General features: G+C 30.5%; 2 protein-coding genes and 8 non-coding genes across 10 annotated transcripts; 1 reads left to right on the top strand and 9 right to left on the bottom strand.

The window, feature by feature from the left end:
* Positions 1-7,063: 7,063 nt before the first annotated feature.
* LOC132752518 (uncharacterized) lies at positions 7,064-12,981 on the bottom strand. Its single transcript, XM_060742851.1, has 3 exons — positions 12,927-12,981; positions 12,269-12,350; positions 7,064-10,921 (listed from the first exon to the last, which is right to left on the bottom strand). The coding sequence occupies exon 3, from the start codon at positions 10,713-10,715 to the stop codon at positions 9,552-9,554; it is 1,164 nt and encodes a 387-aa protein (XP_060598834.1). The 5' UTR covers positions 10,716-10,921; positions 12,269-12,350; positions 12,927-12,981; the 3' UTR covers positions 7,064-9,551.
* Positions 12,982-13,176: 195 nt separating this feature from the next.
* On the bottom strand, positions 13,177-18,090 carry LOC132752519 (uncharacterized). Its single transcript, XM_060742853.1, has 4 exons — positions 18,064-18,090; positions 17,670-17,703; positions 14,027-14,208; positions 13,177-13,335 (listed from the first exon to the last, which is right to left on the bottom strand). Exons 1-4 carry the CDS (start codon positions 18,088-18,090, stop codon positions 13,177-13,179), a joined length of 402 nt encoding a protein of 133 aa, XP_060598836.1.
* Positions 18,091-24,734: 6,644 nt separating this feature from the next.
* On the bottom strand, positions 24,735-24,807 carry Trnat-ugu (transfer RNA threonine (anticodon UGU)). Its single transcript has one exon. It is a non-coding gene; the product is annotated as a tRNA-Thr (tRNA).
* Positions 24,808-28,736: 3,929 nt separating this feature from the next.
* Trnas-uga (transfer RNA serine (anticodon UGA)) lies at positions 28,737-28,818 on the bottom strand. Its single transcript has one exon. It is a non-coding gene; the product is annotated as a tRNA-Ser (tRNA).
* Positions 28,819-34,047: 5,229 nt separating this feature from the next.
* Positions 34,048-34,129, top strand: Trnas-uga (transfer RNA serine (anticodon UGA)). The gene has a single exon. It is a non-coding gene; the product is annotated as a tRNA-Ser (tRNA).
* Positions 34,130-40,246: 6,117 nt separating this feature from the next.
* On the bottom strand, positions 40,247-40,328 carry Trnas-uga (transfer RNA serine (anticodon UGA)). The gene has a single exon. It is a non-coding gene; the product is annotated as a tRNA-Ser (tRNA).
* A 4,845-nt stretch (positions 40,329-45,173) lies between these two features.
* On the bottom strand, positions 45,174-45,255 carry Trnas-uga (transfer RNA serine (anticodon UGA)). The gene has a single exon. It is a non-coding gene; the product is annotated as a tRNA-Ser (tRNA).
* Positions 45,256-49,465: 4,210 nt separating this feature from the next.
* On the bottom strand, positions 49,466-49,547 carry Trnas-uga (transfer RNA serine (anticodon UGA)). The gene has a single exon. It is a non-coding gene; the product is annotated as a tRNA-Ser (tRNA).
* A 5,747-nt stretch (positions 49,548-55,294) lies between these two features.
* Positions 55,295-55,367, bottom strand: Trnat-ugu (transfer RNA threonine (anticodon UGU)). The gene has a single exon. It is a non-coding gene; the product is annotated as a tRNA-Thr (tRNA).
* Positions 55,368-63,309: 7,942 nt separating this feature from the next.
* Trnat-ugu (transfer RNA threonine (anticodon UGU)) lies at positions 63,310-63,382 on the bottom strand. Its single transcript has one exon. It is a non-coding gene; the product is annotated as a tRNA-Thr (tRNA).
* Positions 63,383-64,139: the final 757 nt, after the last annotated feature.

Raw genomic sequence — 64,139 nt, 5'->3', positions numbered from 1 at the left:
AAGGGGATTCTGATAGAGCTAAAGAAATATCAGCCTTTGTAACACCAGACGGCCTATATCAATATAAAGTCATGCCCTTTGGTATGAAAAACTCACCAGCAACTTTTCAGAGACTTATAAACATGGTAATACCTGGGCTACACGGATGTGACGCATACATTGATGACGCAATCATCTATTCTGATGAATGGGAGGAACATCTCACAACTATAAGAGCATTCTTCGACCGACTTAGTGATGCTAAATTGACAGTTAATCTTGCAAAAAGTGAATTTTGTCATGCAATTTTAACATTTTTAGGACATGTAGTGGGACAGGGTAAAGTAAAACCAATAGAAGCTAAGGTCAAAGCTATCTCTGAATTTCCTGTGCCAACTTGTAAAAGACAACTGATGCGATTTCTTGGTATGGCAGGGTATTATCGTAAATTTTGTAATAATTTTTCGGTTATTGCAGAACCATTGACAAATTCATTTGGAAAATGACAAGTGTCAAATGGCATTTGACAGCCTTAAAGCCATACTTTAAGAGTGCACCAGTTCTCTTGGCACCAGGTTTTAATAAAAACTTTAAGTTAGCTGTAGATGCTAGTGACATAGGTGCTGGAAGTGTATTGATCCAAGAAGACAACAATGGTGTTGACCATCCTGTTTGTTACTTTTCTAAAAAGTTTAATGAACATCAGAAAAATTACTCTACTATAGAGAAAGAGTGCCTTGCTCTTATTCTTGCTATTCAGCATTTTGAAGTTTATCTAACTTTTTCAAAGTTGCCTGTTGTTGTCTTTAGTGATCACAATCCCCTCACTTTCTTGCATAAACTTAAAAACAAAAATCAAAGGTTGTTGAGGTGGAGCTTATTTTTGCAAGAATATAGTCTTGACATTAGACACATTAAAGGGAAAGATAATTTGATCCCTGATGCACTTTCACGTGTCTAAAACTGTTATTTGCAGTATTTTAAATTAAACATTTATATGATATGATTGGTTATTTTTTTTGTTGTTGTTTGCTATTGTTTGTAAAACCATTTATATGATATGATTGGTTATGTTTTTGTTGTTGTTTGTAATACACATATATATGAATGTATAAAAATTGTTTAACATTTCTCCTATGTTATTTGTAAGTTACATTGTTTGGAATTTATGTAAAAGAAATATTCATTTCATTAATATTTCTTTTTCTTGAAGAGGGGAAGTGTTATGTATGCAACATATTACATGTATATAGATTATATCTGACCAGTTGGTATTTCCAATATTGTCATTGTTCTATTTTTAGAACATAAACTACATGTATGTACTAGAACGTTCTTAACTGTTGTGGAAAACTCATGCATTATATTGAGATAGAATTTTCTGGAATGATCTTTATTGTTGAAGTTGCTAGATTATGATTACTGTAGTAAATGGAAGACTATTCTAGGAACTTCTTAGTTAATATATATAAGGAGACATTTTTCATTACTCTTATCGTTAAGTCATCAGTTACCTTTTTAGTCATCAGTGATCTTTTAAGTCATCAATATATTTGGAGTATTATTCAACTTGGAAATAAAGTGATTTATTGGAGCTTGGATTATTAATTATTCTTGTGGATTTTATTGTGGGAATTTATTCTAAAGTGTTCTTGGATTTAACTTGGATTTAACTTTGCAATTGAAAAAGGAGCATTCCAGGATCAGACTAGACATTTGTAATTTTTATTTGGACTTCAGGTATTTGTAAAGATAATTTGTTATTTTATTTTTTATTTTTCTTTAATAACTTAATAAATTTGTTATTGTTACAATTTTGTTGCTGGCTTTTCTTTCTCGTTACGCCTGGCTCGTAACAAAGGATACAAGTCATCTAAATTATAGAATAATTTAGAGATAGTTAATGGCTTTAATTATGTTGGAATTTATTTTACAAATAGGCTATCTTTGTTTAAGATGGCTGAAGCTATGTCAGTTAAGGCCAAAAAAGTCCTTATGTATATATTTAGTTCATTTCAAAGTTTTTCATGTCTATCTACAAATACATTTTTCAAAATATTTGACTCTAAGGTTTCATCTGTGCTGCTATATGGGGCAGAATTATGGGGAATGAAACAACCACAGTGTATAGAAATTGTACACAATTATGCCTGTAAAAGAGTCGTACAAACAAATGCATGTAATGATGCAATATTAGGTGATTTAGGCAGATTCCCAATGCATATTTATTCAGCAAAACGATGTATTAAGTATTGGTTACGTTTGCTTGATTTACCAAGAAATAGGTATGTAAAACTTTGCTATGAAATGCTTGTTCATTATGATAGTGTAGGGCACACAAATTGGGCAACAGATGTAAAAAACAATCTTTATTCAAATGGGTTTGGATATGCATGGGAACAACAAAAAGTAATGAATAAAAAACTTTTTGAAAAGCAATATGTTCAAAGGTTTAAAGATCAGTATATTCAAAATTGGACTGCTCGGTGCCGATCTAGTAGTAAATTATATAGTTATATACATTTTAAACAAAATTATAATCTAGAAAAATATATTGCAATACTTAATGTTGAAAAGTTTAGATCTAGTATGGCTAAATTTCGTAGTTCATGTCATAATTTAATGATTGAACAGGGTAGACATAAGAATATTCCAAGAGACTTCCGTTTCTGTCCTTATTGTGAAACCGTTATCGAGGATGAGTTTCATTTTGTTCTTATATGTCCTCTTTATTCTGAAATCAGGGGAAAATTCATACCATCAATGTTTATTAATAATCCTACTTTGGATACATATTACAGGCTAATGTCATGTGACAGTACAAATGTTATAAGAAACTTAGCCATGTTTATTAATTACTCTTTTAAAAAAAGAGAAGACTTTCTGTCAGTGTTTTGATTTTCCATTTGGTTTATCATGTTCTCTCATTGCAGGTTGTTTTTTGTTTTTTTTTGTTTTTTTTTGAGAATGAAGGCTTATGTATTTCTTATATTCTATGGAGGCGTACACATGTTTATTAGATATTATACATTATAAGCAAAGTTCGATTCTGTTTAAGTATCAAGCATTATTAAATAACAGATGATATTGTAAGCCTATTGAGAGGAATTTATGTGTTTTTATATCAATATACATTATGTTAGATTGGTATTATAAACTGAAATTTGTCATTGTTAATCCTCGACTTCATGCTTCATATTTAGATGTAAATTATAATGTTGTATATATATATGTGTATGGGCCGGAGGCCTGATTATGCAAATAAAAAAATAAATAAATTCAATGTAAATGAAGATCATATTGTAGTTAAGACACGTCATTGCAATTATTTTAACTCACTGGAATGCTATTGGTGAATTAGTTAGCCAATTTGGTACTTGTCTGAACTGGTAACAGTTACAAGTATGGCCTCCTGTAACAAATACCGTTTTGCGGAACTAATGCTATTTGCCAAAATGAACCGTTGAAAATCTAAGGTACTAAATATTTCGATATTTAGTCATCAACGGCCAACGTTAAAAAAATTTCTGTTTCTAACGACCTCAAATGACCCCATTCCGGATCAGGATTTATTGCACACATTGTTTTAAATTATGTATGCAGATAGGATAGGAAATTGTTAAAACCTAAATTTTTAGCGCCTAGTTTGTTCTGTTAGATTCAAACCAATAAATCTGAAATGCTTGATTTATCCCACCCCAAAACCTGTAGGTGCTTCCGAATATCTTTAAAAAATAACATAGCATCAAGTCGACGCAAATCATCCCGATAAGCAAGTGATGTGTAAATTAGATTTTCAAGAATAAAATAGCGTTCATGTTCATTGCTTGTAAATCTAAATGAATACATGCTTAGCAGATGAACACGCTGGACGAATACCATACCATTACTAAAAAGGGTCAGATATCAGTTTCAACACTTGCCAAGTAAGTTTCAAATATGTTTTTAGTCATTACAGTATAAATATACATGTAGTACGGGAAAAAGAATATGCAATGAGTCTGTTTTCGAAGGGATTTTCTTATGTAATTTAGGAATTTAAAAATAAATGATCAAATTTGAATTATTTTTCACCAATTTTTCACTAATAGGGACTTTAAGACTAGAAACATTAGAGCATATATTTTTAACAATGTCTTTTTCAGATGCAGCAGATTCAGTAAGGTACAAGTTCTGTTACAAAACGTTCATGTAATTTATGCACATACAGCAATTTTATTATAAGCCGCATTGTCTCCTTATACCGAAACAGATTTAGGGTTAAAATGCTTAACTATCCTTTTTTCAAATGTTTTAAAGTAAGTAAGGTTGAAGTTTTTATATTCGGCGTGAATCATTTGCCGAAACGGTCATAATTAAGACTACATTTGATTTTTCACTTGTTGTGTTATGTATTTCATAATGAAATAATTTAACATTTTTGAATGACTAAAGTTACCTCTGCATAAGTGTATTTAGAATAATCATACTTGTAGTTAAAATAAACATTATAAGTCACAACATCAACAAATTTTAGTTTAATAAATTGCTGCATTTGTCAGATACATGCCAGCAACCACTTATACTAACTAATAAATGCATTAATAATTCCACTTCATTTTAGTTTATTACAAATCGAATAAAAGTGTCCATTTTGCTTTATAACATTTGGTAGTTAATTTGATCGTTTTTTATATTTCTTTATGATTCAGTAGCTACAATTGTCATGAAAAATTCACAAGACTTAACTTGAATTTATTTCTAGTTGGCCTTACTTATTTAAGTTATTTTACTTAAAAAACTTAGTGTCATCTTAAGCGACACACTTATAGCTTATTGTCACTTTTGTTACTGGTGATACGTAACTATAAGGACTAAGAATATATTTTCTATTATGAAACCACAATTTGAAAAGACTTATTATACTTTCCTCTGAAAACATATGTGCCGCGCCGAGACAAAACCAACGTAATGCGTTTGAGACCAGCATGGATCCAGACCAGCATGCGCATCCGCGCAGTCTGATCAGGATCCATGCTGTTCGCTATCAGTTTTCTTACTTGTTATAGGGTCTGTAAGCAAACAGCATGGATCCTGCATGATCAGACTGCGCAGATCCGTGCGGGTCGCAAACCCATTATGTTGGTTTTGTCGTGACGCGGCTTATATGTGTTTTAAGCATATGAGTTAGAGCATACTTGTAGGTTAACATTATAAACAACATATTTTAGTTCAATGTATAGCACATTTGTTGAATGCATGCCGGTACCTACTTATACGAACACGAATTATAATGCATTGCATCATTACGCGCCAGTTTGGTTTAAAATGTCTCGAATATTAGTGTCAAATTTGATTTATAACGTCTCAAAATTATTTTAAAATAGATCTATCTTTTTAATTCTTTATTTCTCACGCTAAAAAAGTCATAAAAATCGGCCCGGCTTATCAGGGATTCGAAACAGGCAATTCCTGTCAAATAAGCTATTAACCACAAACTGCATTTTTTATATATTATGTACCTTAAACCCAATGAGCTACAAATAAATAAAATGAATTCTTGAAATTTAAGTACACCATTTTTTGATCTTTATAATAATGTCAACACATATTCTATTCACTTGAAAATCTTTGATAAAAGAGATTACTTTGATTTTAGTATAGTTAATTATTAACAATTTGATGGCTTATTGTTTTATTGTTAGTCTTCTGCCTTTTCATTTTGTCTTCTGCCTTTTAACTTTGCTCTGTCTTCCTTAAGACTTCGAGTACTTTTGTTATGGTCATTGGGTTGACTTTTATATGTTTCTCAATGAACATTTTTTTGTTTTACTTATTTCACCGTTTGTAATCATAACAACTGTTAGAATATTACTTGGCGGAGATTATTTTTGTTTAAAAGGAACATGGTGGGGCTATGAATGAGGCTTGATTCACCATTCACAGGTTTAAGCTCCCCAGCAATGCTAAGATTGCTGACCTCTCAAGTGCGGCGCCCCTCTGTCTTCCTCAATCGTATCTCTTGTATTTTTACTATTATTGTGACACCTTTGTGTCCTTTATTGTTGTCTCGTCTACGTTAAAAATCTTCCCTTTTGTCCCTAGTTTTATTTTTTTATTTTGCCATTCCCTGCCCCGACCTTCGATTCCCCTTCCTCTGCATCCCTTTACTTTGTGGGCCTATTAATCAATCAATAAATTGTCTGCTTTAATTTCTTTGTCGGTATCTATTATTTCCTATTATGTATTAGAACAGTGATTAGCTTATCTGTGTTTTGCCTTTCGATCTGTCCTGTTTTTGTTTAGGACCCTGCTGGGATCCATGCAGCTGTGTCCTGTAGGAGTTGCGTTTATTGAACGTCGCTGTTCCTTGTTGATTTTTGTTTTTCACATTTTATACTTTTTCATTTCTAGTTGGGCTTAATTATTTAAATTATTTTACTTTAGTAGAGCAGATAGTTATTTATAACTTATTATCACCGTTGTTACTGTTTATACGTAACTACATTGTATACAGAATAAGAGTATATTTTCTTTTATGAAACCTCAATTTGTTTTTTATCTTGGAGCTTGTTTTACTTAAGTTATGTAATTTTCATGTTAATTCCAGTAAGTAATATCGGGTTCAAGTTCTAAATGTAATGACATCCGAACATTCTTCTTATTGAAGTTATTTACTGAAACTGTATAGTCTATGGTCTGGTTAGATTTAAAAAATATATATTTTCAGTACATTAAACTCCTAATATTTTGGAGATCGGCATTAGCATACAGGCACATTTTTATTACTATTTGTAGTAGTAACGCAACGAAATTCTTGTCAAGCTAGTTTACGAAAGATCGGTGGTTATTCTAAGTTCCTAGCTTGAACCTTAACCAATGCTCTGGATTCAGATGTTACTCCTTCAGAGCAGATGGAACGTCGCCAGATATTATTTCCTTAACAGTGTCGATGTGACTTAAAAACAAACCGACAACATGCATTGATTTCATTTTTACAATAAAATATTTTCATTGTATATTTGTTATTATTGAAATAATGTGATAACAAAAAAGACTGAGAGTTTATCTTGTTTATTCTAGGATGTTTATACAAACATATAATGTATATATGTAAAAACATAAAATCTCGAAAAAGTGTGTCCCACTGAAGCATTAATCACTACAAAATTACAAGTAGTATGTCTTATTTTTTGTTTCAACAATTATGATAAAATGAATGCTATCTGAGAGACACGTTTAACACTTTCTGTTATTGCTCTGTTTTATACACACAATTTGGAAAACAAATGATAATTTATAACTTTATTTATAAAAAAAATAGAAAAGCTTAATATTTGGATCTTATAACGATGAACACATATTCATTTCTTTGCAAACTGTTTATATCAAAAATGAAAAGAGAATCGATCATTTCATTTATGTTTGCAAAAATATTTCATTCAGAGAAAAAATATCCCTTTGTCATTATTTATAATTTTAAAAAGTGTAATGTAAAACAAGTCCAGTTTGAAATCATTATATATGTCTATTATGATAACTTATGAATGTTAGTTAATGTATAAAATCATTTTAATTATTTATCAAAAACAGACAAACAATATTGGCATAAATTGTCAGTTTTAATATTTAAAAAAATGGAAAAAAGATGATTCCTAGGAAGCATTAAACACAACAAACTTGCATGAAAAATACAGACCCGGTTTGAATGCGGTTTGAATGAGTATATATATTTCATGACTTGATTCCAGCACTTGAAATGTTGAACATTGAGTACCGCTCACGCCGGTGCTTTGGGTGTGAGTGAAAGATGTTCCACTTTTTCACTATCCCTTATGTACAGACTCATTCAAACCGAGTCTTGACATATTTCAAAATGTAGCATGAACCGTTGCCACTAATTCTTTCTTCGTATTCATAACAAATAAGCTAATATATGAAAAATTAAAGTCAGCAGTTTGACAGAATCAAATGATTGAATTCTCATGTAAGGATCAGTTGTTAAAAGCTTTTATTTAAGCTTATATTTTATCAATGCATTTTTTAGAAACCGTTACATTCTAATGCAATTAAAACATCATTTTCCGAAGCCCTTTACTACAAATAAATGATGTAACAGATTGCACAATGTTTGATTGAATATTACAAAGTCATGTTGCATAACAATTGTAATAACAAGTGGGAATGCTTGAACTTTGAGCTTCACATACAGTGTTTATACATAACACACTGTCTAATCAGTTTTGTCAAAGGTTTAGTTTAAACATATTTTATTTATCAGAATGTCTACACATGTTTCTGTTTACAATATACACAATCTTTTCAAATATTTTTACAAAAAAGGAGTAGAATGGAAGTCAAAGTGTCTTATAAAATTCGTCTGCTTAGTGAGTAGTTGAAACATAAAAAGCGCTAAAATCATATTGAATAATCTGATAAAAATAAAATAAAAAACAAACAAAAACGAGTTGGAAAAAAAGAAAACGCAGATATGTATCTAAGTGCTTCAAGAAACAAAATATACTTTCCATCTAATATCTTTAGAATGCATACATTTGAAGCACAGAGTCGTGGAAATATACATCCATGCGTAAAACACCAATAATGCTTGTTTTTTTATGATACAAATTCAAAGAAACGTACAAATAATAGAACGCCACAAATTAAGAAGCACAAAATATTATTATAATATGAAAAAAAAAATCAAAATGCTGTACTTACAAATATTTTTCTTCTTTTATATTACATGTATAACATCAATACTTAAACAAACACTGATCTTATGTTCATTTTATGTCCTTCTTCAAATTTATAAAGCTAACATAGTGATGCTACCTGCTTAATGTTGTACTAGTATAATTATACCCTGTACGTTGATGGAAAATGATTTTAAGAAATTAATGTATATCATATAAGTCTGTGTACATGTAAATTGTAAATTATAACTTTTGTAGATGTCAACAAAACAATTTTTTCATGGAAAATATCTAAGCTATAACATAAACATATTTGCAATATAAACAGTTATATAAGGACTTTGAAAAGTCAGTGTAACCTTGATCTTGATCCGAGGAATCCTAAATCTGCGGTCTGCAAATCATCGCTTTGTTAGTAGTATTAATATTTCTGCCAAATATATTTAATTTTTTACAGTCGGTTTAAAAGATACAGAGCGGACACAAAATTAGTACACTTTGAATAAATGTGACCTTGACCTTGATCTGAGGATGGTCAATCATGCGTACTTGCACATCGTCTTATTACGGTTAGTTTTTCAGCAAATTATGATATAAGTTTGGTCAGAAAGGTCTGGGTTGACATGTTTATTCAAATTGCGAAGTAGCTTTCGTCGAGCTGTGTCGAATTGAGTACACTCGAAACAAGTATTGTGCATCCGGAAGCAATACGAGCACATTCGTTTTGGATTTAGTTTGGTTCGTCTGATTTACATTTTGATCAAGTATTGGGCGTATAAAGGATAAGTAAACTGTCTCTAATGATTTTCTATATATGCAGAATTTAAGAATTTAAGTTTTCTAAGGATATTTGTTTATTTCTTCTAAAAGGTTTTGATCCAACGGCAAAATTATGTTCTAAATTTTCTCAGGATATTTGTTTATTTCTTCTAAAAGGTTTTGATCCAACGGCAGATTTATGTTCTGAATTTCATCTACTACAGACACACGAAATTTACGTTCTGTTACAAAACTGTCAGCTGAACCCCGAACAAAATCTTCATATTGTTCCAAATAAACTTCGAAATCGTATGTTTTGTCATGGACTATTTTCTCAAAAAAAGATAACAACACATCCCGATTAGACTTAAAAATTGACTTTAAGGCTAATTTGACAGATTCGAGTTTCAAAAAGTAATTGTCTTCTTTTCTAAACAATAATGTCCAGAATGTTACTTTTCCCTTCTTAGTCGCTTTCGAATAGGATAAAAGAATGTGCTCCCAAAGAGCTATAACAATTGCTGACAGTGACATCGTTGAATACTGTTGATTTTCTTTATATGCCATTTCTATTGTTAGACATTTCAAGTGGTAACTACTCAAGTAAAATCTGTATGGTTCAGTTTTATCATCACCGAAAAGAATCATATTCAACGGCTTTTTCATGTCTTTGAGTATTTGATAAGAAAGAAATATTTTTGGTTGCGTTTCTTCAAGATTTTTTATTAACTGGTTTTCATCATGTGGTAGAGTAAGACTGAATGTGTCGTTTTCTGTAAAAGCTGTGTTCAGTATCATATTACCATCAGAAATATAAAATAAAAATCTGCCAGTTGGAATATGAGATAGGAAAACTGGTTGCTCTGATTTTTCTAGGATTTTCTTATAAGGGCTATGCGAAAATATGTGAGTTGCCTTTGATCCTGGCAATGATATTACTGGTATGAGATCAACAGAAATTTGAAGTTTATGTAAGGAGTTTACTTCCAAACAGAACGACAGTGTTGCAACAGGTGCATTTAAAAACACTTTACAATTAGGGAGTGCAGACACACATTTGCGTACATTACGTATGAAGTAATCAAAAAGTCCAGACGGTGATATTTGATATGATCCGTTTCTGTTTTTCTTACCTGTTAGTATCTTTCTTTTTCTCAGTTTTTTTACAAGTTTGCCATTATACCAAAGATTGATTCCACCCAAAATTGTGCCTTCAAGTTTTATGTTGCTTACGTCAAAATGAGGCCAAATGAAAACGAAATCAAATTCATTAGAGTTTCTTATTCTAGTATGCTCTGCCATACTTCCGACTAAACGGATATGACTTTTCACGGTCGATGTGTTTAACTGAAAAACATGATTACTCTTGAATGATTCAAATATAATAATTGAAACAATGTCCAATATTTTGCCTTTTATTGCTGCTATCTCATCGATCGACCAGCGGCTCTGTAAAGCAAGTTCTTTCCAATACAAGTCTTCAAAAAATCTGTCAAGTTTCTTTATATCTGTTTAGAAAAGTAAAAAATAAATCTTCACAAGTCATGTTTTTTTTTCAGAATTAAATATCTAATTATAAACAAATACTAGATAAAACACTGCATCATACATGTAATGATGTAAATGATACAGTGGAAACTCACATTGAATGTTCATATTCAGTTAACCTTATGTTGCAGATTGTCAAGATAGGATATGTTCTTGCATGCTTCGTTACTTTTAGTACAATTGGTAAAGATCGAAATCAGGCAATCAGGCACTTTTTCACCCCTCAAACACAATCACTCTTTATAGTTTCTATAGAATGTTGCAAATATATATAGAATGAAAAATACACTCGACCGTGAGAAACGCAATTGATTTTTCAGTAAGTTAAGTCTGATATCCATTGAGAATTCTTCAATTTTAGAGAACCATAAATGTAAATTAATAACATGGAAATGCAAGTACAATTTAGTGGTTTCACCACGTTTTATCAGAGACATTTAAACGAACCTTATGAACCTGTGTTAAACAGTGATCTGGAATTAATTTTTACAAATTTATGTGCATTGCACAAAGCTATTATCATTGTCGGCAATGACATTTCTGTATGTGGATGGTTTATTCAAATGACATTTATAATATCAGACATTTGAAAAGGTAACTTTTCAAATTAAGTGCGTATGGCAGGGCTCTATTTTCATCATAAACAGACATTCTCCATTGTGTCTTCACATCTTTCATAACATATGATCAGTTTTGGTTGCATTTTTGCAAGATAGTTTGTCAATTTGGTTTCAACATGCGGCAGAAAATGTTTTACTGTGAAAAAGCACTGTTATCTATGTAACAGTACACATGTCTTAGTCACATGGTGCACTTGAATTAACAGTAAGAATAACTCCCATTTGCCTATTGGAAATAAACATTACAAAAATAGTGATTGGTAATAAACAGAATGTTCGCTTGAGAAAAGTAATGTCATCCGATGCGAAAAATCATTATATTTAAGGTAGACATATAAGAATATTTGGAAAAAATGTTGATCACTTTTATATGTTGAGCGCATTTATAACGAACATGACGTTAATTTTACCGTTTTTAATAACAGCAAAAAATAATGCCAACTTTTATCACTGTGGACAGTGACAGTTTTGTTTGTGGTTGGCTGAATTGAAATGGCATTTCTAATACATGACATTCCATGTGGTGTTTTCAGGCAAAATCAGAATTTTCTTAATAATCTCTTTTCGATTCAACTCATCAAAATCATGTTTAATTTTCTGTTAAAATATGCAACAAGGTTTTAAATAGATTTGTTTGCATTATACTAGATTTAAAGCAATAAAAAATTCTGTTTTTTATATACTTACCTTCTTTGCAAATCTTCTTTACAGCAAGTTTGGAATATAAAACCACAAGGGAAACGATGCAAAGGATTACTACAATTGCTGGCTAAAGAAATAGACATAGCCGACTTCTTATAAGCATTATGACTTAAGTCAATTTATTGTTTAAATATTTATATTACAGTATAATTTTCACACTGTTGTTTGAATGTTTCGAAAAAAAGTACCATATCACCATTTATTGTCAAATTATTTCAATAATTTGTTTCTTTTTTTTTGTTTTCTCTTCTTCATTGATAGACAATTCAATTCTGCAAATAAAGATTTTGTGTGTATTTTTTACACAACAGAACCTTTGCTGAAGAAACATTGCCACTTGTAGCTTATGATTCTTTATTGTTTTAATTTCATTTTACAGATAATTTTCCAACTAGTTATTTACAGTTATATAAGGCGGGTATGTATTTCTAACCATCGTTCCTGAAGATTTACATAAAGTACGTAAACAATACCATTCCCCAGCAAACTACCAAAGCATTTTTCTCCCTGGGATAGACTCCACGCAAAAAGGTACTGGTTAGAATTCATCGACAATCAAACCCTTCGACCACGGAGGCGGTCTAGTCACTTATTGAATAAGCTGATAAAAATGCAATTGCTTTAAAAGCTTCAGAATACTTACATAAATATGTTCGACATATCTATATATCCACAGCTTTGAATCAAAACCAATAGTGTTTTTTGCTACAAAAAAAAAAAGAAAAAAAAAGAAATGCATTAAGGGATGAGTCAAATCCGCAGATATTGTAATTTTACTAAGAAGTGTAAATGTAACCATACAGTCAAATTACAAAAAAAATATTGTATATTTATTCTGTTAATTCAAAGCAGATTTTAAAGAAATTTCTTGTAAGTATGAAATAAAAACAAGATTATTGTGAGATATCGTGCGTACTATAAGTTGGTGAAGTCAGAAAGAAATAAGCTGCTCTTTCTGAAGTTGGTAAACATTTCAAAGCGGCTGGTATTAGAAATACAAGATTTGTTTGGTACAAAAACAACGAGACAGCAAGAACAGAAATAAGACAGACCTGTAACGAAAAGAAAGTAATAATTTAACAAACATACTTAATAATGATAATTAAATAAGAATTACACTTCTTTTAGTATGGTTAAATGAACATGTTGTATCGTGTGAATAGTGAACAATTCCTATTGTATGATGTTCATGAAAATATAATTCAATTAAATATTTTGCTAAATATTTTTATGGAATATCTTTTAGGGTGATTAAAGTCACAGAATGATTATAAGGAACACACATTTTAAAAAATGTAGTTAAAAGAAAAAAATAGTTTTGACCAACAAACTGTTTTCTTTAAGTAACAAAATGGCATTACTTCATCACACATTTGAATAAAGATAGCATTCAAGAGTCGACATGCCCTCATCAACAGAACTCAATATCAACAACAACAACAACAACATAACGTTTATTCATGTAAGGCTCAAATATCAATGTAGATTAAAAACTAGCCAAATTCATAAACAAATTTTAAAAAGATAGATATATATTTAAATAAGGCAATAGTGATGTATAATTTATGTAATAAAATGATATTTTTATCAGCTGTTGACTTTGAGAACATTAATTTAAATAAAAAGCTATTTGTTGACTCGTTTTCGACTATAACTTATCAATAAGTTAGAGCACAGCTTGTAAAGATGAATTAATATATCCTGAAACAAATGTGTTTAGCTAGTATTCAAGACATCAAATACCTTCCATTTTGGGTATTCAGTGTTACCGTCATTCTGTTGATTTTGTGCGATAGAATCAGCTTTACGATTCGGGCTTATCTGTATACTTTCCGCGTTAGAATGACCATCATCATTCAAGGTTTCCTGCGTGTTGTCCATCTGATCTAGATGTGTCTCTATGTATGACTGTATTTCAGGACATTCTAATAAGCGAAAAATACCACTATGATTTTAAGTTTTATGTTAGCTAAACTTTACGGTATTATGGAAATACAGTACAAACTTAATAATCCAGAAAACTTGTTTAATGTTATATCGGTTATAAAAATCGGTTGATAATGATGATTCTTTAAAACTGTGGATATCTTAATTTGAAAGAAAGCAAAAGATTTATCAAGCAAACGTTTTTTCAATGAACATTGTAATAAATTGCATAGTTTACTTGTTTTCTTGGTACTTTTGAATTTTGCTTTATCAAATCAACCCAAAGGGAAATTATTCTGACTAGTTTCATTCGATTTGGCTATAATTGCTGCATATGAGTTTTTTTCCCATTGATGTCTTGTGAGTAAACTAAACATTCTGAATACTATATTTTGTCTGAGAAGAAAAGAATGTTACAATGTACGGCCCACACATTCCTCTTGTGTTTTCTTATTTCGGACATGAAAAATGACTTTTAAAGTATAATATGATTGTCACTTTATAAAATTTCTGGCGTGCAAACCTCATGATTCTTTCTATGTATGTTTGTGTTTATTAAAAACGTTTTAACAAATAAGAATCCCAAAGAACCTTATTGGCTCCTCTTGAACGCCTCCAGCCCATAGATCTTTTTACAATACAATGGGTGGCGTTAAGGGAGCACATTATAATTATAAATATCAGTTACGTTAATTGATATAAATAAATAACAACGGTAATCCTGGCAACAAATTGCACATTATTTACATTGTGTACCTCTTAATATATTCAATGCATCAACAAAAAGAGCAAACGGGTCGAACACACATGCAAACAACTGGATTTTACATACTTTTAAAATGGTTTTCTTCCACATGTGCATGGTTCTCCGTTCAGCTTTGTGTCAACGTATGTGAAACGGAAGGCGGATGTTACTTCCGGTGTGGCATGAATTTTGTCAGACCCGTTAGAAACGAATGACTTTATGTTCTGCGCATGCGCAGATAGTTGTCAGACGGGCCGTCAGATATGTAAGACTTTCTGGTAGAATTGTGTGTAAACCTCGTTTAGAAGCTCATTAATTAATCCTTCTAAAATTCCTTCTAAAATATATGTCTACCTGTAGAATATTTCTTTAAATACAGGCACATAGGACTAAGTGGAGCATAAGACCATTTAATAGGTTAGTAAAATCCAGTTGTTTGCATATGTATGAGGCTCATTTGATCTCTTTGTTGATGTATTTCAAGCGTAAATACCAGGGTATAATGTACATGTCATGACGATCTCATCTTTTGTACCTGGGTGATTTCTTACTTTCGGGCTTTACTGTGGTAATTTGCGTGTAAATAAGGACCTGTTCATAGTCAGTTTTGATAGAAAAATATATATTGCATTGATTCCATTGGAAAATCCGACGATATTACCACCCCATACAATAGAAGCCTGAATTAATCCCCTAGAAACCATGCATAAGCGTGATAACTCGTGTGTCGGCATGTCAACACAATTTAACGCGGCATGGCGCCTTCTATCATTGATTGGTGGGATATTAAAGACACTTGACAACGTCTGTTTCAATGCATGTCAACATATAATCTTCTCCGATAATTGCTAACGGGGTTAACCTAATTCATCTCGACAAGCCTTGTAATATATCTGCTTTTGGAAAATATCACAACGTCATAACATCATAGGTACTGTCGGAAAGACCTTATTGATATTCAGAAACTAAATGCCTCCCACCAAATAAAAACCTAAATACGTGTACATCGAATGATTCATTCTTTAAAGAACATATTTGTAGTACTATTCGCTAGAGACTTTGAAAGGTCATTGATCTGAGTATGTGCTTGTTTGTATATGCATGTTTATCTAACTAGGAATTTTACCAGATGATTAGTTTCAGTCAGTGTTTGCTATGCATCCTTCTATATTTTATATACTTATATACACTAAAGATAAGAAGAACGTTTAGATACTTTTGAAGGGAAATTTAACTTAATAGCCAAATGTACCATTTTGTGTATTCGTGTTGTGCATATGAAATTGAAAGGTTACCAAAACATTTTGAAAGGGGTTCAAATGTAGTTAGAATAATACATAACGAAACAAAATAGATGAATAATAAAAAAAAATAATTTTGTTAGAAATATTGTTGCCTAGAAGAATTTTTTGTCTGTTTGCTAGTGCGAAATGCACTACATTTTGTATATTCATTATTAAAGTTGAATTGTCCTTACACAGATGTTTATAAGTCTAAATAATGGTGTCTATGATAGTTTCTTTCATAATAACACTTATTCATCAATTATGTTTGTAACTTAACTGATATACTGTCATTTACATAGTTATCATTTGTCTAGACGGCCCTCACATGGAACCCATTTGTACTTTACTTACATAATAATATGACGTTTACAACCGCAAATAGGCACATATATGTGACTCTGATACTGCCAATCAATAGTTAATTTGTGGCATATAAATAGAAAGAATTGTTTACAGCAAAATATTTAAAGATGTTCGGACGTGTTCGGACGTCTGTGTTATTGTGTCCCTCTGCATTTTACTGTTGCAGTATATTCAGCAATCAATTGAATACAAAATGTACTAATTATTGTGTAATTTGTTATCATATAAAGGATTGTTGATATATCTAACATATATACTGTTATTTGCCAAGTTATTCAATATAGTATATACAATATAAGAGAACAAAACGGCAGATTTTGCTGTCAAGTGAAAATTTTCTTTCAATGGTAGGCAAATATATGTTTAATAGTAAATGTAAATCATTGTTATATTGATACGATTTATATATCAAACACTTACTGAAGTATTCTGTCTGGTTTTACTGCCCGCCAGGTAGATCAAAGACTACTTAATGCACTTCAAATGCGAGGATATGCATAAAACTATTACATGTATATGTTTGTATAACCTTCAAGACAGTCATTGAAAATTTTCGCCGAAAGGTTATTTAGAGAGCGCATATGTAATTTAACTAGTTCTTTCACAGGAAGGTTATTTAACGAAATGCTCTGCTTGTATTGTACTTATCTCAATTGACATATAAAAGATCGAAAATAAACATCAGACTGATACACTTTAAAGCCAAAATTGTTTTCTTAATAACGTATGGTTCAAAACATTTAGTTTGATAATGAAATCAACGATATAGTTATGCAGTTCGCCAATCATTACCCGATGGGCGGGATTTAGTTTCCGAGTAATAATTAGGACGTTCAAATGGTTCCCGTCCCCTATTATAAAAGACAAAAGTAACGTCGACATGCTGTGATACAGGTATTGTCAAGATTCTAATTTTTACCATCAAAACCATGGTAAAACACGCCATGTCGCACTTATATATGTCAACATGACCGCATATAAATTATCACGGACCATGGCATCTCGGGGGTCAATTCAAGCTTCCATACCACCCGGTGGAAGATTTTGACACCAAGAACAGACATACCCATAATTTTATACTCGGATGTTGCATATCTTGTCTATAACAATATAACACAAGAAAAAAAATATATTCATTTTTTTTAAATATAAAAATGTATTGATATTTTATTACACGAATAACAATATGAAACATATTTTAGGTAGAATCAATTCGACTAGCACCTTTTAACAATATTCATGTTTATATTGAAACTCATGGTAGTTTTAGATAACATTAGACAACGCCTTTTTCATTTTACTGTCTAACTGTCAGGTAACAGTTTGTTTTTATACCGCTGCTATTTGACCAATCATAATCTGAGGAAGCGGTGTCTTCCATTTAGAGTTCCTACATCAGTGTATCATATAGTCCAAATTTGAGCGTCCTATCTGCAGATAGCCATGGCCGTACCCAGTACCTTCTTGGCCTCCTTCTGCACCTCCATCTGTTAACAATCTGTGCAATTTCAATTTCAACCAATATTTTTTCTTGATGACGTAAAGCCAGATGAATCACATCAGCATTAAAACGTCCGTTCATGTTTGAAGTTTGGAAGTAAATGAAAACAATTTTTTGAAACCAAACTACCTCAACTTAAAATCGTGTCATCCGAAACATACAAAGTTAAACATTCCTTTCAACCTTGCGTCAAGAATCATAACTATAGTAAGAGGAGAAACACTGCAAGAAAAGCGCCTCTCAGAACTAACTACAAGACTTAAAAATCAGAATTACCCAGATGAAATTATTACATACGGAATATCTAAAGCCAAATTGAAAGGTCCCATCAAAACTGAAGAAAACATAACAGCTAACAACAAGTACAACGTTATCCCATGTGTAACAACATTTAATCCCAAAAATACCAATATTTCCCAAGCAATTCGATCTTGTGAGAATGTGTTACGAAAAAGTGAAAAGATGAACAGTGTTTTAGAAAAGAAGCGCATTATAAACAGTAAAAGACAAGCAAAAAATCTTCAAAACATCTTAACCTCTTCAAAGTTCGACATGACAAATAATACTGTAACAACAGTTTCTAAATGCAACAGGAGTAGGTGTAAGACATGTCCTTCTCTAATAGAAGGAAATGAAATACAATTTTGTAACAGTAAGACATTTAAGATAAAACAAAGTATGAACTGTGTTTCAAAAAATGTGATATATTCAATAATTTGTGACAACTGTAAACAGTTTTATATTGGCCAAACAAAAAATGAATTATGTAAACGTATGACTTTACATAGGCAACAAACAAACACTGAAGAACTCAGAATGTTACAAGTAAATAAACATTTACATAATTGTTCAGGAGGTAAATTTAGCATTTTCCCTCTACATAAGATATTAATCGAAAGTGATAATTTTAGAGAAGAAAAAGAAAAACTTTTATTCAAGTTATTAAAACCACAACTAAATGCTCATTGTTAAAAATCATTTAACAAGGTATATATATACAAGTACTTCATATTTATTACAATCTCTTCATTTTTAATTATGAAAGAAATGATTGCGATTTTATTCAGTCCAATTGTTCGTTTATTTAGCAATATTTATTGAGTAAAAATTGTTAATTACCATACAATTTGTGGCCATAAAATCATTAACTTGTGAATTTTATTACCTCCCTTTAATAAATGTCATTTATTCACTGCCAGATTGTTCGGATTATGCTCAATGTCCGTATTCTCTATTTTTCAGTATAAATAACCATATTGTGTTTGCCGGGAAATACGTTTTCATTTAACGTTCCCGCTTTTTTTTGTGACGTTACGTCATTTGTTTATATGTTTATTAAAGTTTCGGCTGAAGATATGCAAAGAAAGCATTGAAAGCGCTACCGATTTTACATATAGAGTTTGTTATTTCTTAAACATTATAATTTTATATATATATATATATATATATATATATATATATATATATATATATATATACAGTCACATTCCTCCATTTACGGGGCATCGGTCTATTTGAGACCATACTTGTGGGGTTTATATTTAATGTGGGGCATATATAAGGCCTCGCAACTCTGGCATGTTTAAAACGATGTATGGGGGCGTAGGCTACCCTTCTAACATAGTGCCCGTAGGCCGGTTTTAGTAGTAAATGATATATGTCCCACAAATGTATATATTTTTAATGGGGTTTTATGTTATTGGTCAATATGTTTTCACCTATGGTAAAATCAAATATATAGTTTATATATATAACTTAGTACCCCTTAGTTCTGTTGTATGGAAATGTTCATTATAGGCCTATATAGTGGCGTATATAAAAACTGACGGCATGAAATAATGCCACTCAACTCGGTCCTATATATGGGCCCCTTAAGTGAAGGTATGTGTGAATATATATATATATATATATATATATATATATATATATATATATATATATATATATCATCGCAAAAACGTACCAGAAGCGTACTACAAGCATGATATGATCGGCACCGTCGTAGCGATATCGTTGTACAGTCGTCTACGTCTGCGTAGCGTCGTAGTGCGAGCTTGAATGTCGTAGCGGCAACGAAGTATAAACGCAGTAAACGCGGCCGCTGGTCGGCGTCGGTCAGCGTAACATCGTAGTAGAAGCGTGTCAGCAACGCGTTTGACGTGGGAACATCGTAGTACAGTCGAAATGAAGACCAAAATTTGCCAAATTGCTCGATTTTGACGCCGATCGGCCCCAATCCAATACTTTTTCAGATCGTGGCTTGATCGGCATGATCGTCCTAAAGTCGCAGCTCTGTGTGGGGCGTAAGTGTTGACTTATGCATTTAAGTCTAGATTTGCCAGTGTAAGTCCCGAATTGTTTAATTCATATCTATTGATATGAACAGAAAATGGTAACACAATCGGCAGGTGTAAACATCAATCAGGCATTTTTTTTCGGATATAAGGAGGTCGATAAATTTAACTTCAATCAATTTTATTTCTTTCCCTGTTATACGAAAATGTTTTACCTCTTAGAAATGTTACATGATTTACAAATCAAGCAACGTAATTAATACATTAAATCTGTATTCATTAAAAAGATATTACTATATTAGTTTATTTAAAACAAAAGAAAAAAAATGTTTAATTTTAATACATTTCAATTGTACAGAAAGACAACATTCGCTTGTCAGCAACAACAACAATAAGAAGTTAATGCTATCAGTATTCCTAAAGTATTTAAAACATTAATTCAAAATTCGATTTGAATCTTATAGAACAACAAACCTTAAATGATTTCTTACCAGCTTCTGATATCTAAACACCATGAAGTTACGTAAATACTCCAGAATATCGGTTTAAAACATCGTTTTCTGAAAAGAGAAATTTTAAAAGTCTGAAAATGTCACCACAATATATATTTGCATCACAAATAAAAAATAATATTTTTTTTTTCAATTATCCAGAGACTAAACTACTTTCAGCTTTTATTCGTACCTTTTTTATATCATAAAAGGCATGACTATTTCCATTTCGTATCATTATAATTATGTTAATCTTTCAACGAGAATAAAATATAATCTATTCAGTCAACTGCATGACTGCTTCTCTCTTTTAACAATGGATTTGAAATCGTCGATCAATACACATACAATACGCTTTTAATATGATATGCTAGATCATTAACATACTCTATGAGAGGTTTACTTTCAAAAGTTTCAAAAACAATATAAAGGAGCGAAAATATAAAAAAAATATCCCATTGAATCACACACAATGTAGCGCATTGTTGAACTGAATCAAATATTAAAGTTTCACTGCAGAAATAACCAATATATGTTTTGGTCTAATTTGGATTGAAATGTTCTTCATCTATTATATCTTATGTATTAGTTATAAACATCGTTTGAATATATTCTACCAGAAGAAATACTTCTTGAAAACCTTGATATTTTGATGAGAAGATTTAAAACAAAGTCTTTGGAACTTCTTGCACCAAAAGGAAGGTTAGCGATGGATCAGACTGCAAAATGTAAGACTGAATGACGATGACATGATGACATGCATAAAGTTATATTAAAGAGGAATTTTCTTGAATATAATGATAAGGACCAATGATCAATTAATTCAGATATTTCATTCTACATCACTTGACATTTACTTGATAAGCTTTTTGCAACGACATTTCCCCCTCTGGTTGATTTTATTAAATTGTACTTTTTCAAAATAAATAAAAAAAAAGCAGAGAAGCTGAATCATATTCTTGTTGCTACAATAAGACAATAGTAACAAAGTAACTAAATCAGGCATTGCATAAATCATAATGTAACTGACAACGTTTGACCAATATTTCATTAGAATCTTTTGGTTGTTGTATATCTACCAGCTTGTCTTTCGCAAATTCCTTGAACATTATGTTGTACCTGGATATATAAAACTACTTGCAAACCAGTTTATCTTATTCAAGAAAGGCAAAGAATAGCCATGCATTATTATAATTATCGAGATGAAAGTAAAGCAGCTACATTTGACTCCAGACAGACCTCATAACTAGTATCAATTACACGTGAAAATATAAGATTTTTTCTCTAGGTTATCGTAGGAAAGAACTCACAGAACAACTTGTAAATACTTTTTTTTTGTTAAGATATTTAACTTTAAAGAACAGATTTTTTTTAAATTTCCAGAAAGCTTTTAATAATTATTTTGTTTTGATCGGTACGTAGTACTATATTGATTAAATAGCTATTGCAGTGTAAAATTAAAACATGTATTATCCTATTGCATTGTGTAAATGCGATACGGAATGAAATGTTTATCTACAAAGAACAAGGGAAAAACCCCGATGTACTTATACTACTGTCGTTTTTCTTTTTACTTTAAAATCAGTTCGTCGATATCAAGACACTAAGTTGACATAATAGGAGATTTCACGAATTGTCAGTGGTCGAGAAGTATTGGCCATTGTCTGATGTCAACAAATATACAAAACTTCTACATACAATTCTGGTGAAATCGGAACAAAAGATAAAAAAGAACAACTAAAAAGAAAACAAAAAATCAGCATATTCCTCGAGAGCGCAACGACAGCAATAATAAAATAAAATTTGCAGACACTGTTTGACTAGGTCTTTTTATGAAACGGTTCAACATCTCTCGTTCTCAAAATAAAATTATGGGTTTGTTAAAAATGTTCATCATATTATTTTTTTATTCTCATGAAAATGTAAATGCATAATGTATATGTTTTGTAATGAAGAAAACGATACATTCCATGTTGAAACAGGTTTAATTACCGTACATATTTTTAGTTTTTTTTTTAAATATTCTTTCTGTCGAATTAAAACGATACTGTATGTAATATATCTTCACTAAATGTCTTTGTAATGGTTTGAAACGTTTGTTTTTGGCGTTCGTGAAAATAAGCAATTATCTCTATTTTATTGTCACATCAGCGATGTTTGTGTCGTGTTGAGGCTGTAAAAGTCGCCCGTACACCCAATAAGAGATGTTATATTTCCGATCCTTGAAGATCGTTCAGTACGACATTATTGTGCTGGTGGTATTTTGATAAATCTATTCTATTTTATCTTTTCTTCATACTCGGTTCGTTCCAATAATTCTTTTTGAATACTGTATAATCATTCTTAGGATGTGATGGCTGCTTTTTTACAAAAGCACTGTCCGTAGCCTGCTCTATGACATATGTAAATTAATAAAAAAATGTATGAAATCGATATTATCTTAACATACAACCTTCTGATTTGGACTCAGACGGGCTACCGTTGCGCCACATGGTCATTTATGTACATATACACTGTGAAATGTTATAATAAAGCGTTTAATCATCACAAAAATATTTCTTTATAGTCTATTATATCATATCAGTCTAATTATTTGCTTTTTTCTTTATTACTATTACAACGAATAATATCTTTTCTATCAAATCAATTGCTCGCTCTTTAAGTACATAAATTAATGAAATACAAATAGAGTATGACATCGATGTGATTCGAACAACACCACCTGTCTGGAGTCACAGGCTCTACCTTTACGCCTTGAAAGTCATCTACTAGTATTTAGAAATGTATTATGGAATTTTATAAAGCATTTAATCATCTCCTATAAAAATCATTAATTACAGTTAATATTTTAATGGACAAAACGAAATATCGTAATGAAACGTGATGTATGACCGATACCAAACGTTTTAATAACATACAAGCAGGGTTCGAACCTGCGCGGGCAATGTCCATTGATTTTCAAGTCCAACGCCTTAACCACTCGGCCATCACAGCTGTACATAAATAGAAGTAGATAATAGAAATTGATTTATATAATTATGAAATAACTGAACCATTTTATTTACTTCTGATATCTGGTATTTGCAATTTGTCAGATTGATAGATTTTGACAAATGATTGACACTATTGCTTAACGTTACTTGTTACAATTTACTGAATAAGAGCATACAACACGTTTGGCACTGCAAGTAAATTTTGCTTTAGACTATTTATATTTAGATGAACATCATTTTAATATGAAATTAGGCAAAGCCTATGAACGGGGAAGTCGGTAAAAAAATCATTTTATTTTTCCGTTTTAAAGGTTTCATTCGGTATTATATGTACCAACTTCCGTTTTCATTCGGAACACTCGACGATTATTATTAATCCGAAAAGTTTAGATTTGTTCCGTTATCGGAATACACCGCCTTTTATCATTGAGTTACATTGTAAATGGCGGCTCCGCCTAACTAGAACTGACACTGAAAATTTCATTGATAGGTATAGAATTCTATATTTTTTTTTAATTGTTTTTTTATTTGAATTTTCTTTTAAATAGACACGTGTAGTCTATAGCCGGGCAAGCCAAAGCCCGGGCCCGCTTTGCGGGCCCGGACTTTGACTTCCCCGTATAAAGAACAATTGTAGAAAAGAAATATTAGAATGTACTGATAGAAAGCAATCTGTGTTTAACTTTGTCAGCTTTGCTTTGGACGCGGATCCACAACGGAAGTGATGAGCGTGGTGGTTCTCATTTAAACACATCACATAAATGTGAAAGAGCCTTCGTTAAGTTGGGTGAAATAAACAATTGTTTTACGAAAGAAAAATATTGTGATTTTTTTCCTGCAAAAATGATAAGCAGCCCCCAGTGAGGATCGAACTCACGACCCCTGGTTTACAAGACCAGTGCTCTAACCACTGAGCTATGGAGGCTCATATTATAGGATAAAGGTTTATATAAATTAAAAATAAGCTGCTTAGTAAATAGACATCTGTGACGAGACACTAAAGATTCGATAAGTGCATCGGCTATTTAATGATTTACTCGTTTCTTTAATCGAGAAAACAAATCATATATTTACTTGTCCTGTTAAAGGTCTCATCCGGTTCGGAATTAGACCCAACCCGTTATAGTCTAGTAAGAAGTTCTTTAAAATTTTAAAGTTGTCCAATTTAAGTGATCTCAAGCTTGATTTGTAATAATTAAAATGCATTTATTGCATCTGTGTAGTTTTTGTGTGTTATATGATAACTTTAAAAGTTGTTTTTTGTGCATTCTCTAGGACTTCTTTTGTTGGCGGAAGGATTAAAGATGTACTACCCACCATCAGTCAGGAATTTTTAAAGTGGTGAATTTAAACAATGTGACAACAGAATGAAGACTTCTGGAAAAAGAATATGGCTAACATATCATATTTCGGGTCTTATTTGACTTAGTGTTGATGTTTAAAGTTTGAAGACTGTATATAATTCAACAAGACCAGTGGAATCCAAAATAAAGGCTCAAATTTGACTGATTTACTACAGAACAAAGAGTACGAAAATTCACTGGGCCGAGACCTTTAAGTGCAACCGAATTTTTAATGTGTGATATAACGTATTCAAAACTGACAGGTAATAAAATCAGAATATACCAACCCTTAAACTCGCTTATATCTGATATAAAAATTTATTTATCTGTTATAAATATATATGTATATACATGTATTTGTATATTAGCAATTTTTTTCGGGTTGATTTATAGTCAGATTTGGCATGTCAGTTATGAATACATTATAACACTCATTTTAATGTTTGATACAATTTCGGCTCGTGCGATTTACGAGAATTACTATGGATTGTAAAACTTATTGCTTGAAAAGTCACTCTAGCACTCTAGCTTAATACATATGTCGTCATTGATTTCGCAATAGCACAATAAGGTAAGTAATTTGTCTAAATATGAGAGGTCGGATCCCTAACTGTTGCATTTATTTTAGAGTTACTCTTTCTTTAATTGTGCAGTATATTATAATTGAAATTGCCCTTCGTTTGCAAACTTATCTACTGAATATGAAGCAACTTAGAAAAACATCGTTTGCCATGATTTGGATTGTCTTTTACGGTATTGAAATGCCATTTATTGATTTAATCCGAATAAATTTAAATATTAATTCTTTATTTTTTGCAGTATATTTCAACTGAAATCGCCGAGCATTTGCAAACTTATCAACACGGATATAAAGCAACTTAGAGAAACACTGTTTTGCCTTGATTTGTTGAGTGTGTTACGGCATTGAAATGCCATTGTTTTAGTCCGAATATTTTTTAATACTAATTCTTACACCTTGTATTTTAAAAGTGTATAGACTTTAAGCGCAAAAGATATTTAAACAAAACGAACAACATACAAAAACAACTATCGCTTTGGTGAGTTTATTTATTTATTAATATGTATTTTTCCCAAAGTTAAAAGTGTTTCTGAACAAACATAACAAAATTTAAGAAATATTAGTCCTTTATGCAAGGACAACATTCAATATTGTAGACAAACACTGCACCTTGGAGATTGACCGTAAAGATTGTAATGGAATTCATCGTTATTAAAGAATGTTTTGTCAAAAGTGAAAATGTATATTTTTGCCAGCAGCTGCGATTTAACACATCGTTCTTTGTAACGAATGGTTTGATGAATAGTTTCCTTCTTCCTGTCAACGCGTCACAACTGAAAATATAATTGAATTTGATTTAATTGCGTGTACAAAGATTTTATAGTAAGTCAGAGACTATAAACTACTTTCTGCTATTATTTGTAAGATATTGATGTCACGAAAAACATGAATATCTCCACTTCGTATCATTATTATCCACAAAAATATAATCTATTCAATCAATTTCATGAATGCTACTCTCTTTTGCTAAACAGTGATTTTGAAATCGTCAATTAATACAGAGATAATACTCTTTAAATATATTATGCTAGAACATTGATATATATATTGTCACTTTTGTTATTAATCCTTATAATGAAATATTTATATTTGAAATGTAACATGAGCGGTTTACTATTACTAGTTTGCAAAACTATTTAAACGAGTGAAAATATAAAAATATCTCCCATGGGTTCTCACACAATGAAGCACATTGTTGAAGTGTCACTGAAGGAATTATATATTTTCGTTAAATTTGGATTAAAACGTTCTTATGTTAAATACATTCGTAAAACTTATTCCATGATTAAATAATTGCAGATGAATTAATAAACATATTTTGTTCATGAATTTTGCATCAAATATGATTGGTACTTCACTTGAAAATAGACAAACAATTGAAATGAAAAGTTTTATTCTTTTCATAGAGGATAACTTAAAAGGATATATTCTACCAGAAGAAACACTTCTAGGAATCCCTTACAATTTGATGAGAAGATTTAAAACAAAGTTTTCAGAGGTTCTTTCACCAGAAGGAAGGTTAGCGATGGAACAGACTGCAAAAGACGATGAAATGATGACATAAATAAAGTTATATAAAAGAGGAAATTTTTTGTATATATTGGTGAGGATCAATGATAATTTCATTCAGATATTTCATTTTAAGTCATATAACATTTACGTCTTTAAACAAGCATAATATATGTTCTACAACGCTTGGAAAATTTGTTTCCTGTGGTAGATTTCAAAAACGCAGACGAGCCAGACCTAAAACATGTTGATACGATAGGAAATGGTAACTACAATAGACATTGCATAAATATATACTGACAACGTATGCTCTATATATTTATAATTCCTTGGAATCGGAAGGATGACTTGATTCTACCAGCTTAACATCCGCAAATTTGTTTATCATAACTGAGCAGTATTGTACTTGGATATGTAAAATACTTGCAAACCAGTTATAGAATATTTAAGAAACGCAAAAAGGGGCCGTTTACTTCCATGTTTTTAAGTAACGGAATTATACCGGGATGAAATTCAAGCAGCTACTTTTAGGATTGTAACACTTACCGATGTTTTCCCATTATTATTAGCATCTATTACGCAGGGAAATATAGTATCTTTACTAGGTTATTTTAAGAAGAAACTCATAGCACTACTTGTAAATACTCTTTTACGTAAAGATATGGATCTTTTAGAAGAGTTTTCGTTTCCACTTTAAGAACACTCAGTGTTTCGATATGAACATTAAATGGCTACTGTTATATAACATTAAACTTTATAAAAATGTATTATTCTAATTCAGGTCCAATTGCCATACGTTTTTGACTATCTATTACTTGCAAATAAGATAAAAGACTTTGTGTTGACGATATACTTATAGTTAATTTTTTACTTTAAAAATGTTCATCAAATGATTTGTTATTATCGTTAAAATGTAAATACATTGTTGTATATGTTTTGTAAAGTATAAAACGATACATTTTTATGTTGAATCATGTTTAAATATCGTACCTTTCTGTAGTGTATTTTTCTCTTCATTTTTCTGTGATATACCTTCACTAAATGACTTTGTAAGGTTTGAGATGTTTGCTTTCGGCGGTCTTGAAATAAGCAATTATATCTATTTTATTGTATTGTCACATTAGCATCAGCGTTGTTTGTGCCGTGTGGATGCTGTAAAAGTCGGCCCGTACACTCAATAAGGGATGTTATATTAATCGTTCATCATGACATAATTGTGTTGGTGGTATTTAAAATTCAATCTATTTGATCTTTTTCTTCATCAAAAATTTAATGTATTATGAAATTTTGTAAAGCATATAATCATTAAAATCATTACAGTCCATGTTTATTGTTAATTAATTGACAAAACGAAATAACATAATGAAACGTGGTGTATGCATATGCAATATTTATTTACCCAAGAAAGATTAAAAATATTATCGCTTCGAGGAGGGTTCGAACCTGCGCGGGCAATGCCCATTGGATTTCAAGTCCAACGCCTTAACCACTCGGCCATCACAGCTGTTGAACATAGTAGTATAAAATGGAAATTGATTTATACAATTATGAAATGGCTAAAATTCTGATATCTGATATTTGCAATATGTCAGATTGATAAAACTCGACAAATAATTGACACTTTTGCTTAACTTTTCTTGTTAACTTTTATCGAGGTAGAGAAATATTTTGACAATTATAATTATATACATTAAAATATATTTATGGCGATAAAAGAAAAAATGCAACATTATTACTTTACAAGTGATGGTTTTTATAGAAATTTGATACCAAATAAATTTTAAAAAAATGAACTAAAATGAGCTTGTATCATAGTTTGGAGACCTTTCTGTTGAAAATGTGTCAGGGTTAAATCGTATACATATACATGCACAGTGCGTTAACTGGAGTGCGGGTATTAGTTACCCGCACTCCAGAGCATGCCCATTGATTGGCTCATTTTTGCTGGGGTTTACATATTGTGATGGCAGAGAAAGGGAAAGCGACAGAAATGTCATATCCAGATGTTCGTTCATTGGTTCATTTTTGCTGGGGTTTACATATTGTGACGGCAGAGAAAGGGAAAGCGACAGAAATGTCATATCCAGATGTTCGTTCATTGGTTCATTTTTGCCGGGGTTTCATATTGTGGAACAGGGAACGTGCTTTTATGTTTGACTATGATACAAAAGAGAAAGAACATCAAAACACTCGGCAATCTGATTTATACTCGGGGGCTACGCCCCCTCGTACAAATCAGATAGCCTCGTGTTTCGGTGCTCTTTCTATTACATATAACACTTTTGGCATCTCAAGTGAATTATGCTTTAGAATATTCATATATGGATGAACATCATATTGTAAAGAAAAAATGAGAAAAAAACCCAAAACAAACAAACAAAACAAAAAACGGTAAACTGTGTTTAACATTGTCAGCTTTGTTTTAATCACTGGCTGTACAACGGAAGTGTTGAGCTCGATGTTTATTATTTAAACACAAAACCTACATGTGAAAGAGCCTTCGTTAAGTTGGATGAAATATACAATTGTTTTTTACAAACAAAAGAAAAATAGTATGAAATGCTTTAAGCAAAAATGATAAGCAGCCTCCAGTGAGGATCGATCTCACTATCCCTGGTTTACAACCCCAGTGCTCTAACCACTAAGCTTTGTAGGCTCATTTTGTAGGATAAAGGTAAATATAAATTAAAATAATCTGCTTAGTAAATGAACATCTGTGACGAGAATAGTTCGATATGTGCGTGGGTTATACTGGTTTACACGTTTCAACCATTAGGAAAAAGTTGGCTGTTTATTTGTTGTGTTGTATATTTATAATCAATCTTTAGTTAGATGATATTAATAATCAGTGTTTGCTTAACTCATCAGTTTCATATAGATTGTTTTATTTTATTACATCCTTCTATATGTGTTTTTGAGTAAAAAAAATACCTGCGCTGTCATATACTAGTATTATATCAAATTATCTTTAAGCGGCTATGGAAAAAACCTTAAATTCACAATGAAATAACATGTATTTACAGCAGCTCTGCTTTGATATTGTGTCGGCATCAAATAAATTACTGAAAAGAAGTAAATAAATAAATAAAAAAGGCATGACCTCGACGTGATTCGAACACGCAACCTTCTGATCTGGAGAAAGACGCGCTACCGTTACGCCACTACGAGTGACAGTGAAATGAAATAAAACTTTTAACATTTAGAGAAACATTTCTTTATAGTTAATTTGAACAATATGAACCTAATTGTTAAAAAGAAATATTATATTCATAGTAAAACGTTAAAATGTTTTCTAAAACGTATAAAAATTGAATTTTACCCGAGAAGAAAATTATATTCGCTGCGAGCAGGGTTCGAACCTGCACGGGCAATGCACAATTGATTTCAAGTCCAACCAAGTAACCAATCGGCGCATCACAGTGGTATCGATGTTTTTAATGAGTGCTATAATGTATTCACAACTGACAGGTCAATGAAATCAGAACATGTCATCCTGTAAACTTCATATTTATTTATCTGTTATATATGATATAAACAATTTTTCAGGTTGGTATATAGTCCGATTTGGCATGTCAGTTAGCACTCATTTAAATATTTGAAACAATTTCAGCTCTTTCGTGTGATTTAACGAGAATTAATATAGAGTGTATAATCATTTCTTTTTGAAAAGTCCCTCTAGCTTAATTCATAAGTTTTCATCGCAGTCGCAATAGCACAGTCAGGAAAGTAATTTGTCCACTAAATGAGAGGTATATGGTCAGATCCCTAAGTGTTGCTTTCATTTTAGAGCACTCTTTCTTTATATTTGCAGTATATTTCAATTGAAATTGCCCAGCGTTTGCAAACTTACCTACATGGATATGAAGCAACTTAGAGAAACACTGTTTTGCCTCGATTTGTGTTTTACGGCATTGAAATGTCATTAGTTGATTTAATCCGAATAAATTTTAAATATTAATTCTTACACCTTGTATTTTAAAAACAATATTGTAGACAGACACTGCAACTTGGAGATCGACACTAAATATTATAATGGAATTCATCGTTATTATAGAACGTTTTGTCAAAAGTGAATAGGTATTTATTTTTTTGCCAGCAGCTGCGATTTGAAACATCGTTCTTTGTAAAGACTGTTTTAATGAATAGTTTCGTTCTTCCTGTCAACGCATCAGATAAGAAAAAAGTTAAATTCGATTGAAATGGGTGTACAAAGTTTTTATAATTATTAAGAGACTGAACTACTTTCTGCTATTATGTGTATGTTTTTATATAATGAAAAACATGATTATTTCCATTTCATATCAATATAATTATGTTAATCCTAGAACGAAAATAAAATCTTTTCAATCAATTTCATAAATCCTACTCTCTATTGCTTGAAAGTGATTTTGAAATCGTCGATCAATACAGAGATAATAACCTTTTAATATATTATGCTAGAACATTGACATATATTGTCAGTTTTGTTATTAATCCTTAAGATAAAATATTCATATTTGAAAAGAAACATGAGCGGTTTACTATTACTAGTTTGCTAAATATAACTTTAAACGAGCGAAAAAATACAAAAACAATCTTCTTTGGGATTTCACACAATGTCGCACATCACCTGAAGGAAAAGCTTTTATAATATTTGGTGGAACTTGGATTAAAATAGTTTTCATGTAGCATGTCTTGTGTATAATGTTCATGTATTATGTATAAACACTGTTCAAATGTAGGTCCTTCATTTAAAGATACACAAGAAAATCCATTGAGACAAAATTGTAAATAATATAAAATAAATAAGGAATTACTCTCGTATTTTTAAGAAAACATACATTTCATAGGTATATTATTGCAGAAGAATAAAGTGAAATATTTTGTTGATGAATTTTGTTTCAAATATGATTGATACTTCATCTGAGAGAACAAAAACAGTTGAAATGAAAAGCTTTTAGGATATTAACCTAAAAGGATATATTCTACCAGAAGAAACACTTCTAGAAATTCGTTACATTTTGATGGGAAGATTTAAAACAAAATTTTCGGAGGTTCTTTCGCCAGAAGGAAGGTTAGCGATGGAACAGACTGCAAAAAACGATGAAATGATGACATAAATATAGTTATATAAAAGAGGAAAATTTTTGTATATAATGATGAGGATCAATGATAAATTCATTCAGATATTTCATTTTAAGTCATATAACATATACGTCTTAAAACAAGTATAATATATTTTCTACAACGCTTGGAAAATTTGTGTCCCTGTGGTAGATTTCAAAAACGCAGACGAGACAGATCTAAAACATATTGATACAATAGAAAGTGGTAACTAAAATAGACATTGCATAACAAAAACTGACAACGTGTGATCAATATATTTACAGTTCCTTGGAATCGGAAGGATGACTTGTATCTACCAGCTTAACATCCGCAAATTTGTTTATCTTAATTGAGCAGCATTGTACCTGGATATATAAAATACTTGCCAACCAGTTTTAGAATATTCAAGAAACCCCAAACAGGAGCCGTTTACGTCCATGGTTTTAAGTAACGTAATGATACCAGGATAACATTCGGCTACTTTAAGAAAGATTGTAACAATTATCGATGTGTTCTCATATCTGTTAGTATCTATCACGCAGGAAAATATAGTATCTTCACTAGGTTATCGTAGGAAGGAACTCACAGTACAACTTGTGAATAATCTTTTATGTTAAAGATATTGAGTTTTGTTGAAAATAATTTTTGTTCTCAATTTTTAGAAAGCTTTAAATTCTTCTTTTGTTTTGATCGGTACTTAAATTGAATAGCCACTGTTGTGTAACATTAAACTTTAGACATGCATTAAATTATTTCATTTCCTATTGTGATACGTAATGCATTGTTTCTTTCCAAAGAGCAAAGGTGAACGGTGTACTTATACTATTGTTGATACTGTTTTTATATGCCCAAGCTTTGTTTTGATCGCAGGCTCTATAACGAAGGTGTTGAGCTCGTAGGCCCTCATTTTAACAGATCACAAAAATGTGAAAGATTCGTCGTTAAGTAGTGATATTTGCAATTTTTTTTTATAAACTGTTACAATATAAATATTTTTTTTGGTAAAATTTACGAGCAGCCCGACGTGAAGATTGAACTTACGACCCCTGGTTAACAAGATCAGTGCTGTAACCACTGAGCTGTGGAGGCTCATTTTATATGATAAAGGTTTATAGAAATTTGATTAGGTTTATACGTCTCAACCATTCTGGAATAAGTCAACTATTTACATGTATTTGTTCTGCTATATATTTTTATTAAATCTTTAGTTAGATAATAAGTGCACTTTCTACAGTAAGATAATCAGCCTTTATTAAATTGTATAACACTTCTTAAAATTTCTGTTTTCACTTTCTAAATACTATCTAGTTTCATATTATAAAATTATCATTTAATACTTTTATATAACACGCACAACTGTTAAACCAAATCAGTCTAACTACTTATGTTTCGTTCATCACTTTTACTACTAATTAAAGCAAGAGCGATCAGTGATCACATGTGTCATTTCTTGATAGCCATTTGCATGTCACAAAACTCATTAAAGGGTCATAACTCTAACAAGAATCATTGAACCGGATTTTGCCAGATGTGTCAGTTTATAGGTATTACATACATGTTGTAATTGTTAATGGTCTATTTCATCAATCACAGATGTTTTCACACAGCAATAAAAAAACGGAATACACTTTTCCTAATCGCATATGCAGCTGTGATGGCCGAGTGGTTAAGGCGTTGGACTTGAAATCCAATGGGCATTGCCCGCGCAGGTTCGAACCCTGCTCGCAGCGAATTATTTTATCAAATCCTATACAGTTCAGAAAATTTGAACATCTAAACATATGTTTAGAAATATATGCTATTTTCTGCAAATATATTATTTTAACGATAACTTAAAGACATTATTGTGTATATAAAGAGCATGACTGTATAACTGTAAATACACTGAAAATAATAATTATCTGAATAATTGTAAAAATTTATAAACAAGATTAACAAGGAAAGTCGTCGTTCAATGAACGTAACCCCCACACGACCCAGCAACAAGAACCAACGGCAAGGAGCCCAGGCGGACCCCAAACAAAAACAGGACAGGGCACAAGGCAGAGCACGGATAGTCTAATTATTAAAATAATAAATATTTTGTAACCGATAAGGAATTCAAAGAAAACAAATAAATGATTGAATAAAAGGCCCACAATGTCAAAGGGCACAGGGGAAGGGGTCAGGAGACGACCCGGACAAGGGGGTAAATTAAAGAAAAAAACTAGGGGCAAAGATGAAGATACTTACCGTAGAAGAGAAAACAACAAGGGACACAAGCAAAAGTGTCACCAAAACAGTATGAAACAACATAGACAACACAGAGGGGCGCCGCCTTGGAACGTACAGCAGCACAAGTACTGCTGGGGAGTTTAAACTGGTTAATGGTGCACCAAACCTTACTCTTATTCCCCCAATGTTCCTATAAACGAGGCAGTGTAAATAAAATGAATCCCCGCCAAGTGAAATTCTAACAGTTGTTATGGTTCCAAAAGGTTAGATAAGTAAAACACCAAAATAATAATGTAGAAACATTTAAAAGTAAACCACAATGACCATAACAAAAGTACTCAATGTCCTGAAAGAAGACAGAGCAACAAGAAAATCACTTACCAAAGTCCGACGAAGCAAGGCAGAAGACGAACATTTAGGCAATTCACTCCCAAAGTGCTTTAAGAACTGTCCATCATAGAGTCTCTCCCACTTGGTCCGTCAGATGTAATCTAAAGAGGAAAGCGTAGTGTCCAACTGTAAACGAGTTGAACACTAAGCATGCAGTATGTCTTAAAACAGTAGGGGTCATAACTTCTTTTGATAAAATGATTTTAGTTAAAACAGCAGAAAAATTACTATGACCCAAAATTTGACGAAGTTTGTAAATCACATCGCCATAAAAACCTAATCCTATATATTATAAAGTAAAATGAGACCACGACAAAAATTACTCTTTCCTGTACAAATGTGTAGCCGCTATCTACACCTTTCCACAACACAGTCGGGCATAATTTCTGGTTTTATGAGCATGATTGAAGTTTTGGGATAGACAAAATGCCTAAAAGACAGACAGTATTACTAACAGACAGAATGACAGACAATATACCTCCGAATCATTCAATACTGGAGCATACAAAGATCATTGCAGCTAGAGTCCCAACCTTTTTAATTTTGTACCGCTCTCAAATAAAAGTAAATACTACGGGTAAATCACACAGTTTATCAAGTGTGCATAATAAAGGCAATCCTTGTACAATATGGACCAGGATAGAGCAATTATGTCTGAAGAAAATAATTTAAAACACTTTTGACTTATGAAGTGTATGCAAACATGAGTTCATGTATCGTTACTGTCATGTTTTCGACTATTGACTAGCCAATATATTGTAAAATAATTTACAGGAAAGAAATCGTATTCTTTGTCAAGAAAAAATATTACCATATTTCCTACTTCAATATTTCCAATAATAATAATAATAATTATAATAATAATAATAAAAATAATAATAAAATATTCACAAATAGCATACATGTGTGTTATATTATTATGATTATAGTAATTTAAAAAACATTCAAATTTCCTACGAACATTTATTCATAAAGGCAGATAAACCACATTTTATTATAGCTGTAATTCTATGGTATATTTTTTGTGATCTTCGATAGATTGACAAACGAATGTGAAAGTTATATTTCATATCATTTTGATTATAATGCATGAAATGTAATATCAGCCACTATTTACACAGAGATTCAGAATAATGATACATTTGAATGAGCGAATGAACTAAGTTATAAAAATATTTATAAAACATTATAACAGAACTATTACAATGTCTGAAAAGGATCAAAACGATATATTTACCAAATTTGTAAACGATTTTTGGTATTGTGAACCAAGACCAAGTAAACCAAATTTTATTAATTTATCAAATGGTGAACGCTTTCAGTGAAGTTCTATTGCTTACAATAAGTTTAAAATAAATTGTCTTTTGTTTTAATTTTAAAATTACTAAACGTGAAAGCTAGTGATAAGTGAGCACATCGCAAAGATTTTTCATTAATTTATCCTTTTATTATATCAAACGCTGAAGACTGTGCTTTTATCATTCGTATCTGTGGACCAATTTAATTTCAATTTAATGTTGAATTTTTCACTTTTGCTGTTGTATCTTTATTAGTTGTATAACTACCCTCTTTGTCTTTTGTTTGTTGTAAACGTATTGCGCCGTCCACTTCACATTTAGCAGCCTCCTCCATGGCTATACGTCCTTCTGGAGAAAGACCTTCGGAAAATTTTGCACCAAATCTTCTGAGAAGAACTCCGCGTATTTCTATTAGATCATCTGCGGGCAAGTTATATCCATTTAAATTTTCTTGCATAAATTTTGCTATTCTATCCATTGTGTACTCATACAGGACTGAAATTATATAAATACAGTCTTAAAAGATACATTTTTGTTGACTTATTTTCATTTCAAAATTGAAACAACTTAGATGTGGCACAAAAACAGCAACGAAAGTCACTGTTATTAACGTCTTAAAAATCTCAAATATATTTGGCACACAATCTTTTAATATTTAATCATACAGTGTATATTTGAATTCGAATTTACTAAAGAATGTAACGTAACGTAATGATTTATCATACAGTAATTTGTATTAATTTATTTCTATTTATAGCATGCATAATGCAGCCGCAATATTTAATATAATTATATTGATTACAAACCATTTAATGAATATTATACCTACATTTTTTTAATCATAACAACCCATACAAAGTTTAATCACTTATTCCATTTAAGAACGTGCGCTGCGAATGATATGTTTTCCTTTCTGATTTATCTATCTACAATGAATATTTTTTTATATAATATAACATATGTATTTAAAAGTATACCAATCAATTTTTACACAAAGCTCATCACTTACATCAGACGTTGATGTTCTACTCCACGTACAAAAGTGAAAATATTTGTCTTCCGCCTGAGGCATTTGAACTAAAAGAAAACACATATCTGTAAATTTACTTGCCAATAAAAGCGACTGCAATATGGCCAAAGTACGAAATATAATACAGAAAATGAATCTTTAATGTTTGTACAGGAATTCAGACCAGCGTACAATATATTTTGATGATTACAGTAAACAATTTTCGTATCAAATAAACTCCACTATAATTATAATGTTCATTGCTTTATTGTGTGTAGTGTCAGTTATTTCGAGATGGGCGGTGTTGGGACGACCTTTAGCCTGTTGCTTTTATTTATGTATTGTGTTAAGATATTTAATAGTAAATGCCAACATCCATTTTGTAGACAAGCGAAAAGTCAATGATAATGAAACATAAAAAGCACTTTAAATCTTGAAATATACTGTTTCATTAAAAATAAAAAATGTTTTATTTTCCAGTGTGACAAAACGGTCATTTACAGAAATGTAAGTTCCCTATTTTTATCATTTTAAGCCATACTTAAACTTCAAGTGCGACTAAACGGAACATTTTTAGAAATATAAGAAACATGAATGAATGAATGAAGTACTTTATTCTATTTATCTTCGATAAGAAAACAAAACGATTTTTATTTTATTTACTTTTGAATGCGTTAATGTCGTTTCCTTATATTATTTCTCGGCAAATAACCCCATTTTACGTTTCGTTTTGCTGCTTTCACGGAATCCAGTAGATCCGTCATGTTGGTCAGTTTACAAACATAACTTAGTCTAATATTTAATGAGTGTTCTCTCAAACCTATGTTTTAATTTGTGTTTTGCTAGATCTTTAGATCATATTGATGAGGAGTTTAATTAGCTGACAAAACAAAGAAAGTGCGTATCAAACTTATTACAGGGGGAACTTTCATAAGTTTGCCGTTATTAAAACTGACTTATTTATGTCTATTGAATTGCAGCTGTATGGAAACACAATTTGACTATTATTGTCATTAGAAATTTTGTACTAGACGAATTTTCACAGAAAAAAAACAAAGTAACAAATAGTTATTAATAACATAATTTTGGTGCTAAAACAAAGAAAATGTATTGATTTATTTTGTGCATGAACATATATGAGCCTCATTTGTTAATTAATTTGCTATAAAGAAAATAGTTATTCTATCATACTTACTGTACTTTGGTTTTTAATTCAGTGAACATTCTATAAAACCAATTCTTGAACTCAATGAGCCGCAATACCCCAATTAAATTTAACGTTTTTCACAAACTTGAGTAATGTTGTCTGTACAGACTGCATACAAAAGTTCGTACAAATTTCATAAAACATTGCAATTCCTATTTTTATTCAAGTAGCTTTCCTTTATAAAAAAAGGTCTATTGAAATTTACTTTGTAAAAGAAATATTATATATTTTCTGCAACGCTTGAAAATATTGCTTTCCTGTGATTGATTTCAATAAATCGAGCTATTTCAAAAACGCCAAAGACATGGATGTAAAACATGTTGCTACAACAGGAAAATCGTAACTAAAATAGGCATTGCATGAATAGGTAAAATGTATTAAACTGACAACGTTTCATCTATATATTTCATTATTCATTGGAACCAGATGATTATCATATATCTGCTAGGTTGAATTCCACTAATTTGTTGCACATGATTTTGTTTCTGGATATAAAAAATAACTTGCAAACCAGTTAAGAGTATTCAAGAAAGGCAAAAAGGGGCCATTTACTTCCATGATTTGAGTAAAATTATTATACCGGGATGACATTAACGCAGCTACTTCTAGGACGATTATAACACGTATTGATGTTTCCTCATAACTATAAGTATCTATCACCTAGGGAAATATAGTATCTTCACTAGGTTATCGTAGGGAGAAACTCACAGTACCATTTGTAAATACTCTTTTATGTTAAAGATATATTTTAATATTTTGAAGAAAATATTATTTATTTTCAATTTTAAGAAAGCTTTCAATTATTTTCTTGTTTGGATCGGTACTTATATTGAATAGGTATTGCTGTGTAACGTTAAACTTTAAACATTGTTTCATTCTATTGCATTGTGTAAATATAAAGACGCTAAGTTTACGTTATAGGAGATTGACACGAATTGTCAGTTGTTGAGTAGTATTGACCATTGTCTGGTGTCAAGAAATGTAAAAAATCTTTACATACATGTCTGGCGAAACAATCCAAATCAAAAGTTGCATTTCTGTTTTTTGAAAACTGTTTATTTTTTAAGTGTTTGTTGATATTGTGACACGACATGGATCGGCCATATGTCTATTTCCTAAATAGAAAACTGTGTTGGATGCGTTGCCTCTTTTGAAAAAATGATTTATTCATCCACCGTTCATAAATGTTATTTCTCCATATTGATGTTTCTGATTGTGAAATAAATGATAAAGTTTAAAAAAATGATTTCTTTTTTTATTTAAAAAATTATAGGTATATAATAAAAGGAAAATTCTGTTGTAGTAGCTTTCCGAGGCAGTTGGTAGACCTTCGGTCTCGCGAGATATCAATTTTACTACGCTGCTCGTAGCAAAAAACAAGGCCTCGGAAAGGTACTACAACATAATATACCGTATTTCTATCAAATCATTTTCTTGCTCTTGTAAATACATAAATTAATGAAATACAAATGTAGCATGACCTCGACGTGATTTGAACACCACCACCACCAGGCTCGAGTCTGAGGCGATACCGTTGTGTCTTGAAAGTCATCTATTTAGAAATGAATTATAGAACGTTGTAAAACATTTAATCATCACTTATAAAAATCATTCATTACAGTCAATATCTACTGTTTATTAATTGACAAAACGAAATAACGTAATGAAACGTGATATATGACCGATATCCAAGATTCTATAACATACAAAATGCAATTTACCCAAAATTCGCTGCGAGCAGGGTTCGAACCTGCGCGGGCAATGCCCATTGGATTTCAATTCCAACGCCTTAACCACTCGGCCATCACAGTTGTATATAAATAGAAGTAGATACTAGAAATTGATTTATATATTTATGTAGTAATCGAAACCGTTTATTAACTTCTGATACCTGATATTTGCAATTTATTAGATGATACATTTTGAAATATGATCGACTCTATTGCTTAACGTTTCTTGTTACAATTTACTGAGTAAAATCTGTTGACAAATATAATGATATACATAATGAAACATAATGCGATAAAAGAGGAAAATGCATCAATATTACATAACAAGTAATACTTTAATTGATATTTGATTCCAAATTAATATTCAATAATGAACTAAAATGAGATAAACACTTTTGGCACCTGAAGTAAATTATGCTTTAGAATATTTATATTTGGATGCACATCATCTTATAAAGAACAATTGTAGAAAACAAATATTAGAATGTACTGATAGACAGCATACCGTGTTTAACTTTGTCTCACGGGAGTGTTGAGCTCGATGGCTCTCATTTTAACACATCACCTAAATGTGAAAGAGCCTTCGTTCAGTTGGTGAAACATACAGTCGATTGTTTTTTATAAACAATAGAAAATTAGTATGAAATCTTATAAGCAAAAATGATATGCAGCCCCCAGTGAGGATCGAACTCACGACCCCTGGTTTACAAGACCAGTGCTATAACCACTGAGGCTTATGTTATAGGTTTATACAAATTAAAAGTGAGCTGCTTATTGGACATCTGTGACGAGACACTAAAGATTCGATGAGTGCATGGGCGTTTTATTGGTTTACTCGTTTCATTAATCGAGAAAAAAAATCAACTATTTACTTATCCTGTTATAGGTCTCATCCAGGTACGGAATTCAACCCAACCTGTTATAGTCTAGAAAGAAGTTCTTTTAAATTTCAAAGTGGTCCAATTTAAGTAATCTCTTGCTTGATTTGTCATAGTTAAAGTGCATTTATTGCATCTGTGTAGTTTGTGTGTGTTAATATGATGATTTTAAAAGTTGTTTGTTTTTTGTGTATTCTTTAGGACTTCATTTGTTGGCGGAAGAATAAAAGCTGCACTACCCACCAGCAGTCAGGAGTATTTAAAGTGGTGAATTTAAACAGTTTGACAACAGAATGATGATTTCTGGAATATAGTAGATGGCTAACATATTATATTTTGGGCCTCATTTGACTTACATAGTGTTGATGTTTATAGTTGAAAAACATCTAGAAACAAAGTGATCCCTCGGAAGCATTAATCACAACAAAATTACAAGAGAACTGCTAACTGGGTTTGATTGAGTCTGTACATGAGGGATAATAAATACGGGCAACATCTCTCACGCCCACTAGCACCGGTTTGAGTGATACTCAATTCTCAACACTTAATAGTGCTGGCATCAATGATCCCGAAGGATCAGAAAAATATAACAACACTGAAGTGAAGTACGGGGCAACTTTTTACGGCTGCCACACATCACTTGACACCTGCTGTTGTGAATTATAAAAATCTGGAAACAAAGTGATCCCTCGGAAGCATTGAAGACTGTATATAATTCATCAAGAACAGTAGAATCCAGAATAAAGCCTCAAAGTTTACTGATTAACTACAGAACAAAGAGTACGAAAATTCACTGGGCCGAGACATTCAAGTCCAACCGAATTTTTAATGTGTGATATAACTTGTTTACAACTGACAGGTAATAAAATCAGAATATACCAACCTGTAAACTCTCTTATATCTGATATAACAGTTTATTAATCTATATGATATTATTATAATGTATATATAATCTGACTATATATCAACTTGAAAAACTTGCTAATATATATATATTATATATCATTATACCACTCATTTAAATATTTGACATAATTTCGACTCTGCCCGTGCGATTTACGAGAATTAATATTGATTGTATAACTAATTGTTTGAAAAGTCACTCTAGCACTCTAGCTTAATGCATATGTCGTCATAGCATTTGCAATAGCACAATAAGGTAAGTAATTTGTCTAATATATGAGAGGTCAGATTCCTAACCGTTGCAATTATTTTAGAGTTACTCTTTCTTTATTTTTGCAGTATATTTTAATTGAAATTGCCCCGAGTTTGCAAACTTATCTACATGGATATGAAGCAACTTAGAAAAACATCGTTTGAAACTTTGATTTGTATTGTGTTTTACGGTATTGAAAAGACATTTATTGATTGAATGAGAATAAATTTTAAATATTAATTCTTTATTTTTGCAGTATATTTCAACTGAAATCCCCGAGCATTTGCAACTTATCAACACGGATATAAAGCAACTTAGATAAACACTGTTTTGTATCGATTTGTAGTGTTTGTTGCGGCGTTGAAATGCCATTTATTGTTTTAATCCGAATAAATTTTTAATACTAATTCTTACACCTTGTATTTAAAAAAGTATAGACTTTAAGTGTGCAAAACATTAAAATCAAAACGAACAACATACAAAAACAACCATCGCTTTGGTGAGTTTATTTAGTTAAAATAATATATTTTTCCCAAAGTAAAAAGTGTTTTTGAACAAACATAAGAATAATTAAGATTTACCTTTATGCAAGGAAAACATCCAATATTGTAGACAGACACTGCACCTTGGAGATCGACAGTAAATATTATAATAGAATTCATCGTTATGATAGAATGTTTTGTCAAATGTGAATATGTATATTTTTTGCCAGCAGCTGCGATATAAAACATCGTTCTTTGTAAAGAGAGTTTTAAAAGTTTCGTTCTTTCTTTCAACGCACCACAAATGAAAAATAATTGAATTTGATTGATTCAGAGACTAAAATACATTCTGCTATTATTTGTATGTTTTTGATATCATGAAAAACATGATTATTTCCATTTCGTATCATTATAATTATGTTAATCTTTGGCCAAAAATATAATCTTTTCAATCAACTTCATGAATTGCTTGAAATTGATTTTGAAATCGTCAATTATATAAGGGATAACACGCCTTGAATGTGAAATGCTAGAACATTGATAAATATTGTCACTTTTGTTATTAATCCTTATTATAAAATATTTATATTTGAAAAGTAACAGGAGCTGTTTTTTATTACTTGTTTGCAAAACTATCTAAACGAATATCTCCCAAAGGTTATCACACAATTAAGCGTATTGTTGAAGTGTCACTGAATGAATTATATATTTTGGTGAAATTTGGATTAAACCATTCTTCATTTATTTCATTCGTAAAATGTATTCCATGAGTAAATAATTGCAGATGAATTAGTTAACATATTCTGTTCCTGAATTCTGTATCAAATATGACTGACACTTCACTTGAAAATAGACAAACAATTGAAATGAACAATTTTGTTCTTTTCATAGAGGCTAACTTAAAAGGATATATTTTACCCGAAGAAACACTTCTAGAAATCCGTTACATTTTGATGAGAAGATTTAAAACAAAGTTTTCGGAGGTTCTTTCACCAGAAGGAAGGTTAGCGATGGAACAGACTGCAAAAGACGATGAAATGATGACATAAATATAGTTAGATTAAAGAGGAAAATTCTTGAGTATAATGATGAGAATCAATGATAAATTCATTCAGATATTTCATTTTAAGTCACATAACATTTACGTCTAAAAACAAGTATAATATATTTTCTACAACGCTTGGAAAATTTGTGTTCTTGTGGTAGATGTCAAAAACGCAGAAGAGACAGATCTAAAACATGTTGATACAATAGGAAATGGTAACTACAATAGACATTGCATAAATATATACTGACAACGTATAATCAATATATTAAATCTAATTCCTTGGAATCGGAAGGAAGACGTGTATCTACCAGCTTAACATCCGCACATTGGTTTATCATAATTGAACAGTATTGTACCTGGATATGTAAAATACTTGCAAACCAGTTTTGGAATATTCAAGAAACGCAAAAGGGGCCGTTTACTTCCATGTTTTCTAAGTAACGTAATTATACTTGGATGAAACTCAAGCAGCTACTTTTAGGAAGATTGTAACACTTACCGATGTTTTCTCATTATTACTAGCATTTATTACGCAGGGAAATATAGTATCTTTACTAGGTTATTTTAGGAAGGAACTTATAGCACTACTTGCAAATACTCATTTACTTAAAGATATGGATCTTTTAGAAGAGATTTCGTTTCCACTTTAAGAACACTCAGTTTTTCGATATGAACATTAAATGGCTACTGTTATATAACATTAAACTTTAAAAATGTATTATTCTATTTCATTGTCTAATTGCCATACGTTATTTAATATTTATTACTGGCAAATAAGACAAAAGACTCTGTGTTGACCATATACTTATAGTTAATATTTTACTTTAAAATTGTTCATCAAATGATTTGTTATTATCGTTAAAATGTAAATACATTGTTGTATATGTTTTGTAAAGTATAAAACAATACATTTTTATGTTAAATCATGTTTAAATATCGTACCTTTCTGTCGTGTATTTTTCTCTTCTTTTTTTCTGTGATATACCTTCACTAAATGACTTTGTAAGGTTTGAGATGTTTGCTTTCGGCGGTCTTGAAATAAGCAATTATATCTATTTTATTGTATTGTCACATTAGCATCAGCGTTGTTTGTGCTGTGTGGATGCTGTAAAAGTCGGCCCGTACACTCAATAAGGGATGTTATATTAATCATTCAGCATGACATTATTGTGTTGGTGGTATTTAAAATTCAATCTATTTGATCTTTTTCTTCATGCAAAAAATTAATGTATTATGAAATTTTGTAAAGCATATAATCATTAAAATCATTACAGTCCAGGTTTACTAAAACGAAATAACATAATGAAACGTGGTGTATGCATATGCAATATTTATTTACCCAAGAAAGATTAAAAATATTTTCGCTGCGAGCAGGGTTCGAACCTGCGCGGGCAATGCCCATTGAATTTCAAGTCCAACGCCTTAACCACTCGGCCATCACAGCTGTATATACATAGTAGTATAAATGGAAATTGATTTATACAATTATGAAATAGCTGAAATTCTGATATCTGATATTTGCAATTTATCAGATTGATAAAACTCGACAAATAATTGAAAGTTTTGCTTAACTTTTTTTGTTAAATTGTATCGAGTTAGAGAAATATTTTGACAATTATAATTATATACATAAATATATTTATGGCGATTAAAGAAAAAATGCAACATTATTACTTTACAAGTGATGGTTTTATAGATATTTGATACCAAATAAATTTTTAAAAAATGAACTAAAATGAGCATATAACACTTTGGCATCTCAAGTGAATTATGCTTTAGAATATTTTATATATGGATGAACATCATCTTGTAAAGAAAAAATGGAGAAAAAAAAAACAACAAACAAACAAAACAAAAAACGGTAAACTATGTTAAACATTGTTAGCTTTGTTTCAATCACTGGCTCTACAACAGAAGTGTTGAGCTCGATGTTTATTATTTAAACACAAAATATACATGTGAAAGAGCCTTCGTTAAGTTGGGTGAAATATACAATTGTTTTTTTATAAACAAAAGAAAAATAGTATGAAATGCTTTAAGCAAAAATGATAAGCAGCCTCCAGTGAGGATCGAACTCACGACCGACCCCTGGTTTACAACCCCAGTGCTCTAACCACTAAGCTTTGTAGGCTCATTTTGTAGGATAAAGGTAAATATAAATTAAAATAATCTGCTTAGTAAAATAACATCTGTGACGAGAATAGTTCGATATGTGCGTGGGTTATATTGGTTTACACGTTTCAACCATTAGGAAAAAGTTGGCTGTTTATTTGTCGTGTTGTATATTTATAATCAATCTTTAGTTAGATGATATTAATAATCCGTGTTTACTTAACACATCAGTTTCATATGGACTGTTTTATTTTATTACATCCTTCTATACAATGTTTATGTTTTGAGTAAAAGGATACATGTGCTGTCATCTACTAGTATAATACCAAATTATCTTTAAGCGGCTATGGAATTTTACCCGTGACGAATATTGTATAGGCTGCAAGCAGGTTCAAACCTGCACGGACAATGCCCATTGGATTGCAAGTCCAACCAAGTAACCACTCGGCCATCACAGCTGTTACGATATTTTCAATGATTGCTATAATGTATTCAAAACTGACAGGTCAATAAAATTAAAATATGTCAATCTGTAAATTTGCTAATATCTTATTTAACAATTAATTTATCTGTTATATGAGATATAAACAATTTTTCAGCTTGTTATATAGCCCAGTTTGGTATGTCAGTAAACACTCATTTAAATATTTGATACAATTTCGTCTCTGCCGTGTGATTAACGAGAATTAATATGGAGTGTATAACTATTTCTGTTTGAAAAGTCACTGTAGCTTAATACATAAGTTGTCACCGCATTCGTAATAGCACAGTCAGGTAAGTAATTTGTCTACTATATAAGAGGTCTATGGTCAAATCCCTAACTGTTGCCATCATTTTAGAGTTACTCTTTCTTTATTTTTGAAATATTTTTAATTGAAATCGCCCAGCGTTTGCAAACTTATCTACATAGATATGAAGCAACTTAGAAAAATGCTGTTTTGCCTCGATTTGTATTGTGTTTTACGGCATTGAAATGTCATTAGTTAATTAAATCCGAATAAATGTAATATTAATTCTTACACCTTGTATTTTAAAAAGAATATAGACTTTTCTAAAATAAGTGCAAAACATATTTATTTAGGTAAAAATGAACAACATACAAAAACAACCAATACATTGGTCAGTTTATTTATTAATAAATATATACTTTTCCCAAAGTTAAAAGTGTTTTTGGACAAACATAACAAAATCTAAGACAATATTTGTCTTTTATGCAAGGACAACATTCAATATTGTAGACAGACATTGCACCTTGGAGATCGACCGTAAATATGATAATGGAATTCATCATTATTATAGAACGTTTTGTCAAAAGTGAATATGTATTATTTTTTTGCCAGCAGCTGCGATTTAAAACATCGTTCTTTGTATGAAAAGTTTCGTTCTTCCTGTCAACATATCAGAAACGAAAAGAAAAGTTGAATTCGATTGAATTGGGTGTACAAAGATTTTATAATTATTCAGAGATTAAACTACTTTCTTCTATTTGTTGTAAGTTTTTGATATCATGAAAAACATGATTATTTCAATTTCGTATCATTATAATTATGTTAATCTTAGAAAAAAAATATAATCTGTTCAATCAATTTTATGAATGCTTCTCTCTATTGCTTAAAATTGATTTTGAAATCGTCAATGAATTCAGAGATAATACTTTTAAATTTAATATGATAGAACGCTGATAAATATTGTCAGTTTTGTTATTAATCCTTATAATGAAATATTCATTTTTGAAAAGTAACACGAGCGGTTTACTATTACTAGTTTACAAAACTATTAATACGAGCGAAAAAAAATATTTCCCATGGGTTATAACACAATGAAGCATATTGCAGAAGTGTCATTGAAGGAATTATATATTTTGGTGAAATTTGGATTAAACCATTCTTCATTTATTACGTTCGTAAAATGTATTCCATGAGTAAATAATTGCAGATGAATTAATTAACATATTTTGTTAATGAATTTTGCATCAAATATGATTGAGTCTTCACTTGAAAATACACAAACAGTTGAAATGAAAAGTTTTGTTCTTTTCATAGAGGATAATTTAAAAGGATATATTTTACCCGAAGAAACCCTTCTAGAAATCCGTTACATTTTAATAAGAAGATTTAAAACAAAGTTTTCGGAGGTTCTTTCACCAGAAGGAAGGTTAGCGATGAAACAGACTGCAAAAAACGATGAAATGATGACATAAATATAGTTATTTTAAAGAGGAATATTCATGAAAATAATTATGAGGATGAATGAAAAAAATTAATTCATATATTTTACTTTAAGTCACTTAACATTTACGTCTTAAAACAAGTATAATATATTTTCTACAACGCTTGGAAACTGTGTCCCTGTGGTAAATTTCAAAAACGCAAAAGAGACAGATCTAAAACATGTTGATACAATAGGAAATGGTAAATAAAATAGACATTGCATAAATATATACTGACAACGTATGCTTTAGATAGTTTTAATTCCTTGGAATCGGAAGGATGACTTGATTCTACCAGCTTAACATCCGCAAATTTGTTTATCATAACTGAGCAGTATTGTACCTGAATATGTAAAATACTTGCAAACCAGTTATAGAATATTTAAGAAACGCAAAAAGGGGCCGTTTACTTCCATATTTTTAAGTAACGGAATTATACCGGGATGAAATTCAAGCAGCTACTTTTAGGATTGTAACACTTACCGATGTTTTCTCATTATTATTAGCATCTATTACGCAGGGAAATATAGTATCTTTACTAGATTATTTTAGGAAGGAACTCATAGCACTACTTGTAAATACTCTTTTACATAAAGATATGGATCTTTTAGAAGAGATTTCGTTTCCACTTTAAGAACACTCAGTTTTTCGATATGAACATTAAATGGCTACTGTTATATAACATTAAACTTTAAAAATGTATTATTCTATTTCATTGTCTAATTGTCATACGTTATTTAATATTTATTACTTGCAAATAAGACAAAAATCTTTGTATATAGTTAATTTTTTACTTTAAAAATGTTGATCAAATGATTTGTTATTATCGTTAAAATGTAAATACATTGTTGTATATGTTTTGTAAAGTATACAACGATACATTTTTATGTTGAATCATGTTTAAATATCGTACCTTTCTGTAGTTTATTTTTCTCTTCTTTTTTTCTGTGATATACCTTCACTAAATGACTTTGTAAGGTTTGAGATGTTTGCTTTCGGCGGTCTTAAAATAAGCAATTATATCTATTTTATTGTATTGTCACATTAGCATCAGCGTTGTTTGTGCCGTGTTGATGCTGTAAAAGTCGGCCCGTACACTCAATAAGGGATGTTATATTAATCATTCAGCATGACATTATTGTGTTGGTGGTATTTAAAATTCAATCTATTTGCTCTTTTTCTTCATGCAAAAATTTAATGTATTATGTAATTTTGTAAAGCATATAATCATTAAAATCATTACAGTCAAGGTTTACTAAAACGAAATAACATAATGAAACGTGGTGTATGCATATGCAATATTTATTTACCCAAGAAAGATTAAAAATATTTTCGCTGCGAGCAGGGTTCGAACATGCGCGGGCAATGCCCATTGGATTTCAAGTCCAACGCCTTAACCACTCGGCCATCACAGCTGTATATACATAGTAGTATAAAATGGAAAATGATTTATACAATTATGAAATAGCTAAAATTCTGATATCTGATATTTGCAATTTGTCAGATTGATAAAACTCGACAAATAATTGACACTTTTGCTTAACGTTTCCTGTTAAATTTTATGGAGTTAGAGAAATATTTTGACAATTATAATTATATTCATAAATATATTTGTGGCGATAAAAGAAAAAAATGCAACATTATTACTTTAAAAGTGATGGTTTTATAGATATTTGATATCAAATAAGTTTTAAAAAAATGAACTAAAATGAGCATATAACAATTTTGGCATCTCAAGTGAATTATGCTTTAGAATATTCGTAATTTTTTGGATGAACATCATCTTGTAAAGAAAAAATGAAAAACAAAACAAAACAAAACAAAAACAAAAAACAAACAAACAAACAAAACAAAAAACGGTTAACTGTGTTTAACATTGTCAGCTTTGTTTTAATCACTGGCTCTACAACTGAAGTGTTGAGCTCGATGTTTATTATTTAAACACAACACCTACATGTGAAAGAGCCTTCATTAAGTTGGGTGAAATATACAATTGTTCTTTTATAAACAAAAGAAAAATAGTATGAAATGCTTTAAGCAAAATTGATAAGCAGCCTCCGGTGAGGATCGAACTTACGACCCCTGGTTTACAACCCCAGTGCTCTAACCACTATGCTTTGTAGGCTCATTTTGTAGGATAAAGGTAAATATAAATTAAAATAATCTGCTTAGTAAATGAACATCTGTGACGAGAATAGTTCGATATGTGCGTGGGTTATACTGGTTTACAAATTTCAACCATTAAGAAAAAGTTGGCTATTGTCGAGTTGTATATTTATAATCAATCTTTAGTTAGATGATATTAGTAATCCGTGTTTGCTTAACACATCAGTTTCATATAGATTGTTTTATTGTATTACATCCTTCTATATATGTTTTTGAGTAAAAAAGTACCTGTGCTGTCATATACTAGTATTATATCAAGTTATCCTTTAGCGGCTATGGAAAAGACCTTCAATTCACAATGAATTAAGAAGCATTTACAGCAGCTCTGTTTTGATATTGTGTCGGCATCAAATAAATTACTGAAAAGAAGTAAATAAATAAATAAAAAAGGCATGACCTCGACGTGATTCGAACACGCAACCTTCTGATCTGGAGAAAGACGCGCTACCGTTACGCCACTACGAGTGACAGTGAAATGAAATAAAACTTTTAACATTTAGAGAAACATTTCTTTATAGTTAATTTGAACAATATAAACCTAATTGTTAAAAAGAAATATTATATTCATAGTAAAACGTTAAAATGTTTTCTAAAACGTATAAAAATTGAATTTTACCCGAGAAGAAAATTATATTCGCTGCGAGCAGGGTTCGAACCTGCACGGGCAATGCACAATTGATTTCAAGTCCAACCAAGTAACCACTCGGCGCATCACAGTGGTATCGATGTTTTTAATGAGTGCTATAATGTATTCACAACTGACAGATCAATGAAATCAGAACATGTCATCCTGTAAACTTCATATTTATTTATCTGTTATATATGATATAAACAATTTTTCAGGTTGGTATATAGTCCGATTTGGCATGTCAGTTAGCACTCATTTAAATATTTGAAACAATTTCAGCTCTTTCGTGTGATTTAACGAGAATAAAAATAGAGAGTATAATTATTTCTTTTTGAAAAGTCCCTCTTGCTTAATTCATAAGTTTTCATCGCAGTCGCAATAGCACAGTCAGGTAAGTAATTTGTCCACTAAATGAGAGGTATATGGTCAGATCCCTAAGTGTTGCTTTCATTTTAGAGTACTCTTTCTTTTTATTTGCAGTATATTTCAATTGAAATCGTCCAGCGTTTGCAAACTTACCTGCATGGATATGAAGCAACTTAGAGAAACACTGTTTCGCCTCGATTTGTGTTTTACGGCATTGAAATGTCATTAGTTGATTTAATCCGAATACATTTTAAATATTAGTTCTTACACCTTGTATTTTAAAAAGAATATAGACTTTTCTAAAATAAGTGCAAAAGATATTTAGGTAAAAACGAACAACATACAAAAACAACTATCACATTGGTTAGTTTATTTATTTATAAATATATATTTTATAGTTAAAAGTGTTTTTGAACAAACATAACAAAATTTAAGACAATATTTGTCCTTTATGCAAGGACAACATTCAATATTGTAGACAGACACTGCACCTTGGAGATCGACACTAAATATTATAATGGAATTCATCGTTATTATAGAACGTTTTGTCAAAAGTGAATAGGTATTTATTTTTTGCCAGCAGCTGCGATTTAAAACATCGTTCTTTATAAAGACTGTTTTAATGAATAGTTTCGTTCTTCCTGTCAACGCATCAGATAAGAAAAAAGTTAAATTCGATTGAAATGGGTGTACAAAGATTTTATAATTATTAAGAGACTGAACTACTTTCTGCTATTATGTGTATGTTTTTATATCATGAAAAACATGATTATTTCCATTTCATATCATTATAATTATGTTAATCCTAGAACGAAAATAAAATATTTTCAATCAATTTCATGAATCCTACTCTTTATTGCTTGAAAGTGATTTTGAAATCGTCGATCAATACAGAGATAATAACCTTTTAATATAATAAACTAGAACATTGACATATATTGTCAGTTTTGTTATTAATCCTTAAGATAAAATATTCATATTTGAAAAGAAACATGAGCGGTTTACTATTACTAGTTTGCTAAAAATAACTTTAAACGAGCGAAAAAATACAAAAACAATCTTCGATGGGTTTTCACACAATGTCGCACATTGTTGAGCTAAATCACTTGAAGGAAAAGCTTTTATAATATTTGGTGGAACTTGGATTAAAATAGTTTTCATTTAGCATGTCTTGTGTATAATGTTCATGTATTATGTATAAACACTGTTCGAATAAAGGTCCTTCATTAAAAGATACACAAGAAAAGCCATTGAGACAAAATTGTAAATAATATAAAATAAATAAGGAATTACTCTCGTATTTTGTAAGAAAACATACATTTCATAGGTATATTATTGCAGAAGAATTAAGTGGCATATTTTGTTGATGAATTTTGTTTCAAATATGATTGATACTTCATCTGAGAGAGCAAAAACAGTTGAAATGAAAAGTTTTATTCTTTTCATAGAGGAAAACTTAAAAGGATATATTCTACCCGAAGAAACACTTCTAGAAATTCGTTACATTTTGATGGGAAGATTTAAAACAAAGTTTTCGGAGGTTCTTTCACCAGAAGGAAGGTTAGCGATGGAACAGACTGCAAAAAATACATATATGACTTAATGACGATGAAATAATTGAAAGACGATGAAATGATGACAAATGATGAATATAGTTATATTAAAGAGGGAAACTCTGAAATATCATAATGAGGATCAATGATAAATTTCTTCAGATATTTCATTTTAAGTCACATGACATTTACTTTGTAAAAAAAGAATATTACATGTTTTTGTCGTAGATAGTATGTTTTCCTGTGGTCGATTTCAATAAATCGAACTATTTCAAAAACACAGACGACTTGGATCTTAAACATGTTGCTGCAAAAGGAAAATGGTAACTAAAATAGGCATTGTATGAATAAGTACGAGTAATAAGTACTGATAGCGTAACTATGATCTATCTTTTATGATTCATTAGCTGTCGTACATCTGCAAACTTGACTTCTGCAAATTCTTTTAACATGGTTTTGTTTCTGGATATTAAAATAACTTGCAAAACGTGAGTTGCATTGGCCATTGTCTAGTGTTAAGAAATATAGTTTTTTACATATATTGCTGGTGTAGTCTGAACAAATAAGAAATGCCAAAGTAAAAAAATACACACACTTAAAACTAAGAAAAACTAAATAACAATAATAAAATTAACAGATCTCTCGATTGTAACGACAACAATAATGAAATGGTGAAAATTGCAGACACTGATTGACTGAGTCTGTTCATGTAGGATAGAAGGTTCAATATCTCTCGTTCTGAAAAGAAATTTTTGGTTTGTTAAAAATATCCATCAAATGATTTGTTTATATCATGAAAAAAATGCAGAATAATATTGATGTTTTGTAATGACGAAAATGATTTATTTTCATGTTCAGTCAGGTTAAAAATATCGTACATTTCTATAATGTATCACTTATTTCTTTCTGTCTGTAATATAACTTCACTAAATGCTCTTGAAATAAGCAAATATATCATATTGTCCTTGGAGATCGTTCAGCATTGACATTATTCATTGTTATTGTGTTAGTGGTCATTTTAAATTTATCATATTTGATCGTTTTCTTCATGCTCGGTTTCGTTCAAATTCCTTCTTGAATACTAAATAATCATCTACAGGATGTGTGCCTGCATTTAAACGTTGTCTTTCAAAAAAGCACTGTCCGTAGCATGATCTATTACATATGTAAATTAAAAAAATGTATGACCTGATATTATTTTAACCCACAACCTTCAGATCAGGAGTCAGACGCGCAACCGTTGCGCCATTAAATCATTTATGTACATATGCACTGTGAAATGTTTCAAAGCGTTTAATCATTACAAAAATATTTCTTTTTATTATATGAACTTAATATAGCTGCAATCTAATTGGTCCAAACAGTAGTCAACAGAAATTTTTATAAAATCATATTCACTATTCACTGGCTGAATTGGATTTTCCTAGTCTTAAAATAGACTAAGACTCATATTCAATTACCATACATCGTAGACTGTTAATTACGTGTGCGCATAAAAATAATGTTTGAGTTTTGTTTATTTAAGCATACTTCTCGATTAAAATATCGTTACTTTATCATTATAGTTTAAGGTTACACCCCAATGATAAGTATAAACTTGAATTACTTTTGTATGCACAGTGTTGGCGTAGTCGTTGCACGCCTGACACATGCGTCTGTCTTCCCATGCTTCAACGAATAAGGCAAAATGGTTAAGGTTGTATTTTTTTCTATAAATTCTTAGCTAATTCATATAATGAAACAATTATTGTGTCATTGAATAAGATGTGATATTCACCGGCAGCGCCTATTGAATTTCAAGTCAAACGCCATAACCACTCGGCCATCACAGCTGTTCAAAAATAGAGGTAGATAATAGAAATTGATTTCTTTAATTCTAAAATATCTAAAACCGTTTATTTACTTCTGATATTTGACAATTTATCAGATTGATAAAATTCGCCAAGTAATTGACTCTATTGGTTAACGTTTCTTGTTACAATTTACCGAGTTAGAGAAATCTTTGGACAAATATAATGATATTTATAATGATACTTATAGCAATAAAAGAAATAAACATTATCATTTTTACAAGTGATGATTTGATCGATATTTGATTCCAATTAATATTTCAAAACTGAACTAAAAATGAACATGCAACACTTTTGGCACCCCAAGTAAATTGTGCTTTAGAATATTTATATTGGGATGTACATCATCTTGTGAAGAAAGATTGTAGAACAAAATATAAAAATGTTACAATGAACTGAAAGAACAGTAAACTGTGTTTAACTTTATTAGCTTTGTTTTGGTCGCGGGCTCTATTACGGAAGTGTTGAGCTCGATGGCTCTCATTTAAACACATTACCTAAATGTGAAAGAACCTTCGTTAAGTTGAGCGAAGCATACTATTGTTTTTTTTATAAACAATAGAAAAATATTGTGATTTTTTCCAGCAAAAATGATATGAAGCCCCCAGTGAGGATCGAACTCACGACCCCTGGTTTACAAGACCAGTGCTCTAACCACTGAGCTATGGAGGCTCATATTATAGGATAAAGGTTTTTATAAATTAAAAATAAGCTGTTTAGTAAATGGACATCTGTGACGAAAGGTGTTCGATATGTGAGTTTTACACGTTTCGTCAATCGAGAAAGAAATCAACTAATCACTCGTCCTGTCATCGTGTAATTGCCATAGGCCATTTAATAATCATTCCGTGTAAAGAAGAAAAATACATTGTGTTAACAATAAACTTACACTTTATTTTTACTTCAAAATAAATCATTCAGTATTAAGACGCTCTGTCTGTGTTAAAGGGAATTAACACGAAATGTCAGAGAATTTGAACACTGCCTAGTGTCAAGAAATATACATAAATGTTTACACACATTTCTAATGAAAAAATAACAAATATGACGAATGCTCTCTGTGACAAAGTAAAGAAAAAAATAAAAAAACACTGATTGATTGAGTCTGTTCATGTGGGATAATGAAAGGTGCAACAAATTTCGTTCTCAAAAGAAAAGTATGGGTTTGTTAAAAATGTTCATCAAATGATTTATTATCATGAAAATGTTAACACATAATTGTAAATGTTTTGTAATGAAGAAAACGATACATTTTTATGTTGAATCATGTTTAAATATCGTACATTTTTATAGTGTATTTTTAATTTCGTTCTGTTGAATTTCCATGATTTGTAATACACCTTCACTAAATGACTTTGTAATGGTTTGAGATGTTTGCTTTTGGCGTTCTTGAAATAAGCAATTATTTCAATTTCATTGTCACATGAGCGTTGTTTGTGCAATGTTGAGGCTGTAAAAGTCGCCCCGTACACTCAATAAGAAATGTTATATTTCTGATCCTTGGAGATCATTCAGCACGACATTATTGTGTTGGTGGTATCTTGAAGTCATTATATTTGACCCTTTTCTTCATGTAAATATTTTATACATTATGAAATTTTGTAAAGCATTTAATAACACTTATAGAAATCATTTGTTATGTACTGTTAATTTATGTACAAAACGAAATATCATAATGAAACGTGATGTATGACCGATATCAAATGTTTTTATAACATGCAAAATATCTATTTACCAAAGAAAGAATAAAACCTATTTTCGCTGCGAGCAGGGTTCGAACCTGCGCGGGCAATGCTCATTGGATTTCAAGTCCAACGCCTTAACCACACAGCTTTAGGTAAATAATTAGAGATAATGGAAGTTGATTTATATCATTATGAAATAACTAAAACCCTTTGTTTACTTCTGATATCTGATATTTGCAATTGATCAGATTGATCAAACTGGACAAATAATTGACACAATTGCTTAACGTTTATTGTTACATTTTTTCGAGTTAGAGAAATCTTTTGACAAATATAATTATATAAATAATGATATTTTTGGCGATAAAAGAAAAAAATGCAACATCATTACTTTAAGAAGTAATTGTTTTATTGATATTTGATACCATATTCAATTTCAAAAATGAACTAAAATGAGCATACAACACTTGCCATCTCAAGTAAATTATGCTTAAGAATATCTATATTTGGATGTACATCATCTTGTAAAGAAATATTGTAGAACAAAAATTAAATGTTGGTATGTACTGATAGACGGTATACTGTGTTTAACTTTGTCAGCTTTGTTTTGGTCACGAGCTCTACAACGGAAGTGTTGAGCTTGATATTTATCATTTAAACACATCACTAACACATGAAAGAGCCTTTGTTAAGTTGGGTGAAATATACAATTGTTTTTATTAAAAAATAGAAAAATAGTATGAAATGTTTTAAGTAAAAATGATAAGCAGCCCCCGGTGAGTATCGAACTCACGACCCCTGGTTACAAGCCCAGTGCTCTAACAACTGAATTGTTTAGGCTCATTTTGTAGGATAAAGGTATATATAAATAAAAAATAATCGGCTCAGTAAATGGACATCTGTGTCGAGAGAGAGTAGTTAGATATGTGCGTGGGTTTTATTGGTTTGCACGTTTCAACCATTAGGAAAACGTTGGCTGTTATTTGTCGTGTTGTATATTTATAATCAATCTTTAGTTAGATGATATTAATAATCCGTGTTTACTTAACACATCAGTTTCATATGGACTGTTTTATTTAATTACATCCTTCTATACAATGTATATGTTTTGAGTAAAAGGATACCTGTGCTGTCATATACAAGTATTATACCAAATTATCTTTAAGCGGCTATGGAATTTTACCCGTGACGAAAATTGTATAGGCTGCAAACCTGCACGGACAATGCCCATTGGATTGCTAGTCCAACCAAGTAACCACTCGGCCATCACAGCTGTCACGATAGTTTCAATGATTGCTATAATGTATTCAAAACTGACAGGTCAATAAAATTAAAATATGTCAATCTGTAAATTTGCTTACAATTTATATATCTGTTATATCAGATATAAACAATTTTTCAGCTTGTTATATAATCCAGTCTGGCATGTCAGTAAACGCTCATTTAAATATTTGATACAATTTCGTCTCTGCCGTGTGATTAACGAGAATTAATATGGAGTGTATAACTATTTCTGTTTGAAAAGTCAAGTCACTGTAGCTTAATGCATAAGTCGTCATCGCATTCGCAATAGCACAGACAGGTAAGTAATTTGTCCACTATATGAGGGGTATATGGTCAGATCCCTAACTGTTGCTTTCATTTTAGAGTACTCTTTCTTTATATTTGCAGTATATTTCAATTGAAATCGCCCAGCGTTTGCAAACTTACCTACATGGATATGAAACAACTTAGAGAAACACTGTTTTGCCTCGATTTGTGTTTTACGGCATTGAAATGTCATTGGTTGATTTAATCCGAATAAATTTTGAATATTAATTCTTTCACCTTGTATTTTAAAAAGAATATTGACTTTTCTAAAATAAGTGCAAAAGATATTAGGAAAAAACGAACAACATACAAAAACAACCATCACATTTGTTAATTTATTTATTTAAAAATATATATTTTTCCCAAAGTTAAAAGTGTTTTTGAACAAACATAACAAAATTTAAGAATGCAAGGACAACATTCAATATTGTAGACAGACACTGCACCTTGGAGATCGACACTAAATATTATAATGGAATTCATCGTTATTATAGAACGTTTTGTCAAAAGTGAATAGGTATTTATTTTTTGCCAGTAGCTGCGATTTGAAACATCGTTCTTTGTAAAGACTGTTTTAATGAATAGTTTCGTTCTTCTTGTCAACGCATCACATAAGAAAAAAAGTTAAATTCGATTGAAATGGGTGTACAAAGATTTTATAATTATTCAGAGACTGAATTACTTTCTGCTATTATGTGTATGTTTATATATCATGAAAAACATGATTATTTCCATTTCGTATCATTATAATTATGTTAATCCTAGAACGAAAATATAATTTTTTCAATCAATGTCATGAATCCTACTCTCTATTGCTTGAAAGTGATTTTGAAATCGTCGATCAATACAGAGATAATAACCTTTTAATATATTATGCTAGAACATTGACATATATTGTCAGTTTTGTTATTAATCCTTAAGATAAAATATTCATATTTGAAAAGAAACATGAGCGGTTTACTATTACTAGTTTGCTAAATATAATTTTAAACGAGCGAAAAAATACAAAAACAATCTTCCATGGGATTTCACACAATGTCGCACATTGTTGAGCTGAATCACCTGAAGGAAAGTCATTATAATATTTGTAGGAACTTGGATTAAAATAGTTTTCATGTAGCATGTCTTGTGTATAATGTTCATATATTATGTATAAACACAATGTCGGTCCTTAATAAAAAGATACACAAGAAAATCCATTGAGACAAAATTGTAAATAATATAAAATAAATAAGGAATTACTCTCGTATTTTTAAGTAAACATACATTCCATAGGTATATTATTGCAGAAAAATTAAATGGAATATTTTGTTGATGAATTTTGTTTCAAATATGATTGATACTTCATCTGAGAGAACAAAAACAGTTGAAATGAAAAGTTTTATTCTTTTCATAGAGGATAACTTAAAAGGATATATTCTACCCGAAGAAACACTTCTAGAAATTCGTTACATTTTAATGGGAAGATTTAAAACAAAATTTTCGGAGGTTCTTTCACCAGAAGGAAGGTTAGCGATGGAACAGACTGCAAAAAATACATATATGACTTAATGACGATGAAATGATTGAAAAATGATGAAATGATGGGAAACTCTGGAATATAATAATGAGGATCAATGATAAATTCATTCAGATATTTCATTTTAAGTCACATGACATTTGCTTTGTAAAAAAACAATATTATATATATATTTTCGTCTAAGACAGTTTGTTTTCCTGTTGTCGATTTCAAAAGTATTTCAAAAACACAGACGACTTGAATCTTAAACATTTTGCTGCAAAAGGAAAATGGTAACTGAATTAGGCATTGCATGAATACATGTAAGTACGAGTAATATATACTGATAGCGTAACTATGATCAAGGAATTTTACACGTACTTGATTCAAGAAATAGATAGATGTACTTTCGTAAAATGTATTCCATGAGTAAATGGACATATATTGTTGATGACTTTTGTATCAAACATGGTTGATACTTTACTTGATAATACACAAGCAATTGAAATGAAAAGTTTTATTCTTTTCATAGAAGATAACTTAAAAGGATATATTCTACAGGAAGAAACACTTCTAGAAATCCGTTACATTTTGATGAGAAGATTAAAAACAAAGTTTTTCGGAGGTTCTGTCACTAAAAGGAAGGTTAGCAATGGAACAAACTGCAAACAATATGACTGAAGAATGATAATCAAATTATGAAAAGAGTTATATTTAAGAGTTTTATTCTTAGATATATAAATAATGATGATCAATGATTAATTTATTCAGATATTTCATACTAAGTCATATTTACTTCGTGAACAAGATATTTGTTTTTGCAATGCTTGCACATTTTGTTTCCCTGTGGCTGATTTTAGTAAATTTTAGTTTGTACTATAATTTAAAACAAAATGCAAAATATCTTAAACATGTTGTTACAACAGGAAAATGGTAACTAAAAATGCATTGCATAGATAAATAATACATATATACTGACAGCGTTTTTATGATTCATTGGAATCGGATGGTTGACTTATGCATGTATGTACCAGTATGACATCCGCAAATACGTTGATCATTATTGAGCAGTATTGTACCTGAATAAATAATAAAACTTGCAAACCAGTTTAGAATATTCAAGAAATGCGAAAAGGAAAAAGGAGCCATTTACTTCAGTGATTTTAATTAATTAATTATACAGGAATGAGAATCAAGCAGCTATCTAAGAAAGAGTGTAACACTTACCGATGTTTTCTTATAACTGTTAGTATCTATCACGCAGGAAAATATAGTATATTCACTAGATTATCGTAGTAAAGAACTCACATTACCACTTGTGAATACTCTTTAATGTTAAAGATATTGAATTTTGTTGAAGAGATCTTTTGTTCTCTATTTTCAGAAAGCTTTCAATTATTCTTTTATTTTGTAAATTGAATAGCTAGTTGTTTAACGTTGAACATTAAACATGTATTATTCTATTTCATTGCCTTATGCGATACGTAATGTAAAGAACAAAAGTTAACGATGTACTTACACTTCTGATTGTTTTCAACATATATTTCTAGTGTAGCCTGAACAAATAACAAATATGACAACTGATCACTGTAACAAAGTAAATAAACATCTTAGAAAAAGCCGATTTCTCGAGACCAACGACAACAGTAATAAAATGATGAAAATTGCAGACACTGTTTGACCGAGTCTGTTCATGAAGGATAATAAACCGTGCAACATCTCTCGTTCTCAAAAGAAAATTATGGGTTTGTTAGAATCTGTTCATTAAATGATTTGTTATTTTCATGAAAATGTAAATACATAATTGTATATGTTTTGCAATAAAGGAAACAATACAGTTTAAATATCGTTTAGGTTTAAATATCGTACATTTCTATAGTTATTCTTTATTTTCTTTTAATTAGTTAAATGTTTTGTTATATACCTTAACTTAATGAGTTTGTAATGGTCTAAGCCGTTTGTTTTGGCGTTCTTGAAAGAATCAATGATTTCTATTTTATTGTCACATCAGTGTTGTTTGTGTCGTATAGACCCCGTTCACTCAATCAAAGAATTTATATTTGAAATCCTTAAAGATCGTGCAGCACAGCATTATTGTTGTGTTTGTGATATTTGCTTAACGTAAGTCAAATCCTCGCGTCTTTTTCAGGATTTTCAAACCATCTTGGTGGGGGGGGGATAGGGAACGATGAATTTACTCCGAAAACCTTTTTAAGGGGGCCCCCCTCCCCCCAAAAACACAAAACAAAAACAAAAAACTGTGAATTGAAATTGAGCTGTTAATTTATTCATAGATTATATAATGAAGGTTTATATAAATTAAAATTAAGCTGAATAATAAATGTAGTAAATGAACATCATCTGTGATTAATTATTGACATGTAAACCATTGAATATGATGTCATATTAACTGGTAAATGTCATTTTGAACGAGGCGATATTTTGCCGCTGAATATCAGATCATATTCTTGTTGGTTTAAGTTATCATTGCGGTGTAATTTTAAACTATCATTGTCTAGTAAATAGATTTTAATCGTGAAATATGCCATAAACAACACAATATAAAACCTTAATAATCTATTCCGTATAGTCATTGAATATGGGTCTGATTCAACTTTTTACCCAGTAAATATGATTCACGCGCGCACGGTTAATTGTCTTTACTGTAAGGTTATTTAATATGAGCCTGATTCTATATTTAGTTTGGCATTATCCAGGTAAGCCAGTGAATATGATACTACACCCAGAGAATTTTATTTTTTCATTTGATCTGCTGACTACTATTTGAATCAATGCGATAGCAGCGACTTCTTTAGATTATAAAATAATGATTTAATATAAACGTTTCAACTATTCGAGAAAAAGTCAGCCATCACAGCTATGTATAAATAGATGTAGATTCTAAAAGTGACCTTTATATTTGTCAGAAGTGAATATATATTTTTTGCCAGCAGCTGCGATTTAAAACATCGTCCTTTGTTAAGACAGTTTTAATGAAATTTTCTTTCGTTCTGTCAATGCATCACAAATGAAATATAATTGAATTCGATTGAATTGTGTGTACAAATATTGTATAATTATCAGAAACTAAACTACTTTTTGTTATTACTTGTATGTTTTTGTGATATCATGAAAAACATGATTATTTTCATTTCGTATCATTATAATTATGTTAATCTTGGAAGGAAAATAGCTATTCAATGCTACTCTCTTACATCGCCGATCAAAACAGAGATAATACGCTTTGAATATAATATGCCAAACCATTGACATATATTGTCAGTTTTGTTATTAATCCTTATGATAAAATATTCATATTAGAAAAGTAACATGAGCTGTTTACTATAATTTAATTACTAGTTTACAAAAATAATTTTAAATAAGCGAAAATATAAAACAGTCCTCCATTGGTTTTCACACAATGTAGCACATTGTTGACTTGAATCAATATATTTTGTTGAAATTTGGATTAAAATGGTCTCCATTTAATATGTCTAATATATAATGTATAAACATTGTTTGAATTAAAGCTCGTCATTAAAAAGATAAAAAAAAAATCCTTGCAATAAAATCGTAAATAATATAAAACAAATTTGGAATTATATTTCGTATTTCATTTAAGAAATAGATAGTTATACTTTCGTAAAATGTATTCCATGAGTAAATAATCGCAGATAAACTAATAAACACATTTTGTTGATGAAGTGTGTATCAAGTATGATTGATACTTCACTTGAAAATACACATTGTGAAAGAGCATTCGTTAAGTTAGGTGAAACATACAATTGTTGTTTTTATAAACACTAGAAAAATAGTGTCTTTTTCAGCAAAAATGATATGCAGTCCCCAGTGAGGATCGAACTCACGACCCCTGGTTTACAAGACCAGTGCTCTAACCACTGAGCTATGGAGACTCATATTATAGGATAAAGGTTTTTACAAATAATTAAAAGTAAGCTGCTTAGTAAATGGACATCTGTGACGAAAGGTGTTCGATATGTGAGTGTGGTTTAATTGTTTTACACGTTTCCTCAATCGAGAAAGAAATCAACTAATCACTCGTCCTGTCATCGAATTGCCATAGGTCATTTAATAATCATTCCGTACAAAGAAGAAAAATACTTTGTGTTAACAATAAACTTACACTTTATTTTAACTTCAAAATAAATCATTCAGTATTAAGACGCTCTGTTTGTGTTAAAGGGAATTAACACGAATTGTCAGAGTATTGAACACTGCCTAGTGTAGTGTTAAGAAATATACATAAATGTTGACATATATTTCCAATGAAAAAATAACAATATATGACGAATGCTCTCTGTGACAAAGTAAACAAAAAAATTGAAAAAAGACTGATCCCCCCTAGAGCAACAACAATAACGAAACGGTGAAAATTCCAGACACTGTTTGATTGAATCTGTTCATGTAGGATAATGAAAGATGCAAAGAATGTCGTTCTCAAAAGAAAATTATGGGTTTGTTAAAAATGTTCATCAAATGATTTAGTATTATGAAAATGTAAAAACATAATTGTATATGTTTTGTAATGAAGAAAACGATACATTTTTATGTTGAATCATGTTTAAATATCGTACCTTTCTATAGTGTATTTTTTTATTTTCGTTCTGTCAAATTTCCATGAGTTGTGATATACCTTCACTAAATGACTTT

The sequence above is a fragment of the Ruditapes philippinarum genome, unplaced genomic scaffold, assembly GCF_026571515.1.
Source record: "Ruditapes philippinarum isolate M1 unplaced genomic scaffold, ASM2657151v2 ctg6309_1_1_1_1, whole genome shotgun sequence".
NCBI classification, from domain to species: Eukaryota; Metazoa; Mollusca; class Bivalvia; order Venerida; family Veneridae; genus Ruditapes; species Ruditapes philippinarum.
Note: the sequence above shows the minus strand (reverse complement) of the source record. Positions and strands in the feature narration are given on the sequence as shown.

Bases quoted from the DNA above. Each gene is read 5' to 3' on its own strand.
- LOC132752518 (XM_060742851.1), bottom strand. From the start codon at position 10,715: ATGGCAGAGCATACTAGAATAAGAAACTCTAATGAATTTGATTTCGTT.
- LOC132752519 (XM_060742853.1), bottom strand. From the start codon at position 18,090: ATGGAGGTGCAGAAGGAGGCCAAGAAG. The intron at 17,704-18,063 runs GTACTGGGTACG...ATATTGTTATAG, and splicing joins TGCAGAAGGAGGCCAAGAAG to ACAAGATATGCAACATCCGA. The intron at 14,209-17,669 runs GTATGTCTGTTC...TTCGCTTATTAG, and splicing joins ATCCGAGTATAAAATTATGG to AATGTCCTGAAATACAGTCA.